This window comes from Salvelinus namaycush, chromosome 26, assembly GCF_016432855.1.
Source record: "Salvelinus namaycush isolate Seneca chromosome 26, SaNama_1.0, whole genome shotgun sequence".
NCBI lineage: Eukaryota > Metazoa > Chordata > Actinopteri > Salmoniformes > Salmonidae > Salvelinus > Salvelinus namaycush.
Window position 1 is genome coordinate 15,572,098 of NC_052332.1, and position 72,089 is coordinate 15,644,186.

General features: G+C 43.6%; 1 protein-coding gene across 3 annotated transcripts; it reads left to right on the forward strand.

The window, feature by feature from the left end:
* The first annotated feature begins 2,947 nt into the window (after positions 1–2,947).
* Positions 2,948–44,627, forward strand: LOC120021191 (patatin-like phospholipase domain-containing protein 7). 3 transcript variants are annotated; one of them, XM_038964835.1, is made up of 35 exons: positions 2,948–3,066; positions 13,315–13,406; positions 13,583–13,666; positions 14,389–14,476; positions 14,773–14,852; positions 17,794–17,882; positions 17,957–18,097; positions 18,209–18,368; positions 18,728–18,808; positions 19,854–19,982; positions 20,248–20,328; positions 20,731–20,947; positions 21,036–21,124; positions 21,275–21,430; positions 21,915–21,992; positions 25,437–25,642; positions 25,741–25,872; positions 26,351–26,474; positions 27,325–27,438; positions 29,534–29,600; positions 29,741–29,890; positions 30,406–30,469; positions 30,611–30,779; positions 31,637–31,819; positions 32,767–32,885; positions 35,174–35,330; positions 35,876–35,992; positions 36,293–36,362; positions 37,459–37,575; positions 37,840–37,988; positions 38,143–38,295; positions 38,668–38,787; positions 41,929–42,016; positions 42,641–42,759; positions 43,097–44,627. In XM_038964835.1, exons 2-35 carry the CDS (start codon positions 13,317–13,319, stop codon positions 43,214–43,216), a joined length of 4,101 nt encoding a protein of 1,366 aa, XP_038820763.1. In that variant the 5' UTR covers positions 2,948–3,066; positions 13,315–13,316; the 3' UTR covers positions 43,217–44,627. The 3 variants fall into 3 exon arrangements, with proteins under 3 accessions (XP_038820763.1, XP_038820764.1, XP_038820765.1); XM_038964836.1 differs by having other exon boundaries at positions 21,039–21,124; XM_038964837.1 differs by lacking the exon at positions 43,097–44,627 and having other exon boundaries at positions 42,308–42,753.
* Positions 44,628–72,089: the final 27,462 nt, after the last annotated feature.

Here is a 72,089-nt window from a genome sequence, read left to right on the forward strand (position 1 = left end):
GTTTACCAAATTCAACTATCTCTCATTATGGAGGACCAACCCTGCCATAATTGGAATTAAATTAATTAATAAATGCACACATAAATAGATAAATAAACAATTCCACACATAATTAAAGAAATGAGTAAGGAAATAAATGTTCTCTACATATCTCTATGTAATTAAATATTTATCTATGTATTATCAAATTATTCAAACTTTAATTTATTTTATTCATTTATTTATTTATGTATTTTTTCCTCCAATATGATAATGAGGGGGGTGTAAATACTTATGAACTGAACATTGTATGTGAATTTCCATATATCAATGACAGTAACAAAAGGGTTGAATTGTTCAGCAACGTGCAGTAAATGCTAACATGGTTTTGGTGATAAAAGATACTGTCACGCCCTGACCATAGAGAGCTGTTTATTCTCTGTTGGTTGCGGCGTGATAGTGACTAGGGTGGGTCATCTAGGGGATTAATGGTTTATGTTGGCCTGGTGTGGTTTCCAATCAGAGACAGCTGTTTATCGTTGTCTCTGATTGGGGATCATATTTAGGTAGCCATTTTCCCCATTGTGTTTGTGGGATCTTGTCTACAGATAGTTGCCTGTGTGCACACCAGTAGCGTCATGTTTCGTTTGTGGTTTTGTTTGGTGAGTTTCTGTTTATTAAAAGATGTGGAACTCTACGCACGCTGCGCCTTGGTCCATTCATTTTCGACGAGCGTGACAGGTACATAATGCATTTGTCATCTCCCTGTCAGGCCACTGGATGATGTGACATGGGCCTGGATGGGGACACATCTTCAAGCTGCCTGACTGAAGACTGTGGCCTTCAGTGGTACCGCAGCCATTCTGTCAACATGTATTGTATGTAACCACTCAAATTCATACAAACAGCAACAGACACAATCACTGACTTATATTCACTTTGTCTACTTGTCCCATTCTTCAATCTTGTCTGGGATATATTTTAGTTGGCACACCTGTGTGGTGTATCTGATATACAGTACCAGTCAAAAGTTTGGACACACCTACTCATTCAAGGGTTTTTCTTTATTTGTACTATTTTCTACATTGTAGAATAATAATGAAGACATCAAAACTATGAAATAACACATATGGAATTATGTAGTAACCAAAGAAGGGTTAAACAAATCAAAATATATTTTATATTTGAGATTCTTCAAAGTAGCCACTCTTTGCCTTGATGAGAGAGGAGAGAGAGAGAGAGAGAAATATCATGACTTACTGACACAGACAAATTCTACTATTGTGGCTAATCTGTATTGTGGCTAGCTTCACATAGATTACTTATTCCATCATAACAACATGCTTCTCCTTATTTGACTGTAGTAAAGCTAGCTGCTAACTTAGATACCTGTGATTTTTGAGACCTAATTTTGCAGCCAAACTGCTTCAAAGAAAGATTATGTCAATAATTAGCCAATGTAGCTAGCTAGCTAACTAAATGACAACCCTATTAGTTAAGTATCCACCATATTGCTTAATAAATGATCTAGTAAATGATCCTGCTGACAGATATTTAGCTACCATATCTAGCTAGATAATAATGGTTTATGATAATTGCAGTTTAGTTCCTTATCTAGCTAGCTAAGTGTAAAACTGAGAGTTTGTCTGTAAAACGCAGCTAGCTAACCACCTTGACTATATTAGTTGTAGCCAAGCTAGCTAGCTTGATACTCACTAACGTTATATTTTCTGGCCAACTAGACATTCCTCTCGCCCATCCCGGGTTGACTCCTTGGTTGTCTTCTAGGTTCAAAACTATATGGCTGTAGTCCGGTGCCTTATTGTCAAAAGCAACCCACTTGTAACACAGCCACCTGGTGCAGGCAGGCAGTCAATGGCTTACTGTCCTAAAACTGTTCACCTGTCTTTACATCAAGCAAGGACAATGTTGCATTTGTTATTTTTATGTTGCGCTTGCAACACAGCAGCATATAATAGATTGTATCTCCTATTTCCCCCCCAAAAAGTGCCATCATATTGATACATATCTATATGTGCTACACATTTATTTATTTTATGTGCATTTATTTATTTATCTATTTATGTGTGCATTTATTGATTTAAATCTAATTATGGCAGGTTTGGTCCTCCATATTCTCATTGACCTCCATACAAAAATTCCTCACTTGGTTGGCTTATTTTGGAAAGGAATGTGTAGCATTGGGAAAAGTAGTGGTATGTGTCTATTGTAGGGGTGCCCATGGTGCTGGGGATCAGAAATGTCCCATGCGAGAGAGGCACGTTGAGGTTTCCAGGGTTAGAGTAGTGCAGAAGCTGTCGTATGCTGAGGCAGTGAAGAAAGTAGAGGAAGATGGGTCAAGGCCAACAAGTGATATATGTTTCAGTAAGATTTGATTTTTAGCATTTATAGCAATGGTTATCAACTGACCTGCAGGGATGGAACGTACGTTGCAGAAAATTGGGGTTGTGGTGGCAGCTACAGAGAGGTATTTGGGTGTGCGAGACTTGACATCAGACGAGTTACAGGGTGTGTTAAGTGGTGGTGTCCCATCCTTTCAGGTTGTTGGCCTGAGGTAGGACAAAATACATTTAAATAGTGGAGTAGGGTGTTGTTATTTTTTATAAGATGTTATTTAAAAACAATTGTGAGTGTTGTGTTAGATGGTAGGGTATTTTCAAGCAAAGTATAAGGGAGTTGTACTCCAGTCTAGTAGGTGGCGGTAATGCAACATTTATTGGATGCCAACCGACGTTAAGCCTCATCGAAGAAGAATACGGCTTATTTTGGGTGGCGTAAAACCTCTCGCTTCCTCTCTGGCCGTGCTCGTGTAAACAGGAAGTACATAGCTAACTGAGAACATAAGCACGACTCTGATAGGATGAGTGCATATAACGATAGCCAATTGGAATGAATGACACTGTGTGTTGTTTTTACGGCAACAGCAGGGATTGACTAGTGATGTAAATGGGTGGGATTGGGCAGCCAGGAGGAATAGCAACATTTTTTATATATTTTTCAACTGTATCATATGGCTAGCTATGTTGGACGAGAAAGTGAGACATAGCGAGTCAAGAAAGTTATAAAGTAAGTTTCCAGCGCCAACATTTCATGGGCTTTATCTTAATGTGATTAGACTTTGTGTGGCTTCGATTGATTGTGACTGTTCCCTACGTTAACCAGCTTTTCTGCTTTACTAGTAACGTTAGCCAGGTAACGTAAACTAGTACATGAACAGTCTATGCATGTCTTATTGTACACACCAGCGTGCACGTAATAATCGTAATGTTTATTGTAGCTAACTAGCTAAGTCAAACGCAAGTCAGCTAACTAGCTAGCGTCTCGCTTGAAGTTGCATGGATAGTGACTGGGACGTCAAACGTTCAGCCTGCTGCCAGAAGTTTTAACTTACCTCGAACGTTACTAGAGGCTCTAGCCTCTACTGCCTCTGATCTGGCAGACTCACTAAACACAAATGCTTCGTTTTTAAATGTTTGAGTGGGACTGTGCCCCTGGTTATCCGTACATTTTAAAAACAAGAATGGTTGCGTCTGGTTTGCTTAATATCAGGATTTTTAAAAATACGTTTGATACTTAAGTATATTTAAAACAAAATACTTTTTTACTTTTACTGAAGTAATTTAGTATTTTACTGGATGACTTTTACTCGAGTCATTTTCTATTAAGGTATCTTTACTTTTACACAACAATTGGGTATTACTTTTTCCACCGGTCACGAACAATACCACCCTCAAGGGCTAGGAGATGACAGGGATGTTTTCTTTAAGTACGTGAACTGGACCATTTTCCTGGCCTGCTAAGCATTCAAAATGTAACGAGTACTTTTGGGTGTCAGGGAAAATGTATGGTGTCTAGAGTACATTATTTTCTTTAGGAATGTAGTAAAGTAAAAGTTGTCAAAGATAAAAAAGTAAAGTACAGATACCCCTCAAACACTTAAGGTATTTTTACTTAAGTACTTTACACCTCTGCTCATGCCAGTACCTCGTAAATCCTTTCCCCAAAAATCCTTTAGTCTCAGGAACTGCTCTGCCACATCCACAATAACATCCATCCTTCTGGACCTCTTCTCCACCTTAGCTGTGCCATTGACCAGCATTACCATAAAAAAAACACAAATTCCACCTTCACATGCAACATCTCTGGGTCCTGCTGGTGAGAGCCCGCCCGTAGAGAATGCCTACCGACCACCGTGGACTATTCAGGACCACTCAATCGCTAAACATTTCTCACTGCTGCTGCTGCTGCATATGAGATGCTCTGATTAATCCTGACTCTAGCTAGCCACCTCATCCTCCTTCACCCTCGTCAGGCACTCCAAAGATGTCGCTTCATGGTTCCCACCACAATTGCAACACTTCACTTTCTCACTTCTACAATACATTATAATTCACATATCCCAAATTCACCTGGGTAGGGAGGGGCTCCGCTTTAAAAAAACAAAAGAACAGACCCGACATTTCACTTTCGCTCCATTAACCACTCGATTCAACCGACGTGCATCAATCACTCTGAGAATATGTTTAATCTGTGCAACATCGATTTCCCACGAGATGCCAGATATTACCACATTGAAGTGCGCCCTGTTCCGAAGAGACACGGCAAACTTCTCGAATCAGGTGAGATGCAGCACACACTGATCCTCAGAAGTACATAAAACAAGCCTGCCTTGTGATTATCACAGCCTTTACTTTACCCAGCACTCTCTCCACCAGTTTGGATATCTCAAATTTATTCTTGAAGATTGGTAATCCAATCAACTGCTCATCATCAACAAACAAAAAGAATATCTCACGATCTACAGCAATCTTTTAAGTGGACCACAATAAATATTTAGTACTTAGGATGCTTAAGTGGCAACAAACAATAAATATATAAGGATATCTTTATTCCATTACTCAAAAATATGAAAGCGGATCTAATTAAATAGAATAATCTTCCCATAAACCTCGTTAGAATGGCATGGATCCCAAAGTTTTTGTATTTAATTTTGGTGATACAGAAATTTCCCCACAAGTCATTCTTTATAAAAAGTATACATGGTCATAAGACTTTATATGTGTAAATAAAATTAATACGATAAATAAGATGGCTCCCGAGTGGCGCAGTGGTCTAAGTCACTGCATTTCAGTGCGAGGCGTCACTACAGTCCCTGGTTCGATTCCAGGCTGTATCACATCCAACCATGATTGGGAGTCCCATAGTGCGGTGCACAATTGGCCCAGCGTCGCCCAGGTTTGGCCGGGGTAGTCCATCATTGTTAATAAGAATGTGTTCTTAACTGACTTGCCTTGTTAATTGAATACAAAAAAGTTTTGCATCTTCCTAAGTCTGAGGGTGGTTTTAACCTTCCAGACTTGGAATTGTATCAACTCGCTACCAAAGGCTTTTACTTGCGACGTGTAGTTAAATGTACTAAAAAGGAACAATTCGTACATATTGAAGATGCTCATTTGCAGAATCTTTTTACGTGTCTATTTTCAAAGGATAAAGCTAAGAACATTAACAACTTCATAGTTAAGGAACACTAAAACAACATGAAAGAAAATGAAACGTATTCTACAAGAACCAGTATCTCCCTAAAAACACAACCTTATGGAACAGTCATTGGATAGCTTGTCAGAATACACATATAAAGGGCCTCCCGGGTGGCGCATCTCATATGCAGCAGTGGCTAGCTGTGCCACCAGAGACTCTAGGTTCGAGCCCAGGCTCTGTTGCAGCCGGCCGCGACCGTCCGGGTTAGGGAGGGTTTGGCCGGTAGGGATATCCTTGTCTAATTGCGCACTAGCGACTCCTGTGGCGGGCCATGCGCGGTGCACGCTGACCAGGTCGCTAGGTGTACGGTGTTTCCTCCGACACATCGGTGCGGCTGGCTTCCGTTGGATGCGTGCTGTGTTAAGAAGCATTGCGGCTTGGTTGGGTTGTGTTTCGGAGGACGCATGGCTCTTGACCTTCGTCTCTCCCGAGCTCGTACGGGAGTTGTAGCGATGAGACAAGACAGTAACTACTAACAATTGGATACCACGAAATTGGGGTTATTTATTTATTTATTTATAATTTTAAAAAAGAATACACATATAAATTGGTCCACATGGAAAACTAAAGCAATAGAAATGTCTTGGTAACAGGAAATATGGCTATTTCCATGACACAATTAAAAAGTAATTTTTGACTGACCACATGCAAATACAGTCAACTTAAGTTACATATCACAATTTCCATTTGAAATACACTGCTCAAAAAATAAAGGGAACACTAAAATAACACATCCTAGATCTGAATGAATGAAACATTCTTATTAAATACTTTTTTCTTTACGTAGTTGAATGTGCTGACAACAAAATCACACAAAGATTATCAATGGAAATCAAATTTATCAACCCATGGAGGTCTGGATTTGGAGTCACACTCAAAATTAAAGTGGAAAACCACACTACAGGCTGATCCAACTTTGATGTAATGTCCTTAAAACAAGTCAAAATTAAGCTCAGTAGTGTGTGTGGCCTCCACGTGCCTGTATGACCTCCCTACAACGCCTGGGCATGCTCCTGATGAGGTGGCGGATGGTCTCCTGAGGGATCTCCTCCCAGACCTGGACTAAAGCATCCGCCAACTCCTGGACAGTCTGTGGTGCAATGTGGCGTTGGTGGATGGAGCGAGACATGTTGTCCCAGATGTGCCCAATTGGATTCAGGTCTGGGGAACGGGCGGGCCAGTCCATAGCATCAATGCCTTCCTCTTGCAGGAACTGCTGACACACTCCAGCCACATGAGGTCTAGCATTGTCTTGCATTAGAAGAACCCAGGGCCAACCGCACCAGCATATGGTCTCACAAGGTTTCTGAGGATCTCATCTCGGTACCTAGTGGCAGTCAGGCTACCTCTGGCGAGCACATGGAGGGCTGTGCGGCCCCCCAAAGAAATGCCACCCCACACCATGACTGACCCACCGCCAAACCGGTCATGCTGGAGGATGTTGCAGGCAGCAGAACGTTCTCCACGGCGTCTCCAGACTCTGTCACGTCTGTCACATGTGCGTGTGAACCTGCTTTCATCTGTGAAGAGCACAGGGCGCCAGTGGCGAATTTGCCAATCTTGGTGTTCTCTGGCAAATGCCAAACGTCCTGCACGGTGTTGGGCTGTAAGCACAACCCCCACCTGTGGATGTCGGGCCCTCATACCACCCTCATGGAGTCTGTTTCTGACCGTTTGAGCAGACACATGCACATTTGTGGCCTGCTGGAGGTCATTTTGCAGGGCTCTGGCAGTGCGCCTCCTGCTCCTCCTTGCACAAAGGCGGAGGTAGCGGTCCTGCTGCTGGGTTGTTGCCCTCCTACGGCCTCCTCCACGTCTCCTGATGTACTGGCCTGTCTCCTGGTAGCGCCTCCATGCTCTGGACACTACGCTGACAGACACAGCAAACCTTCTTGCCACAGCTCGCATTGATGTGCCATCCTGGATGAGCTGCACTACCTGAGCCACTTGTGTGGGTTGTAGACTCCGTCTCATGCTACCACTAGAGTGAAAGCATCGCCAGCATTCAAAAGTGACCAAAACATCAGCCAGGAAGCATAGGAACTGAGAAGTGGTCTGTGGTCACCACCTGCAGAACCACTCCTTTATTGGGGGTGTCTTGCTAATTGCCTATAATTTCCACCTTTTGTCTATTCCATTTGCACAACAGCATGTGAAATTTTTTGTCAATCAGTGTTGCTTCCTAAGTGGACAGTTTGATTTCACAGAAGTGTGATTGACTTGGAGTTACATTGTGTTGTTTAAGTGTTCCCTTTATTTTTTTGAGCAGTGTATTTTGGCATTCAGAGCAACGTTGAGGGAATCTTATTTGAGTCAGAAAAGTATGTTCGTATGACAAGGAAGATGTACAAAACCTTGCAGAGAGCGCTTCCAACTGAAATCACTTAGAAAAAAATAGAAACTATTGGAACCATGACTTAAAAATAACTGGTGTTGGCACACGATGGAGGGAAAGTTGGAGCTTAACTAACAAAATTACAGTTAACAAAAATGTACGCTTAATCCAGTATAAACTAATGTATAGAATTTATTATGAGACAAAGTTCACAGATTCTACAGCACAATGGCAGAGTCATGTCTTAAGTGTAAAACTAATAATGACTCAATAATCCATGCTTTCTTGGAATGTCAAAGTCCAAAAGTTATGGACGGGAGCTAGAAAGTTGACTGTCAGAGGTATTACAATGTAAAGCTACTTTGAATCTGTTTGTCTGTATATTTCAAAACATAGTATATGGGGGTTTAGTGAGATACCCAATGGGTTCGAAGATTCTCTTCTCATTATTAACACAATGGAAAAATCTAATTTATTATTGAAATAGCATGGGCGACCGAGGAAAAACTAATTGGAACAATTTAAGGCCAAGTGGCAAACAATAATGCAATCACAAAGGATGGAGGTGTGAGCATGCGGGTCTGGGCAAATGAGAAAGTATTCATACCCTTTAGCTTATTCCACATTTTGTTGTTACAGCCTGAATTCAAAATGGATTAAATATATATTTTGTTCTCAACCATCTATACACAATACCCCATAATGATAAGGTGAAAATATGTTTTTAGATTTTTGCTAATTTATTAAAAAGAAAACAATCGAATTTAAGTAAGTATTCACACCCCTGAGTCAGTACTTCGTAGAACACCTTTGGCAGTGATTTACAGAGTCTTTCTGGGTAAGTCTCTTAGAGATTTGCACACCTGGTTTGTGCAACATTTGTCCATTTGTTCTTTTCAACATTCTTAATTTGGTTGTTGATCATTGCAAGACAACCGTTGTCAGGTCATAGATTTTCAAGTAGATTTAAGTCAACTGTAGCTCGGCCACTCAGGAACATTCACTGTCTTGTTGATAAGCAACTCCAGTGATGATTTGGCCTTCCGTTTTAGGTTATTGTCCTGCTGAAAGGTGAATTTCATCTCCCAGTTTATCGTGGAAACAGACTGAACCAGGTTTTCCTCTAGGATTTTACCTGTGCTTAGCTACATTCCATTTATTTTTTATCCTAAAAAAAACTCTCCATTCCTTAACGATTACAAGCATACCCATAACATGATGCAGCCACCATCAAGCTTGAAAATATGGAGTTGTGGTACTCAGTAATGTGTTGTATTGGATTTGCCCCAAAATAACACTTTGTATTCAGGACAAAAAGTGAACTGCTTTGCCACATTTTTTGCAGTATTACTTTATTACTTTTGCAAGCAGGATGCAATGTTTTTGGAATATATTTATTATGTACAGGCTTTCTTCTTTTCACTCTGTCATTTTGGTTAGTATTGTGGAGTAACTACAATGTTGATCCATCCTCAGTTTTGTCCTTTCACAGCCACTAAACTTTGTAACTGTTTTAAAGTCATCGTTGACCTCGTTGAGATCCCTGAGCAAGTTCCCTTCCTCTCTGGCAACTAAGTTAGGAAGGACACCTGTATCTTTGTAGTGACTGGGTGTATTGATACACCATCCAAAGTGTAATGAATAACTTCACCATGCTCAAAGGGATATTCAGTGTCAATTTTATTTGTTTTTCTACCCATCTACAAATAGGTGCTCTTCTTTGCCATGCACTGTAAAACCTCCATGGTCTTTGTGGTTGAATCTGTGTTTGAAATTCAGTGCTCGACTGCCCGACCTTACAGATGTGTGTGGGGTACAGCGATGAGGTAGTCATATTGCACACAGAATGAGTCCATGCAACTTACTATGTGACTTGTTAAGCACATTTTTAATCCTCAACTTATTTAGGCTTGCCATAACAAAGAGGTTGAATCCTTATTGACTCGAGACATTTCAGCTTTGAATTTTTTATTAATTTGTACTAAGAAAAATATTCCACTTTGTCATTATGGGCTATTGTATGTAGCACAGTGACAAAAAAATCTGAATTGAATCAATTTTAATTGCTGTAACACAACAAAATGTGGAGAAAGTCAAGGTGTGTGTGAATACTTTCTGAAGGCACTGTAGTTGTTTGTGTGAGTCTGTAAGTTGTTTGGACACACCTACTCATTCCAGGGTTTTTCTTTATTTTTCCTATTATATATATTGTAATAACAGTGAAGACATCAAAGCGATGAAATAACACCATGTTGTAGCCAAAAAAGTGTTAAACAAATCAAAATATTTTATATTTGAGATTCTTCAAAGTAGCCACCCTTTGCCTTGATGACAGCTCTGCACACTCTTGGCATTGTCTCAACCATCTTACCTTAATGCATTTGAGCCCATCTGTTGTGTTGTGACGACAAGGTAGGGGTGGTATACAGAAGATATCCCTATTTGGTTAAATACCAAGTCCGTATTATGGCAAGAACAGCTCAAATAAGCAAAGAGAAACGATAGTCCGTCATTAATTTAAGACATGAAGGTCAGTCAATCCAAAACATTTCAAGAACTTTGAAAGTTTCTTCAGTTGCAAAAATCAAGAACTGTCTCTCATGAGGACTGCCACAGGGAAGGACGGCCCAGCGTTACCTTTGCTGCAGAGGATAAGTTCATTAGAGTTAACTGCACCTCAGATTGGAGCCCAAATAAATATTTCAGACTTGAAGTAACGGACACATCTCAACATCAACTGTTCAGAGGAGACTGTGTGAATCAGGCCTTCATGGTTGAATTTCTGCAAAGAACCATTACTAAAGGACACCAATAAGAAGAAAAGACTTGTTTGGGCCAAGAAACACGAGCAATGGACATTAGACAGGTGGAAATCTGTCATTTGGTCTGAGTCCAAATGTGAGATTTTTGGTTGCAACCGCCGTGTCTTTGTGACACAGGATAGGGGAACGGATGATCTCTGCATGTGTGGTTCCCACTGTGAAGCATGAAGGAGAAGATGTGATGGTGCTTTGCTGGTGACACTGTCTGTGATTTATTTAGAATTCAAGGCACACTTAACCAGCATGGCTACCACAGTATTCTGCAGCGACACACCATCTCATCTGGTTTGGGCTTAGTCCCACTATTTGTTTTTCAACAGGACAATGACCCAGCACACCTCCAGCCTGTGTAAGGGCTATTTGTTCAAGGAGAGTGATGGAGTGCTGCGTCAGATGACCTGGCCTCCATAATCACCCAACCTCAACTCAATTGAGATTGTTTGGAATGAGTTGGACCGCAGAGTGAAGGAAAAGCAGCCAACGAGGGCTCAGCATATGTGGGAACTACTTCCAGACTTTTGAAAAAAGCATTCCAGGTAACACTTCTTTTTATTTTTTTTGGTTACTACAGTCGTGGCTAAAAGTTTTGAGTGACACAAATATACATTTTCACAAAGTCTGCTGCTTCAGTGTCTTGAGATATTTTTGTCAGATGTTACTATGTACTACTGAAGTATAATTACAAGCATTTCATAAGTGTCAAAGGCTTTTATTGACAATTACATGAAGTTGATGCAAAGAGTCAATATTTGCAGTGTTGACCCTTTTTTCAAGACCTCTGCAATCTGCCCTGACATGCTGTAAATTAACTTCTGGGCCACATCCTGGCTGATGGCAGCCCATTCTTACATAATCAATGCTTGGAGTTTGTCAGAATTTGTGGGTTTTTGTTTGTCCACCCGCCTCTTGAGGATTGATCACAAGTTCTCAATGGGATTAAGGTCTGGGGAGTTTCCTGGCCATGGACCCAAAATATTGATGTATTGTTCCCCGAGCCACTTAGTTATCACTTTTGCCTTATGGCAAGGTGTTCCATCATGCTGGAAAAGGCATTGTTCGTCACCAAACTGTTCCTGGATGGTTGGGAGAGATTGCTCTCGGAGGATGTGTTGGTACCATTCTTTATTCATGGCTGTGTTCTTAGGCAAAATTGTGAGTGAGCCCACTCCCTTGGCTGGGCAACCCCACACTTGAATGGTCTCAGGATGCTTTACTGTTGGCATGACACAGGACTGATGGTAGCGCTCACCTTGTCTTCTCCGGACAATCGAAAAGGAGATTCATCCGAGAAAATGACTTTACCCCAGTCCTCAGCAGTCCAATCCCTGTACCTTTTGCAGAATATCAGTCTGTCCCTGATGTTTTTCCTGGAGAGAAGTGGCTTCTTTGCTGGCCTTCTTGACACCAGGCCATCCTCCAAAAGTCTTCGCCTCACTGTGCGTGCAGATGCACTCACAGCTGCCTGCTGCCATTCCTGAGCAAGCTCTGTACAGGTGGTGCCCCGATCCCGCAGCTGAATCAACTTTAGGAGACGGTCCTGGAGCTTGCTGGACTTTCTTGGGCGCCCTGAAGCCTTCACAACAATTGAACCGCTCTCCTTGAAGTTCTTGATGATCCGATAAATGGTTGATTTAGGTGCAATCTTACTGGCAGCAATATCCTTGCCTGTGAAGCCCTTTTTGTGCAAAGCAATGATGACGTTGCGTGTTTCCTTACAGGTAACCATGGATGACAGAGGAAGAACAATGATTCCAAGCACCACCCTCCTTTTGAAGCTTCCAGTCTGTAATTCGAACTAAATCAGCATGACAGAGTGATCTCCAGCCCTGTCCTCGTCAACACTCACACCTGTGTTAACGAGAGAATCACTGTCAGCTGTTCCTTTTGTGGCAGGGCTGAAATGCAGTGGAAATGTTTTTGGGGGATTTAGTTCATTTGCATGGCAAAGAGGGACTTTGCAATTAATTGCAATTCATCTGATCACTCTTCATAACATTCTGGAGTATATGCAAATTGCCATCATACAAACTGAGGCAGCAGACTTTGTGAAAATGTATATTTGTGTCATTCTCAGAACTTTTGGCCACGACTGTACATGTTGTCTTCAATATTATTCTACAATGTAGAAAATAGTAAAAATAAAGATAAACCCTGGAATGAGGATGTGGATTGAAATATTATTTAAAAAAATAAGAATTATCTGATACAAGGCAGAATTCATTGTTCCTTCAATGATGGCAAGTCGTCCAGGTCCTGAGGCAGCAAAGCATCTCCAAAGCATCACACTACCACTGTTGGTATAAAGTACTTTCTGTGGAATGCAGTGTTTGTTCCCTTTATCTAATATTAGGTTTTGGTTGAAGATCTGATAACATTCAGTGTCCAAAATATGTAAAAATATAGGCTCAGAAATGGGTAAATACTTGTTTGCGGCACTGTATCACATTGTACACCAGATAATCTATAGCTAGAATGTGCGAGCTACTTTAGCAACTTTCTCCATCCCTGCTTTTCTCACCCCATTTGTGTGTGTGTGTGTGTGTGTGTGTGTGTGTGTGTGTGTGTGTGTGTGTGTGTGTGTGTGTGTGTGTGTGTGTGTGTGTGTGTGTGTGTGTGTAGGAATGGGCGGCGAAGAGGATATTGATGACCAGTGCAGTTGGACCAGTGCATTGAGTCACAATCTCAACGATGACATGTCAGAACTGAAAACGGTATCTTAAGTCCAGCAAATGCCATGTTCTATTACACCATTTATTTTCAAACACTCCTATCACAATATTGATTCCTGTGTGTGTGTGGGGGGTTACTGGATCTATGAATCTTTGCATTTGTCTGCACTCTACATCAATTATTTCCTTTATGACTTTGTTTGCCTGTTTCTCCACAGTACTTAGCAGGAAAGGTGCCTAGCAGGGAGGATATCAGGGCACGTGTCCAGCAGTTTGTGGAGGAGAGGATGCAGACTACCATGGTACAGAGATCCACTAAGCCTTATGAACGTGAATGTGTACTTAGCTAGGGTGTATTTATTGTTGCACACCGTAGCAAAACGTTTTCACCGCAGCAAAACTTTTCGCAACAGCATACATTTTTTGTTAGACAAATTCAGTTTGGTCCCTCCCCGTTTCGCTCCGTTAGCTTCTGTTTACCTCCGTTCGGTTCTGATGCTTCCTAGTGAGTACACCCGGGTGTATTCACTAAGACGCTAACGGAACGAAATGGGGAGGGACATACCTGAACTTGTCCAATAGAAAGTTGTTTACATTGCAAAAACGTTTTTCGTTTGTGAAACGTTTTGGTACTGTTTGCTACGGTGTGCATGCACTAGTGAATACACCCCAGATAAACTTCTATTTCCATGCGTGCAAAACGTTTTAATAAAGCAAAAAACCTAGCATAATAACCATAGTAAAGTCTCTGGCCTTCTGAAAGTAAATCCTACATCAACAATGTCTAGTAAAGCCTCCTTAGACATCAAGAATAAACAAAAAGAGGATGGAGGTCTTTGATGTAGCCCCCCCCACATCCCCCTTTGTTCTCTCCATGACTTCTTGATCAGACTTCAGTGATCATGTTTGTTGTTGTTGGAATGTTCTGTGGTTCCCAGTGTCTGTGTCTGACACCAAACTAGCCATAGAATAGAACACTGTAATTGAATGGATCTTTATGGTATAACTTTGTTTTGTTGTCCAGTTGACTGGCGTGCTGATCGGGGCTGTGGTGGCAGTTTCTCTAATTGGCATCGTGGTGCTCTTCCTCTATAGGAGATACAAGCTGGCCAGTGAGTCATCCATCCTCTTCCTCCCCACTTCATGGGACAAACATGAGGGGCAAGGAAACAGTTGATATTAAACTTTGACATTAAAGTAACTGAACACATTTTGTGGCAAATGACAAAATGTAACCACATCGGCATAATAATAGGAATTAATAACGGGACTTATGAATTGGACTTGAACAGAGAGGTCCTATGTTTTACGGGACATCATTCATTGTTCATTCGTTGTATGCTCAGTAGCCACTGTTGCATAAGTGCTGTTATCTTTGTTGATAGCATTTTGTTGTGTCTATTCGAAGGTGGACAGCAGGCTGTTCCCCGCTATCGCTTCAGGAAGAGAGACAAGGTGCTCTTCTACGGCAGGAAGATTATGAGGAAGGTTAGTCATTATTGCACTGTGTTCCAAATGGCACCCTAATCCCTTTATAGTGCCACTACTTTTGACCAGGGACCATAGGGATCTCTGAGCGTAACGGCTAAGATGTTTGGTTTACAGTCTCTGGACCCGGGTTCGAATTCCAGCCAGGGCTATCACCCGAATTCGCGACAATACTACTTTTACCTGGGGAAATGGAATGATTCTTCACCAAGTCACTCAGCTCTATGCCATGCATTACGTATCAGGGCCCATATTCATAAAGCGCCTCAAGAGTAGGAGTGCTGATCTAGGGTCAGTTTTGCCTTTTAGATTATAATTAATACAATTGGACAGCTGGGACCTGATGCTAAATAAGCAATTACTACTTTTCTGAAACACTTTATGAATACAGGCCCAGGAGTTTCAACACTCATATAATGCTGGAGGGCCCTCAGCCAATCCTCATTGCTATCCAATTAAATTTCAGGATATTACATATCAATTTTAATGTACTCATTGCAATTATCAAGTTTCAAATCATTTAGCATACTCATTTAGCACTCGTATGGGGTTCTTTGAATTCGTACTGTGATACAGTTGCGGCAATATACAGTGCATTCGGAAAGTATTCAGACCCCTTGACTTTTTCCAAATGTTGATACTTACAGCCTTATTCTATAATTGATATAAAAATGTATCATCAAACAACACAATATCCCATAATGACTAAGCGAAAACAGGACATTTTGGTAAATTTATGAAAAATAACTAACAGAAGTACCTTATTTACAGTATTCAGACCCTTTGGTATGAGACTCTAAATTAAATTGAGCTTGGATGCATCGTGTTAACATTGATCATCCTTGATGTTTCTACAACTTGATTGGAGTCCACCTGTGGAAAATTTAAATTGATTGGACATGATTTGGAAAGGCACACACATCTCTATATAAGGTCCCACAGCTCATGTCAGAGCAAAAACCAAGTCATGAGGTTGAAGGAATTGTCCGTAGAGCTCCGAGACGACAGGATTGTGTCGAGGCACAGATCTGGGGAAGGGTACCAAAACATGTCTGCAGCATTGAAGATTGCCAAGAACACAGTGACCTCCATCATTCTTAAATGGAAGAAGTTTGGAACCACCAAGACCCTTCCTAGAGCTGGCCGCCCAGCCACACTGAGCAATCCAAACTGAACAATCAGGGGAGAACGGCCTTGGTCAGGGAGGTCACTCTGACAGAGCTTCAGAGTTCCTTTGTGGAGATGGGAGAACCTTCCAGAAGGCCAACCATCTCTGCAGCACTCCACCAATCAGGCCTTTATGGTAGAATGGCCAGACGGAAGCCATTCCTCAGTAAAAGGCACATGACAGCCTGCTTGGAGTTTGCCAAAAGGCACCTAAAGACTCTCAGACCACGAGAAACAAGATTCCCCGGTCTGATGAACCAAGATGTAACTCTTGGGCCTAAATGCCAAACATTGTCAAGCATGGTGGTGGCAGCATCATGCTGTGGGGATATTTTTTAGCGGCAGGGACTGGGAGACTAGTCAGTATTGAGGGGAAAATTAACAGCAAAGTACAGAGATTCTTGATGAAAACCTGCTCCAGAGCTCTCAGGACCTCAGACTGGGGGCGAAGGTTCACCTTCCAACAGGACAACGACCCTAAGCACACAGCCAAGACAATGCAGGAGTGGCTTCAAGAGAAGTCTCTGAATGTCTTTGTGGCCCAGCCAGAGCCCGGACTTGAACCTGATCGAACATCTCTGGAGAGACCTGAAAATAGCTGTGCAGCCATCCAACCTGACAGAGCTTGAGAGGATCTGCAGAGAAAAATGGGAGAAACTCTCCAAATACAGGTGTGCTAAGCTTGTAGCATCATACCCAAGAAGACTGGAGGCTGTAATTGCTGCCAAAGGTGCTTCCACAAAGTACTGAGTAAAGGGTCTGAATACTTACGTAAATGTGATAATTTACTAACATTTCTAAAAACCAGTTTTTTTTCTTTGTCATTATGGGGTATTTTGTGTATATTGAGGGTAAAAAAACATTTAATACATTTTTAAATAAGGCTGTAACGTAACAGAATGTGGAAAAAGTCAAGGGGTCTGAATACTTTCCGAATGCACTGTATATATATATACACAGTGGGGAGAACAATTATTTGATACACTGCCGATTTTGCAGGTTTTCCTACTTACAAAGCATGTAGAGGTCTGTAATTTCTATCATAGGTACACTTCAACTGTGAGAGACGGAATCTAAAACAAAAATCCAGAAAATCACATTGTATGATTTTTAAGTAATTAATTTGCATTTTATTGCATGACATAAGTATTTGATCACCTACCAACCAGTAAGAATTCCGGCTCTCACAGACCTGTTAGTTTTTCTTTAAGAAGCCCTCCTGTTCTCCACTCATTACCTGTATTAACTTCACCTGTTTGAACTCGTTACCTGTATAAAAGACACCTGTCCACACACTCACTGTAAATGTCCTGGGGACTTTAAGTAGCAACCACCTAGCAGACCAGGTATGTTAACTGCTGGTGGTGAAGGAGACCAGACTACAGAGGTAAAGAGGGTTTTTACCCAAAAGGGCTTTGTAGATGAACACATACAAATGTATCTTTCTGCGCATATAAAGTGAAGTTCAACCTACCATTTGGTGCAATGTGCAATGGTGGGTGAGTGACTTGGCATTTGTTTATCATGCATCCTTGCTCTTTATTACAGAGTCCAGTCTCTTAACCATAATTGCTCCAGGACAAATAAGCACCACAAAGTGCAAGGGGTGCCAATATATTTGGCTGCAACTGTGTCTTCTGATGATAAGAAATGTCAGTTACATGTTTCCCCACTAGAGGGCAGAGCGAAATAGCATTTTGTGCTTTTGGGAACTCATTCCTTCATCCCCTTCCTTCCTTCCTTCCTTCGTTGTCTCTCTCTCTGTCACTCACAGGTCCAGACCCTTTCCTCCCCTCCATCTTCTACCTCGGTGTCCAAGCTGCGCCCTCGGAAGAGACCCAAAGTCCTGAGTATAGCTCGCAGGTACCATCTCTACTCAAAACTACCGATAAGGAAGGGTGCACTAGTCTCTGCTATTTAATGTGTTTGTGTTCTAGGATCCTGCGTATCCGTAAGGAGCCCCCTACTCTGCAGCCCAAGGAACCCCCTCCCTCCCTGCTGGAGGCGGACCTGACTGAGTTTGATGTTCAGAACTCCAACCTGCCCTCAGAGGTCCTCTACATGCTCAAAAACGTCAGGTAATCACAACCTTGTTGCACACACACACACACACACACACACACGCGAACACCAGTAGCATTGTGTGTGTGTGTTCTGTGTCACTCTTTGCGGTCTCCCTCTGCTCTCAGGGTGCTGGGCCACTTTGAAAAGCCTCTGTTCCTGGAGCTGTGTCGTCACATGGTCTTTGTGGAGCTGCAGGAGGGGGAGGGGCTGTTCCGGCCGGGCGACGACGACGACAGCATCTACGTTGTCCAGGATGGACGTCTGGAACTCTGCATCCACGAGAACGTAAGACTGGGCTAGAATAGCTGCTGGGAATACCCAATGAAACCTACTGTAGATGATCTCAGAGCTAGCTAAGTCAATATCAGACTTATTTTTGTAAGTTATTCTGTGCACCATGGGGGAACTTATCTTTCTGGACAAAAATTTGACCAACTGGGGACATTTTATTAGTCCCCACAAGGTCAAATGCTATTTATAGCGGATTTAGGGTTAGGGTTATAATTGGGGTTAGGGTTAGGAGCTAGGGTTAAAGTTAAAGTTTTTGGGTTAGGTGCAGTGAAAATAGGATTTTTAATGAGACTGAATTGTGTGTCCCCACAAGGTTAGTTATCCGTGTGTGTGTGTGTGTGTGTGGTGTACAGGATGGCACAGAGCCGGTTGTGAAGGACGTGCTCCCGGGGGACAGTGTCCACAGCCTGCTCAGTATTCTAGACATCATCACCGTGAGTTTTCTGCGAGTCTTATAGGGCACCCTATTCCCTTTATAGTCCACTACTTTTGACCATAAGGCTGTGGTCAAAAGTGGTGCACCATACAAGGAATTAGCTGTCATTTGGGACGCATCTTATATCTTCCCTCCATCTGACGCGTGTCACACCCCGCCTCTGTCCTCCACCTCTGGCTTATCCTCGACCCACTTCTCCATCCATCCATCTCTCCCTCTTCCCCGTCCTGTCATCCATCCATCTCTCCCTCCTCCCCGTCCTGTCATCCATCCATCTCTCCCTCCTCCCCGTCCTGTCATCCATCCATCTCTCCCTCCTCCCCGTCCTGTCATCCATCCATCTCTCCCTCCTCCCCGTCCTGTCATCATCCATCTCTCCCTCCTCCCCGTCCTGTCATCCATCCATCTCTCCCTCCTCCCCGTCCTGTCATCCATCCATCTCTCCCTCCTCCCCGTCCTGTCATCCATCCATCTCTCCCTCCTCCCCGTCCTGTCATCCATCCATCTCTCCCTCCTCCCCGTCCTGTCATCATCACTTCTCTCCCTCCTCCCCGTCCTGTCATCATCACTTCTCTCCCTCCTCCCCGTCCTGTCATCCATCCATCTCTCCCTCCTCCCCGTCCTGTCATCCATCCATCTCTCCCTCCTCCCCGTCCTGTCATCCATCCATCTCTCCCTCCTCCCCGTCCTGTCATCCATCCATCTCTCCCTCCTCCCCGTCCTGTCATCCATCCATCTCTCCCTCCTCCCCGTCCTGTCATCCATCCATCTCTCCCTCCTCCCCGTCCTGTCATCCATCCATCTCTCCCTCCTCCCCGTCCTGTCATCCATCCATCTCTCCCTCCTCCCCGTCCTGTCATCCATCCATCTCTCCCTCCTCCCCGTCCTGTCATCCATCCATCTCTCCCTCCTCCCCGTCCTGTCATCCATCCATCTCTCCCTCCTCCCCGTCCTGTCATCCATCCATCTCTCCCTCCTCCTGTCTCTTTTGTCCTCTCTCTCTCCCCCTCCCTGTGTGATTGGTTGGTTCCTGTGTTCCTCAGGGTTACCCCGCCCCCTATAAGACTGTGTCAGCGCGGGCTGCGTCTCGCTCCACAATCCTGCGTCTGCCCGCCTCAGCCTTCCAGTCTGTGTTTGAGAAGTACCCCGAGACTCTGGTGCGCGTCATTCAGGTACGGCCCCAACCTCAGCCCACTCCCGAACACACTTCAAACAAACAACTCTTTGGATGAGACCCCCCTAATGGCAAGGGCCTGCATCCCAAACTCCACCTTATTCTTTATTGGCCCGTTTGGGACACACCCAAGGGTGAATACTCTGCATAACCTGAGTTGAAAGTACACCCTGATTGTTCCGGAGAGGTCTTTATTTTGGCTGTATCACAGGCATTGTTGTGTCGTGGTGTTTGATCCACCTTGGTGTTTGTTTGTGTTCCAGATAATCATGGTGCGACTCCAGAGAGTGACTTTCCTGGCGTTACATAACTACCTGGGCCTAACCACAGAGCTCTTCAACCCGGTAATACACGCACATTACGCCCAGCATCATAACGCTATCCTCTGTGCAGAATCATAAAGCTCAGTGAAAATGAATAACATGGATCCCAAGCCTCTATAAATAACATAAAGGGCAGTAACACTGATGGAAGAGAAACGGCAAGAGGGTTTAAAAGTTATGTCACTCAGACCCTCCCTGACCCAATCTTCTCCAACAGCCACATTATTCTACAGTGGAATTCTGTCATCCAGATTGGATTTTCTCTGGTATTCATTCTATTGTTCACCCACCACATATTGCATTCTCTTTATAGCCAATCAAACATGCATCCAAGGACACATTTGTTGTGTTATTAGTGAAATGTGGGATGAGGTTGATATGGTGTGAATAGTTCATGTAATATTTTGCCTCTTTGATTGATAGGAGCGTCAGGCGGTCCCCTTGGTGGCGGTTGCTGGGGTGATGGAAGGGAGTCCGGGCAGGATCCCACGCAGACCCCACTTTCAGGAGGACCCGGTCTTCGCCCCCGTCCCCACACCTGCACTCGCAGAAACCTCCTCGGACACAGACGCCGGGAAAGATAGCCCCTCCAACGCCTTTAGGAAGACTCGCTCTATCTCTATGCCCACTGACGGCACAGGTAGGCTTGTCCCCTGCCCAGTGCTGCAACTACATTCACTTGTGACTTCACACGTACACTATGCCCATCAATACCTCTCTCTGCTCAGCAGGGGTGACAGGGATCGACCTGAACATGGCGTACGAGCGAGCCAGAGTCACCATAGACGAGCGCCCCTCCAGCCCTGTCATTTACAAGGTGAGCCTCCTTTCTCCCTCTGCCTATGGGCCCTGGTCAAAAGTAGTGCACTAAATATGGAATAGGGTGCCATATGGGACTCAGTCATTGACAGACCTCTGCTTCACTCATGTCTGAACCCCCTCCCTCTCTCCCCTCACCTTCCTCCAGTCCATCCTGAAGAAGAGTGTGACCATGCAGCATACGCCCTCTGCCGTGTTCCACTACACGGACGGCGGGGGGCGCTCTGACACCGTCCACCCCAGCAAGGTCAGCTCCATCTTTCAGGCTGCCAAGAAAGACCTGCTGGGCATCATCCAGCTGCAGGTGAGACGTTTCGGACAGGGAGTACCATATAGATCTATAGTATATTGTTAAATACACGGAAATATAATTACTAGACTTTCCAATTTAAGTCATTCCAGTGTGACGGGTGGATCGGCGGCCACGTATTCTATTTCTCACTGTAATGCTCTCCATAGAGATAGAATAACTAGAACAGTCGTTACCTTTCAAGTCATTCTTCTGTCCATGTGTGGATCGGCGGCCATATGCGGTTCTACATCTATGGCGAGCACTACTGTGAGACTGTTCCGGGAACTTTGCTTCCTCTTGCGACATCACGTTCTCTCTGTCAATGTCTGAATCGCTAGCAGTCTCTCACACCTACCTTAATCCTGCTGTACCATAGTCTCTCCCTCTCTGTCAGGACCCTGGTCTGTTGGAGGGCAGGGTGACTCTGCACCAGGTCAAAGCAGGCTCTCACACCTACCTTAATCCTGCTGTACCATAATCTCTCCCTCTCTGTCAGGACCCTGGTCTGTTGGAGGGCAGGGTGACTCTGCACCAGGTCAAAGCAGGCTCTGTGGTGGCCAGACAGGGAGATCAGGTCAGAGCACCATACTGTCTGCTTTACTTCATCAACCATAAGCTCGTTCTCCTCTTTGGCCATACCTATCATCCATACCTGTTCAAATACTACTTGGAAGCATTCCTTTATCTGTGCTTGATTGAACTTCCATAGCTTAATGGACCAATGGAATCATCCGATCACTGGGGAAATTACAACATTTCCTCCCCAATGTCGCACTGATGCAATTCCACAAAATACGCAACGTGTGCAGCAGAAGATTGAAAAAAAATGAAATGGGACATTATACAAACAGGTTGTCACATGAAAAGCTTTAGGCTAATGTATTTACCACACAAATTCGCCATATATTCAAAGTACATGCATAATTGACACTGGATTGGACAATTGACTGCACACGAAAACCGAATGCCGTTTAGAGTTCTCGTCAGAACTGAAAATTCTATACCCTTCTATAGACCCCAAAATTAAAGCCTAAGTAGGCTAATGCAATTTTAGTCATTTATCAAATTCTGGCTAATACTGAAACTCCCAAAGTCATATCCAACCGTCATACTAATTTAAAGCAATAGTCGCGTGTGTGTGTGGTCACCTAGGTTATCATTTCAGCACTGTTTTAATTGGGATCGCGCTGCTTTGAGACAAGCGCAGGGGACTCGTCTAGATAAACAAAAGTTTGACATTGATTGATTTAACACTGAATCTCCATTTGGATATTTGGTAACAATTAGGCTGGGAAAATGTTAGCTAAGTTAATGTGAGTGCTAATGATCATCTTTACTCTTGTTTGCTCATATACAGTTGAAGTCGGAAGTTTACATACTCTTAGGTTGGAGTCATTAAAACTCGTTTTTCAACCACTCCACAAATTTTTTGTTAACAAACTATAGTTTTGGCAAGTCGGTTAGGACATCTACTTTGTGCATGACACAAGTCATTTTTCCAACAATTGTTTACAGTCAGATTATTTCACTTATAATTCACTGTATCACATTTCCAGTGGGTCAGAAGTTTACATACACTGAGTTGACTGTGCCTTGAAACAACAATTGGAGGTGTACCTGTGGATGTATTTCAAGGCCTAACTTCAAACTCAGTGCCTCTTTGCTTGACATCATGGGAAAATCAAAAGAAATAAGCCAAGACCTAATAAAAAAAATTGTAGACCTCCACAAGTCTGGTTCATGCTTGGGAGCAATTTCCAAGCGCCTGAAGGTACCACGTTCATCTGAACAAACAATAGTACGCAAGTATAAACACCATGGGACCACGCATCCGTCATACCGCTCAGGAAGGAGACGTGTTCTGTCTCCTAGAGATGAACGTACTTTGGTGCGAAAAGTGCAAATCAATCCCAGAACAACAGCAAAGGACCTTGTGAAGATGCTGGAGGTAACCAGTACAAAAGTATCTATATCCACAGTAAAACGAGTCCTATATCGACATGACCTGAAAGGCCGCTCAGCAAGGAAGAAGCCACTGCTCCAAAACCGCCATGCAAAAGCCAGACTACGGTTTGCAACTGCACATGGGGACAAAGATTGTACTTTTTAGAGAAATGCCCTCTGGTCTGATGAAACAAAAATATAACTGTTTGGCCATTATGACCATCGTTATGTTTGGAGGAAAAAGGGGGAGGCTTGCAAGCCAAAGAACACCATCCCAACCTTGAAGCACGGGGGTGGCAGCATCATGCTGTGGGGGTGCTTTGCTGCAGGAGGGACTTGTTCACTTCACAAAATAGATGGCGTTATGTGGATATATTGAAGCAACATCTCAAGACATCAGTCAGGAAGTTAAAGCTTGGTCGCAAATGGGTCTTCCAAATGGACAATGATCCCAAGCACACTTCCAAAGTTGTGGCAAAATGGCTTAAGGACAACCAAGTCAAGGTATTGGGAGTGGCCATCACGAAGCCCTGACCTCAATCCTATAGAAAATTTGTGGGCAGAACTGAAAAAGTGTGTGCGAGCAAGGAGGCCTACAAACCTGACTCAGTTACACCAGCTCTGTCAGGAGGAATGGGACAAAATGCACCCAACTTATTGTGGGAAGCTTGTGGAAGGCTACCCAAAACGTTTGACCCAAGTTAAACAATTTAAAGGCAATGCTGCCAAATACTAATTGAGTGTATGTAAACGTCTGACCCACTGCAAATGTGATGAAAGAAATAAAAGCTCAAATAAATCATTCTCTCTACTATTATTCTGACATTTTCATATTCTTAAAGTAAAGTGGTGATCCTAACTGACCTAAGACGGGGAATTTTTACTAGGATTAAATGTCAGGAATTGTGAAACTGAGTTTAAATATATTTGGCTAAGGTGTATGTAAACTTCCGACTTCAACTGTATTAGCTGATTTTGCTAGCATGTTATACAAGTAGATCTTTCTCTTCAGCCTTGTCCTATTCCTGACCAAAAGCCTTTGACTTGTCTGATAATCAATGTGATTTTGTTTCACTGAATCTGTCTGTATATTTGGTTAATTGATCTCTGGCTGGACAAGTGGAAGTGCTAGCTCATTTATTTGTTTTGTCATCTATCACTGATCAGAAACATTGAGCATGCAATAATGTAGCCTAAATCAACTGTATTATTGACGCAAGTAGTAGCCTTATATAGAGGCTATTTCCCTGTCGTCCCAATTCCACTGAAACCCCAAATCCTCACTCCTGTCTCGCATGAAAATTCCAAACTTTATTCTGTAATCCATAGGTTGCATGGTCAAAATAGCGCTATGACATTTCCCCTGCTTCTCTGCACTGTCTTGTATCGCTGCCCATATGAGAGCTTAGTTAGAGAATGTGTGATCAACAAACTGTATGAATGTCGATATGGATATATATTTTTTAAGAGTTGGTCCCCGTTAAGAGCTTGATATTTAAACAATTTCCTCTCTTCGTCTCCCTGTTATTCATGAGCTGATCTGCTATCTGCATAATCATCAACTCGATTTTGCCAAATCTGAGATATTCTGTCATTCGTTAGAGGTTATCTAGCAAGCTTAGCAACTTTGGTTATTTGTTTGTCTGCCGTTAATGAGTTTGTATGATTTGACAACGCATTAGCCTACTCGTGGTGCGTTCTGTGCGTCCTGAGCGCGCTCTGTGTCGAGGTAGCCTAGGCCTACTGCTGAAAATGCGCTGAATTAATTGAGGAACACCATCACGCTCCGAATTGATGAACATCCTGTTTCGTAATTCACAACAATGTCATTGGCGATCAAAGTTACACTCATGACCAAATATCAGTTTCACTTGCTGTGAAATGTTGATATAGAGGCGCAGCCAAGTCGGCAATGTGGCCCAGCGACAATCTTATTTTGGGAGAACCCTGGCATAGTGACCATTTCTTGGTTTTAAATTGGCACTTCCAATTTTTCTGGTATAAATATGAATTATTCCCAGGATAGGAACTTGGTTGATTTCCTGGAAAGTATTCATCCCAGTGTGTTTTGCAGGAGGTGAGTGTGCAGTTTGTGATCTTGGGTCTGCTGCATGTGTACCAGCGGATGATCGACCGCGAGGAGGACACATGTCTGTTTGTGACCCACCCCGGGGAGCTGGTGGGCCAGCTGGCTGTACTGACCGGCGAGCCCCTCATCTTCACTGTCCGAGCCCACCGAGACTGCAGCTTCCTCTCCATTTCCAAGACCCACTTCTACGAGTGAGGCACAGGGAATACACACTGTCGTGCACATGTATTTAATATGCATACATGCATGCACACTCCGACATTTACATGTGTGTGTGTGTGTCCCTCAGGATCATGCGTGCAGAACCCACAGTGGTGCTGAACGTAGCTCACACGGTCGTTCGGAGGATGTCTTCCTTCGTCAGGCAGATAGACTTTGCTCTGGACTGGATGGCTGTGGAGGCCGGCCGGGCAGTCTACAGGTAGGTAACCCCTCTGTCCACACCGATGTCTATCACGCTCAGTTCAGCTTTACTGCCTTCACTGATCTACAGTATTTCCATCTCATCTAGAGATGGTACATCTACAATGAAACCCCAAGCGTGATTAGTCTTAAACTGCGAGATTTCAAGATTTTAGGTCGTTTTTCTACTTACCCAGAGACAGACACACTCATTGATAGAGATTTATAGAGATAGCAGGGCATCTGTCCCATTATTGCGTCTGTTAGTGCACGGGCAGCGCCATTGAGCGCTAACTTCAATAATCTCCAAACGGCACCCGGAGACACAAAAATGGTTTCCATGAATTTGTCTGACTCTGGGTAAGTAGAAAAAAAGACTGAAATCACGCAATATCCCTTTTAACCTCAAACATGATAATGAAAGTCAAGACATTACTACAATCCAATTCGGAAGCTTGAATTTGTCTGGCTACAGTTGAAACAATTCTCTCTCTCAGACAAGGGGATAAGTCAGACAGCACCTTCATAGTTCTGAGTGGCCGTCTGCGCTCCGTCATCATGAAGGAGGACGGCAAGAAGGAGCTGACCGGAGAGTACGGCCGCGGTGACCTCATCGGCGTGGTAAGGGGTCAAATGTCAGGTGGCACAATGGGTAGAATAAACAATGCCAGGCTTTTAAAGAATTCATAGTTTTATTGATTGTAGATGTAAGCAAACCCATTTAGACACCGACACGGTTTTATGCAGGGTCATGAGTAAGCCCCACCATGACATGGCTATTCACAACATCTCAGAGCTGTGTGTGTGTGTGTTTTCTCTGCTGTCCAGAGAGGATTTAGCTCTGTTTGGTAACCCCTCTCCCTTTAATTCACTGCATCACGCTCCCATTGGCTGACGTGGATTTGCATTGCTGTGGCGATGCCTATGCTGCTAAGAATACCTGCCTGAGGCAAATGGTCCGATGCCATGGTTACCGGCTCCAGACGGTAGCCGTAGTTACGGTGTCCGTGAGGACAGAGTCAGGAGAGTGTGGAATGCGAGGATACAGAGTTAGACCATGTGTGTACCAGCAGCACAGTGTTATTACAGAGAGGGAGATCAATCGCTTTGATATGAAAGGTCACTGCCTGGCTGGCTTGTTGACGCTGATGAAAATGGACACGAGAATCACCGGGGCTTAAAAAGTCTGGCTCACCATGCTTTTCTTGATCCGTTCCTCTGATCACAAATTTTATCTTAAATAGTTATTTACGTTTTCTGCACCAGTGAGTGCTTTTTTTAAAACTAAATATGTTCCTATTTGTAGGGCTAAGATCACTTCAACTCCATATGAAAACAAGGAATGTGCAATGATTATTAAATCAATTGCATGAGTGTTACGGGGTAAGTTTGGTGCATAGTTCCTGTATAATGATTGAGGGATGATTCGCAGTGTTGACCAATGGGAGCCTGTGGTGGTTGTTGTGTCCAGGTGGAGGCCCTGACCCATCAGAACAGAGCGACCACGGTGCATGCAGTACGTGACTCAGAGCTGGCCAAACTACCAGAGGGAGCACTCAGCTACATTAAGAGGAAGTTCCCACAGGTATGTAGGTCAACTGGCTTCATAGACTTAGATAGACGACTCTAATACCCAAAAGCACGTTTTAACATTGGCAGCACCATTGAGAACTTTCACCATTTGTGTAGTTAACTGGGTGGGAAGGATCAGATCATTCCATCAAGGTCATCCGGAGGGATCAGCCAATGAATTGTGAGTAGGGCTGTTGCGGTGACCGTATTACCGCCACACCGGCGGTCACGAGTCATGAAGGCAGTCAAATTCCACGTGACCATTTAGTCACGGTAATTAGGCTTTTCCATGCTCTGATGCTGCTGATGGTCATTAGTAGCCTACAAAACTTGATAACTGCCTGGTACTCAGCACTCTATTGTCCCTCTAATCACTGACATCAATGCAAATAGTTCGAAAATCTAATCAAACACTTCATGAGCTCATGCTGCGCAACATTTCTATAGGCTATGCAGTTGGATGAGAAAACGGTCTGAGTGATGGCCTCTACTAAAAAGAGGAGGAGCCCATCAGCTTTCTATAGGCTAGGCCTACTATATTTATTTGTCAACTTTCCTAATATTAAGCATATTGTTTATCTTTACAACCGGAGTAGCCTTTTGTTAAGAAGCCTTTTTGACTTAGACTTGGCGCTCCAGTACCGCTTGACGTGCGATAACAGAGAGAACAGTCTATGACTAGGGTGGCTGGAGTCTTTGACAATTTTTAGGGCCTTTCTCTGACATCGCCTGGTATAGAAGTTCTGGATGGCAGGAAGCTTGGCCCCAGTGATGTACTGGGCCGTACTCACAACCCTCTGTTGTGCCTTGTGGTCTGAGACCGAGCAGTTGCCATACCAGACAGTGATGCAACCCGTCAGGATGCTCTCAATGGTGCAGCTGTGGAACCTTTTGAGGATCAGAGGACCCATGCCAAATCTTTTCAGTCTCCTGTGGGGGAATAAGCTTTGTCTTCACGACTGTCTTGGTGTGTTTGGACCATGACAGTTTGTTGGTGATGTGGACACCAAGGAACTTGAAGCTCTCAACCTACTCCACTACAGCCCCGTCGATGAGAATGGGAACGTGCTCGGGTCTCCTTTTCCTGTAGTCCACAATCATCTCCTTTGTCTTGATCACATTGAGGGAGCACCACACAGCCAGGTCTCTGACTATAGGCCGTCTTATCGTTCAGTGATCAGGCCTACCACTGTTGTGCAGACTTAAAATGTATTAAAAATCAAAACATATAGCCCATTTGTACAACAAGTTACATGAATAACTCTAAATGAAGAATATAGAGAATCTATTTCTTTAACCGCTCAACATAGAATAGCCGTATGTGCGCACTCCCTCATCGTTTGGAGAAAATATTGATATTTTATTCAGCTTTGTTCAATTGTATTCTTCATACTATAAAATAATGCCACGGAATTCTAAGCAAAACTTGTCTGCTTAATGAACTAGTGTAGCCCATAGCCATTTGGCATAGCCAGATCAGGACCAAACATAAGGACAACTTGGAGTATGCTATTCTGTTCTTCTGAAATGGAATACATTTTCTTCATATTATGCTTCTTTAGACCTGTCTAAAATAAATCATTGATTTATTGTGAAGGTTTAGGCTATATTACATGGATTTATTAGACTTGTTAAAATGTAGACGTTTCAAAGTTCTGCATCAGTGGCTCGTAAGCTATGTGTGGAAGCCAGGAGATGCTAAATGTGTTTGTTAATTAACGGTCAATTACCGTGAGGCCGACAGTTATTTGCTTGACAATCACCGGCTGACAAATCCGTGACCGCCACAGCCCTACATATGAGCAAACGTTCCATAACTGCAGGTGGCAGTAAATCGCCAACCTTGGGTTTTATACCTGTTCAAACAACCCACTCCAGGTGGCAGTATGCCCCCTTTCAGTTTGTTTACCAACTCATAGAAGTAGTGGAAGAAATGGACTACTTTAAAATAGAGATGGACTCTATGGTGCTGCCCGTGCTTTCACAGATGCCATGATGGGACAGATACAAAGATGAGAAGTCTAACTTGGTCTATGACTGGCTTTCAGTCACTCACTCACACACATGACAATCCTCCACACGCTGACGCTCTCTTTCTTGTGTTTTAGGTAGTCACGAGGTTGATCCACCTTCTTGGCCAGAAGATCCTTCAGCAGGTCAATGGCCCTCTGACCGGTGTGTAGGCGTGCGTGTGTGTTTACAGGCATCTTTTGTACACAGAAGGATCTAACGCCTCATTTACCTGCTATGTGTAATATGTCTTTATGATAATGTTGCTCTCTCCATCCATCGCTGTGTGTCTGTCCTCCTCCCAGCTCGGAGCCTGGCCCTGCACACCCCAGGCAGTAAGTGGGATGCAGGGAACCCGGCGTCCAACCTGTCCACTGTCACCGTGCTGCCTGTGTCTGAGGAGGTACCTCTCACAGCCTTCACACTGGAGCTGCAGCATGCACTCATCGCCATTGGTAACCACACACACATTCCACCTCTCTCTTCATCACGTCAGTTCAAGGCTGTCTAGACAGTGCAGTTCAGCAGTGCTGCCCTTCTATAGATTTCTCATCTATATAGATAGGGGGGGTTGACATTGTGTTTATGCCTGGGTGATCTTTCCTATGATTTAATATTCTGCCGAGGCTGAATAAATGATCTCCATTCATGGGGACCTTGAATTGGCCGTCCTCCCTCCTCAGTAGAATGAGCTGAATCTGTATCCCGGTGGCCAGGTCATCTCTTAGAACGCTTTAGGGACTGGGGAATGATATGAGTTAGTACAGTTGTACTATGACTGTCTTTATTCCTTGTGTCTTTTCATTTTGTATTATCTTTATCTTTAACTTCGTTGTTGGAAAAGGGCCCGTAAGTAAGCATTTCACTGTTAGTCGACACCTGTTGTCTACGAAGCACGTGACAAATACAATGTGATTTGATTTAGGTATGCCCTTTCCACAGACCTGACCTAAATTGTCGTTCTTCATAGGCCCCACACTTCTACTGACCAGCGACAGCATCAAGCAGCGCCTGGGAGCGGCCGCACTGGACAGGTGAGCTTGACTGAACGGGTTTGTGTGCATCTTGAACTACCCACATGCATTATAAAGGGTTCCTTTTATTTTTTAAAGAAGTAAATCATTGTCTCTCTCTCGCTTCACCCTCTTGTGTCTCGTCTGTCTCGTCTGTGTCAGTGTTCATGAGTATCGTCTGTCCAGTTGGCTGGGCCAGCAGGAGGACATCCACCGCATCGTGCTCTACCAGACAGACTACACCCTGACCCCCTGGACCCAGCGATGTATCCGCCAGGCTGACTGCATCATTATTGTGGGACTGGGGGAGCAAGACCCCGCTGTGGGGGAGGTACGGGGGGAACCAGGAGGGACTGGGGGCTCTGGGAGGGGAACTGATTTTAGGAAATTGAATTCTACTGAGCCATCCTATGAGTCTGTCACTTGTAACACATTTGGACTGTTACATTATTCTGTATGTGCTTCCACAGAGGGTGTAGACAGAGGGTGTAGACAGAAGGTGTAGCAATACGTTTGCGTGCAGCAATACGTTAGCGTGCATGACCACATCTACTAAATTTGCCTAGCCTGTGAATATCTTCAGGGGCAGCAAAAGCTTCAGAAGCAGAGGAAATAGTCCCCTCTCCTGCGGTGTGATCCTTAGTGCACACCGAGGCAAACAGTTGCAACCAAAACAAGAGTTTCTATTGGACAGATTCCGGTAGGTTGCTCACCGTTCTGTTTGACTGATGGACAAAACAGGGAGGGACCTCCCGTTTTTGTTGCAAAACTAGCATTAGGCTTTTGGAGAGGTTAGCTAGCTTAGCGTGTTAGCATGATGCTTAGAGGGAGGTTAGCTAGCTTAGCGTATTTCCATGGTGCTTGGGGAGAGGTTAGCTAGCTTAGCGTGTTAGCAGGCCACTGTGTTTGATGTGGGATTAGGGTCAGTGCAGATCCTTGGGTTCTTTAGTCATGTCTGGGGCTTGGTGGCAGGGTCGACCTCGCTGACCTCTTATCCCTGATATGATATCCATTTACTAAGATAAAGAGAGGAATACCAACCAGTCACAGACTCAAGTGGCTTGATACTATTGTGTAAGACACTCCTCTCCTCTCAGTATGCAGTACATGCCTGTTTAATTCTGGACAAACTATGTCCTACTTCTTCTTGGCCAACCTCTAGTTGACCCCTGGCCTTTGACCCTGTAGTTGGAGCGGATGCTGGAGGGCAGTGCGGTGAGGGCCCAGAAGCAGCTGGTGTTGTTACACAGGGAGGACGGCCCCCCGCCCCAGGGCACTGTGGAGTGGCTCAACATGAGGAGCTGGATCTCCAGACACCTGCACCTCTCCTGCCCACGCAGGGTCTTCTCCAAGAGAAGCCTGCCTAAACTGGTACACACACACACACCTGATCTGCCCAAACTGGTACACACACACACACACCTGATCTGCCCAAACTGGTACACACACACACACACCTGATCTTCCCAAACTGTTACACACACACACACCTGATCTGCCCAAACTGGTACACACACACACACACCTGATAAGGATGTGACAAATGGTACATTTTTTTCTTTAATGTTTAAACTGCCATTTTTAATCGGTTTTCCGTTAAAACAATAAGAAAATGTATAAAATTCCACGTGAATTCACAAGGCTGCTGCCAGCTACGGTTTGGGTCTCTTTCAGAAGGTTAAGCATTGCACCTGTACTATCATTACTGTACCTCAATTCCACCTTGCAAAGTTTCCATTTCCTTCTCATTTAACGTTCTCATTTCAATATTGCCATACAGGACTTCGCTGCCGTCGCTTGCCTTTCCTCTGCCATTTTTCCAACTGTTAACGATGATGTCATAGTGGTGAAGAGTCGACTCCAAAATAATTGATTTCCCGACTCCTTGCACGTCGACTCCCATTGAGTGTCAAGATTCGTTAACTCTAAGAATCGACTCCTAAGATTCTGAATTTTTGGAGACTGATTTGCTGCCGTATCTGCGCATGTGTATTGGCTCGCTTCGTGCTGTTCACGGAGTGGTAGCCAGGGCACCAAAACAGCGGAGAAGTTGAGCATCGCGCTTCTACGCTCTTAGTTGTTGCTGAGATGCTGTTTACTTTCTGCATCGACGTAGATTTTTTATTTTTTTTTACTACGTTTTTCGCTTAGGGATTCTTAACGTTAAGTATCCCAATTTTGTTTTAACATTTAAATGTTCACGCCCCTAACCCATAATTAAGGAAGGAGTTGCCTCACAACCCCACAGTTATTTCCAGTGTCCCACCATTTTAAGAAATAGTGTTTTAATATCTGCTGTGTATTGCTCTCCTCTCCAGATTGAGATGTATCAGCGTGTGTTCCAGAAGCCAGCTGACCGCCACTCAGACTTCTCCCGCCTGGCCAGGGTCCTGACCGGGAACGCCATCGCCCTCATACTGGGGGGAGGAGGGGCCAGGTACGCTCCAATGACCCCTGATCTCTGTCCTCTAGGTCACTGACATCACTCGGCCCCATGTATAGTCTTTTCTATGGAGCCGTCCTGTGTAGTGTAGGGGGGGGGGGTGTTGTCCTTCCTAATGCATGAAACACTCAAAGCAGACTTCCACTTTTCTGCCAAATGTAATATCTTGCTCATTTCATTTTCTCTTCTCCTGTCTTTCTCTCTCTTCTCCTTCCGTTTGTCCTGTGTTTGTGTTGTGTTCAGGAGATGTTTCAAGGTTGGTTCCTCTTGTCTCTCTCTCGCTCTTAACTCGTGCCTGTTAAATGCTTTGTACTAATAGTTGTCTTGTTTCCCCTTGGGGAATTCGGACTCACGTTAAGCACGCGTAAATGGAAGGTAATTTCCTTTTCATGCCCCTTTCTCTCTACGCTTATTCTGACCTTGAACTTCAGCATGAGAATAGCATGCTATTCACCCGCTATTCGTTTGGGGTGGAGGTCGTATAAATGAAGGTGTGTCTACAGATACGCCATATTCTGACCTTGACTTCATTCCCCTCCTAAAGGAGGAAACCATGAATAAGTTTCAGCGAACTTACCGGTTCCAAGTGGGAAAAGCATCTGCTTTATTTTTCCCGATTTTAGAATCTCAATGCACTGTAATTTAGACATTTATAAGAGCTGGGTAAATTAGTAATCTGTTTGGAGATTGTAAATACACGAAGCAATTGTTTTAGATAATTTTCCCTTATGATCCCTGAAGACGAAGGTGAAACCATACCAGCAAACTGACAAGCATATCAACGTGACATGTATTGCGGCCCCTTTTCCACAGTGAAATAGGCTATAAATAGCTGTGCCGTTATGCAGAATTTTTATTGTATGCCCTTATAATTTGCAGGGATAAAATCTGTTTTCTTTGACCATTTCTAGCAAGTTAAAGCCACTATCGGGAGCCACCGTCCGTAATTCCCACATACATTTATAACTGTCACTTTAGTGTTTCCTTCAATTTGTACCGTACATCTTGCATCATTCCATTCCAATGTACCTTTCTTTCCTCTGTCACGTCCGTGTAGTTGTTCCTGAGAGTCGCTAGCATTAGTGGATCATATTAGGCTAACGTTGTGAGATAATATGGGACATGTAGCCTGTTTGAATCGTTATGGAACTCAGACCCCACGTAGCAGGTTAAACCTGGAGCCTGGCGCATGGTTCATGATGACCGGACCATTGTCATACAGTTCCATGATTAGGGTAGATTTATAGAACTATTGTTCAACCCATATTGTACACTTTTTAAAGTTTTTTTTCTCCCTTCCAATATTTCATGCATTGATCTTGAATATGGCAACTTTCAGGTTGAAGCAAACCACTGTATTTTTGATTCCTCAATATATTTTGTGCGTAAAGGCTCTTAACTCAGTTTTTTTATGATTCATCAATACTTTCCTAACCCTAAAATGTGCCTAAGTAATCTCCCAGATCAGAGTATTTTTAAATCTACCAGTTGGTGCTGAAACGGAGACAAATATACATACATTTAGATGGCTTTCTTTTATTGATCCCTATATTCTGAACCCGTTCTCTCAATGTCTTCTAGTGAGTCTGTCAACAACACTTTATGAAAGGTACAGTACACCGTATTTAAAGGGATCGCTTAAGATAAATGCACTGAAAACCCTATTGAATGCAAACTCCACGAGCAAATGTGTTGTCCAGTAAGTGGGAGGATTTTCAGTGGTTGAATTAAATGTATTCAGTGGTTGAATTAAATGTATTCAGTGGTTGAATTAAATGTATTCAGTGGTTGAATTAAATGTATTCAGTGGTTGAATTAAATGTATTCAGCGTGCGCAAGGGAGCCACGCCTGCAAAGCCCGTTACATACCTGCATAAGGTAAGCCTGAATACCAACTACTGAGAAGTGCGTAGGATAAGGCGTACATTTTGGGTCCCTTGTGAATTGTTGTGGTACTGGTGTTGACATACTGTATGTGGTAGTGTTAAACAAGTTGGCTACTTGGCAGTTACAATCCCTAACAGTACATGGAGATGTATGTATGTTGTGTGAAACCATTTCCAAGAACCTGCAATGCAATCTGTTAGTACACCTGCCAAATACAGGGAACACTGCAGAGACTGGTTAGTCATCAGAACCACAAACATGACGATGAAAGCCAAGACATTACCTCAATCTACATTCCTATACGTTTTAATGAGGGAGCTTGTGTGTGTGGAGTCGTTAGCATATTTCAAATGTCTGAGTCTCTCGCTCCTCTTGTCTCCCTCGTCCTCTCTCAGGGGCTGTTCTCAGGTGGGTATCATGCATGCTCTGAGTGAGGCAGGGATCCCCGTGGACCTGGTGGGAGGTGTCTCCATCGGCTCCCTGATGGGGGCGCTGTACGCAGAGGACCGCAGTCACTGCCGCATGAGGATGAGGGCACGAGAGTGGGCTATGGTGAGAGGAATTCACCACGGCTAGTCTCTTTCGCAACGCATCTTTCCACGATTCCTCGCGTCCTCTGTCATTTTACGTTGACGTTTTAGTCATTTAGTAGACGCTCTGATCCAAAGGGCACGCTCTGATTGTTAAAGGGCACATCAACTGATTTTTTTTTTTTTTTTTTCGTCTCCGGGATTCGAACCAGAAACCTTTTGGTTACTGGCCAAACGCTCCTAACCGCTAGGCTACCTGCCGCCCCACCTGTCCTCACCGCTTTCTCAAAATGCATTAGGAGGAACAAGTCTAAGGGGAAGGACATTGTATCATTTTGTCCAAAATGCCTTGAGAAGGAGGCAAGGAGAGAGGATGCGAGGAATATTAACTTGATCTTCACTCAACCTTCAAGTGTCATATTGGCAAGTGTTTAAATGTTGTCCAGGCCGGTCAACCTTGAAGAAACAACATTATTTTGACCTCAATGGGACAACTTAGTCAAATAAAGGTGGAAATAAACATGTTCTCATGGATTTGTTGGGTGTCTTCTTGGTGGTGTATTGCAGGGAATGACGTTGGTGTTCAAGAAGGTGTTGGACCTGACCTACCCCATCACTTCTATGTTCTCTGGCGCTGCCTTCAACTCCAGCATTTACACGGTGTTCAAGGGCAAGCAGATAGAGGTGAGGAACACTCGCAGCGCAGTTGGAGTTAGACGGTCTTGCGACTCTCTTGTAAAAGGCATTTTTCATCATAATGTGATCACCTGTGTAAACAAAGAGTAGATTAAATACATAAAAAATTGCCTGTCGTACACGGCCTGAAAGATTTAACTTATTATACTAATTTGAAAAGGAGCCTGCTTTGAAACGCGTTAGCAATAAATATAATTGAAGGGAATTAAGCCTCCGCCCTGAACCTTCTTTCACAGTTGCAATATTAACATAACCATTTTATGACTAGTGGTGCTGTTGTTTGTTCAGGATCTGTGGATCCCCTATTTCAACATCACCACTGACATCACTGCCTCCACCATGAGAGTGCACACTGACGGTTAGGCCTCAAGTCTCTCTCTATACCTCTCTCTACCGCTCTCTACCCCTCTCTACCTCTCCCTCTCGCTCTCTACCTCTCCCTCTCGCTCTCTACCTCTCCCTCTCGCTCTCTACCTCTCTCACTCGCTCTCTACCGCTCTCACTCTCTACTGCTCTCACTCTCTACCTCTCGCTCCCTACCTCTCTCACTCGCTCTCTACCTCTCTCACTCGCTCTCTACCTCTCTCACTCGCTCTCTACCTCTCTCACTCGCTCTCTACCTCACTCACTCGCTCTCTACCTCTCGCTCTCTACCTCTCGCTCTCTACCTCTCTCACTCGCTCTCTACCTCTCTCGCTCTCTACCTCTCTCGCTCTCTACCTCTCTCGCTCTCTACCTCTCGCTCTCTACCTCTCTCACTCGCTCTCTACCGCTCTCACTCTCTACCTCTCGCTCTCTACCTCTCTCACTCGCTCTCTACCTCTCTCACTCTCTACCTCTCGCTCTCTACCGCTCTCACTCTCTACTGCTCTCACTCTCTACCTCTCGCTCCCTACCTCTCTCACTCGCTCTCTACCTCTCTCACTCGCTCTCTACCTCTCTCACTCGCTCTCTACCTCTCTCACTCGCTCTCTACCTCTCTCACTCGCTCTCTACCTCACTCACTCGCTCTCTACCTCTCGCTCTCTACCTCTCGCTCTCTACCTCTCTCACTCGCTCTCTACCGCTCTCACTCTCTACCTCTCGCTCTCTACCTCTCTCACTCGCTCTCTACCTCTCTCACTCTCTACCTCTCGCTCTCTACCTCTCTCACTCTCTATCTCTCTCGCTCTCTACCTCTCTCACTCTCTACCTCTCGCTCTCTACCTCTCTCACTCGCTCTCTACCTCTCTCACTCGCTCTCTACCTCTCTCACTCGCTCTCTACCTCTCTCACTCGCTCTCTACCGCTCTCACTCTCTACCGCTCTCACTCTCTACCTCTCACTCTACCTCTCTCTCGCTCTCTACCTCTCTCTCTCTAACCCTCTTTCCTTCTCTGTTTTAACTGATTGAATTGTGAAGAAGGCTGTTCCTCTTATATCTGCCTCCATGTGTTTAATTGTCCCTCTCTCAGGCTCTCTGTGGAGGTATGTGCGTGCCAGCATGTCTCTCTCTGGCTACCTGCCCCCTCTATGTGACCCTAAAGACGGACACCTACTGATGGACGGAGGCTATATCAACAACCTACCAGGTCAGCAACACACACACACACACACACACACACACACACACACACACACACACTGCAGTGGCAAGATAAGACAAGGTGGGGATAGGCATAGGTGTCACAGTACACAGAGTACTTCTCTCCTGCTCAGCGATGTACCACTAATAATTATTATTTGGTGGGTGCTTCTATTTGTCCGTTGTACATGTCCAAGTGTGTAAAAAGTGAAACTCCTCAATGTTCATTGTTACTCTAAGCCCTAAACCTGCTTCTCTGCCCCTCTCCCAGCGGACGTGGCTCGCTCCATGGGTGCCAAGGTGGTGATCGCCATAGACGTGGGCAGCCAGGACGAGACCAACCTCACCAACTACGGCGACTCGCTCTCCGGCTGGTGGCTGCTATGGAAACGCCTCAACCCACTGGCAGAGAAAGTCAAGGTGAGCCTCTCTCACAGCACTGTACAGGACTACAGCCACAGCTGCTGTGTAAGGATTAGGGTGCCATTTTGGTCACAATAGACACTGGAGGTATGTGCACAGTTGTCACCCTGCTGTGCTAAGTGTTGTGGCATTTGACCCTTGACCCCTGTAGGTGTTGAACATGGCAGAGATTCAGACGCGGCTGGCATACGTGTGCTGTGTGCGTCAGCTGGAGTCGGTGAAGAGCAGTGACTACTGCGAGTACATCAGGCCTCCCATAGACCGCTACCGCACACTGGAGTTTGGCAAGTTTGACGAGATCGCTGTGAGTCTCTCTCTGTCTTTGACCTGGGCAGTCAGTCTGTTATTCTCTCTGTCTTTGACCTGGGCAGTCAGTCTGTTATTCTCTCTGTCTTTGACCTGGGCAGTCAGTCTGTTATTCTCTCTGTCTTTGACCTGGGCAGTCAGTCTGTTATTCTCTCTGTCTTTGACCTGGGCAGTCAGTCTGTTATTCTCGCTCTCCAATGACCCCCTCTTACTCTAGACCTCACCTCTTCCCACATCACTATTTCTCTCATGCCTCCATCTTCAGTCAAAAGTGTGAGAAGGTTTTGAAGGATTGCATGAGATCCCCCCCCCCATTTAGCTCCATTACATTCAGCCTTGTGTGTGTGTATTGTGTTTGTGTGTGCTGCAGGAGGTGGGCTACCAGCACGGCAAGACGGTGTTTGACGTGTGGAGCCGCAGTGGAGTGGTGGAGAAGATGCTGAAGGACCGCCACCAGGAAGAGTTTCACAACACGCACAGCAACAACAACGTGAGGGTCAGGGAGTGACTAGATCATCAAATGTTTAAATGTTCAGGAGAGAATTCCAGGACCACGGAGCTGAGTAACTAAAACGATTTCTCCCATGACCTGTTCTAATTCTTGGTACTGTTAAAAGCAAATGAGAATGGGACCGTAATTGATATTTAGTTACTGACCTGATTTAAAAAAGAACAGAGATAGATAGTGGCATTTTACCCAATGTGGCCTTATAAATCAGTGTATACCAGTGTTTAAGCCTACTCGAGGTCAATGATGACCAGTCAACGGCGCTGTAGAGACCACAATGATGTGGTAGACGTTTTTGATTGGTAATGAACCTGAGGGCCGCATGATATGCTGAGTCAAGTGCTCTCAGGGTAGTGGTTGAGGCCTGCATATATACAGTGCATTCGGAAAGTTTTCAGACCCATTGGCTTTTTCCACATTTTGTTACATTACAGCCTTATTCTAAAATTGATGAAATAGTTTTGGTTCATCATCAATCTACGCACAATACCCCATAATGACAAAGCAAAAACAGTTTTTTAGATTTTTTTTTCAAATGTATAAAAAAAATATAATTACATCAAGTATTCAGACCTTTTTCTCAGTATTTTGTTGAAGCACCTTTGGCAGCGATTACAGCCTCAAGTCTTCTTGAGTATGACGCTACAAGCTTGGCACACCTGTATTTGGGCAGTTTCTCCCATTTTCTCTACAGATCTTCTCAAGCTCTGTCAGGTTGGATGGGGAGCATCGCTGCACAGCTATTTTCAGGTCTCTCCAGAGATGTTCGATCGGGTTCAAGTCCGGGCTCTGGCTGGGCCACTCAAGGACATTCAGAGACATTCAAAGGCCTGACTGGTGGAGTGCTGCAGAGATGGCTGTCCTTCTGGAAGGTTCTCCCATCTCCACAGAGGAACTCTGGAGCTCTGTCAGATTGACCATCAGGTTCTTGGTCACCTCTCTGACCAACTCCTTCTCCCCCAATTGCTCAGTGTGGCCAGGCGGCCAGCTCTAGGAAGAGTTTTGGTGGTTCCAAACTTCTTCCATTTAAGAATGATGGAGGCCACTGTGTTCTTGGGGACCTTCAATGCTGCAGAAATGTTTTGGCACTCTTCACCAGATCTGTGCCTTGACACAATCCTGTCTCGGAGCTCTACGGACATTTCCTTCAACCTCATGGCTTGGTTTTTGTTCTGGCATGCACTGTCAACCTTGGGACCTTATATAGACAGATGTGTGCCCTTCCAAATCATGTCCAACCAATTGAATTTACCACAAGTGGACTGCAATCAAGTTGTAAAAACATCTCAAGGATGATCTGCGGAAACAGGATGCTCCTGAGCTCAATTTTGAGTCTGATAGCAAAGGGTCTGAATACTTAAGTAAAGAAGGTATTTCTGATTTTTGCTTTGTCATTATGGGGTATTATGTGTAGATTGAGGATTTTTTTTATTTAATCCATTGTAGAATTAGGCTGTAACGTAACAAAATGTGGAAAAAGTCAAGGGGGCTGAATACTTTCCAAATGCACTCTGGAACTGGCGCAGCGGTCTAAGGCACTGCATCTCAGTGCTAGAGGCGTCACTACAGACCCTGGTTCGAGGGCGGCGCACAATTTTGCCAGCGTCGTCCGGGTTAGGATTTGGGCGGGGTAGGCCGCCATTGTAAATAAGAATTTGTTCTTAACTGAATTTCCTAGTTAAATAAAGGTTCAATTATATCTAAAGCCACCAGTAATGTACATCGTACCAGCTCCTTCCTGGCCTCCAGAGAAAAACAAGCCTTATGCCGGTAATAATAATACCATGCATTTTGTTTTACCCGAATTCAGAACCAGCTTCAAATCATACAGTTTCTGTTGTATGGTGTTAAGTGCTCTTTGGGCATTTTCAAAAGCTGAAGATAAACTACTACCACTTGAATAAAGAACATATTTATCTGCATAAAAATGTACATCCGCTATTTCAATATGATCCCCAATGTTGTTGATATACAAAATGAACAACAGTGGGCCCAAAATAGAACCTTGCGGAACACCTAAGTACAACTCTGTAGACTCAGATTTGAAACAACCCACCATTACACATTGTGTACGATTTGATAGGTAATTTATAAACCAATCTAGAGCATGACCAGTAATTAACAGGGGCTCATGTAGACCTTTAACCTTTTCAAATAAAGTTCTGATTTAAGGCTTTCAGAATAGAGGTTCTCTCAGTTACAATCTGTGTATCTTTTTTGCACTCCAAACCTTTCGCTACTTGCCAAAATGTGGCGGGATTATTAAAATTATCCGAAGTAGATTTAAGGTAGTGGTCTACTTTCAGTTTTCGGGTCATAGCCACACCCAGATTTCGAAGACGTTTAAAAGCTATCCAATCATCCGCCGAACCAGGCCCTCTTGCTTTAGCCCACATAGCATTTCGTTCCCTTATGATTTTAGTAAGTTCATCAGTAAACCAAGGGTTCTCTCTGCCCGTAATCCTGAATTTTTTTAAGGGGCCTATTGCATACATCCTGGAATACGTTGTGGAAGTAAGAAAAGGCTAATTCAACATTGGGGATTAATTCTATTCCATTCAATGCTAAATACAAATGTAAAAAACCTTGAATATCAAACCGCTTCCAGTTTCTTTTCGTAACGACACGTGGAGAACGCTTAGGAATTTTACCATCTCTCACACAGGCAATAGCACAGTGATCACTTATGTCATTTGCAAAATAAATCACAAATCAAATAGTCCAACAGCAGATCAGTAAACAGTTTGCGATGTAGGTGAGCAAAGCTCCGGGGAGAGAGAGAGAGAGTGGCAGGGGCAACTGTACCAGACTGAGAGAGACAGACCAGGGCAGGCGGGAAGCAGTGCAGCAGGTAACAGGAGGAGGTTGAAGAGGTCCTCAACTAGGCAGACATCCAGGGCAACAATAGATAATAAAATAACCGTTGGTCGAAAAAACAAAACCATGACGGTGATACAATCGCTAACCAGAACAGTAATAAAATTACTAAAATCCAGACCAGAATGGATGGTCATGACTAGATAATGTACAAATGTGTATTTTAATGCTATTATTCTGAATTATTTCTGTATGAGGCCTCTAGTGAATGATTCCTGTGTGCTGTCTGTCCTATGTGTTCTGCAGGGACCTGTGACCTGTCCCAATGCGTCCTTCACTGACCTGGCAGAGATCGTGTCCCGCATCGAGCTGGCCAAACCAGCTCTGGTCGACGGTGAGACTGGCAGATTATCTGATCTGCACATAGAGCAGCAGAGTGCTATGGAGGTCAAACAGGCATTATAAGTTGTAGGCCTATCACAACAAGACACATGACCTCTGGGACCCCAGATATTTGGCAACAAGAGAGGGGAAAAGCTGTAACTGTTATTTTAACTGTAAAATGTCTTTTTTTATTGTAAGCTGGGAAGAGCCTGCCAGCCAATAGCTAGCTAGCTGTTGACCTTCCTGTTACCATCACAGCTGGAGTAATTGAATATTTATGTTTTTAATACCGCTCTGCTAGCTTTTCACCCCCCTCCCCTCTCTTTCATGGGTTTGGCACTCTGCCTCCTGCTGTCCTGGAGAAGATAAGCTTATTTTCTATCTTGTCTTTCTCCTTGCTTGTTGTTGACTATTGTTTGGGCTCTGTGAATGCCGCCACACTCACTTAGCAGATACATTTGTTTCGGTTAAATGATGATTAATATGCAGCTATGACAGTTCCTGTACACACCCCTCCTTCCTCTCATCACCCCTGTCCACTCTCTTCTTCACTACCTTTCTCTTTATGCACCTTTCCATCTCTCTCTTTCCACCCCGCCACGCTTCTCTCTCCATTACCCTTTCCCTATCTCAGAGGAGTCCGACTACCCCACAGACTATGAGGAGGAGGCAGTAGAGAGTGCCTACTCAGACTTTGAGCTGTCCAATCACTACAGCGAACACACCACTGAGGGGGAGGAGACTGCGGACACGGTGGGGTGAAGCGTTTACATTTTGAGTCATTTAGCAGACGCTATTATCCAGAGTGACTTATAGTTTACAGTCATATGTTTTTGTCCTTTTTTGTACTAGTTCCCCGTGGGACTGGAACCCACAGCATGGAGTTGCAAGCACCATGCTCTACCAACTGAGACAGACATTGTTGAATGTTGATTATTTTTCTTAACTCGATATTGCATGACAGTGTAAAATAAGAGGACATTTTAGGACTTGGGGCGTCTTGTCATTTTCTCTCTCCTTTTTGAGACTTTTAAGCCTGAGATTAGCCTAATGACATATCAGCTAATCACTGTGTCCTCCTCATGCTCAGGATGAAGAGCTGCTGGACATGGGGAGAAGACGTCGCCCTCCTCCCCCGGGCTCTAGCGGCGTGAGCCCCCTCTCCTCCCCCCACCCCGCGCCTACAGCCCCACCCCTTGGACGAAACTGAGGAGAAGCCCACCGCTGAGCAAAGACCATGCCAAGAGTCACTGAACCCAAAGTCTGGAAGCTCAAGGAACTGACTTTGGCTGTCTGTTCCTCCAGCACTAGTGCTAACACAGTGCCTTACAGACCCACAACAAATACAGGACCAACTATTTTTAAGAGTCAATGCATAATCATATTCCTGTCTGAGTCTGTCTGACTAGCCACCTGGAGATGGTGGAGGTTGATTCACTATTTGTGTCCCGTGTTCTTCCCTCTTAATATAAATCATTCTAGTTTAATGGGACACAAGCTGGGCGGTGGTAAAGATGTGGCGATCTCTTCTGAAATGGCTGCCTACTGATGTTTGGAGCTCACAGCTTCTGTACGCCTCCCGTCAGCCTCAGTGTCTGAGGTCCTAGATTGCGATGAAACGAGAAAGGAGGAGACATCCTTTCCGGTCGCGGGTATGGGCGCAGTTCGGCGGCAATTGGACATGCACAGTGTGACGGGAATGGACACATAGAAGAAGCACCGGTAGCATCAGTTTATTCTTCTCCTCTGTTTTCTGGCTTCAATCAATTAGATGAAGGGGTGGTTAAATGCAAACTACACTGTTAATGCTATATAGCATTTATATATGTACAGGCACATTTAAGACAGCTGGACAATTCACCAGTGTAACACACAGTTGATTTGCCTAATGAATTATTAACCTTTACTTACTTCTACAGCTAACTTTATAGATGTACTGGCACAACATTAAGCAAATCAATGCAATGTATTATTTATTTTTTTACGTGTCTTTATCTGTGCAGTGCCTTTAACCCAGCTGATACTGACGCTAGAACCACCGGTAGCCTTTCATTGTGTTGTAGATCTTGAAAAGTCCCTTTTGGTACAGTCCCCTGAGGTAAGGCTGCGTCCTAAATGGCACCCTATTCCTTTTACAGTGTACTACTTTAGACCAGGGCCCGTAGGGCTCGGATCAGAGGTAATGCGTTATATAGGGGATAGGATGCCACTTGGGAGTCAACCAGTCTAAATGCAGAAGAGACACTGTGTGTCAGTGTATGTGTGTGTGTGTGAGCATGTCAGTAACAGGAGGCTGTTTATAAAATGCATGCATATGTTCAGTGAATGGAATGAAGCTTTTTGTGAACCCTTACGGAACTAAACTGGCCAACTTGACCTTTTAACACATTTCAAGCTATTTAATTGTGCCTTTGGTGACTGACAATCACATGCTGATTAGTTAAACTTGAATGTTGAGCACAGTTTGCCAATGACCCTGTAAAACAATGAAGGACTCGTGTACTATTTAGGCGTTGCTTGTGTGTGAATGTTATTTGTACCACATAATTGATGTTTTTGATAATCCATTGTATAACACTACTCACTAATAATAAACACTATTGGTTAGCTGAGTCTCTTTACATTGGTGTTTGTGTCTATTTCCCCAGCTTTGATTAAGGAGGAGGTTTGTTTAAAGGCTGAATGCAGCTGTTTTTTATCGCTATCAAATCATTTCTGGGTAACAATTAAGTGCCTTACTGCGGTTGTTTTCAATTCAAATGGTCAAAAAGAAACAAGAGCTTTTTAGCAAGATCAATTTTTCAATCATTTTTCTAGGACTCTGGGAGTGGGGAGGGGAAAACTATCTTTTAAAGCCGCAATATGTAACTTTTTTGGAAACCCAAACAAATTCACATATGTGTGTTAGACTTGCTTTAAATGAGTATAATATATCTAAGAAGCGGTAGATTTGTTCTATGTGAGCTATTTCTAGGCATCCTGTTCTTAAGTTTTGTTTTTGTGTCTTACTTTCGGTTTTGTACACCAGCATCAAACAGCTGAAAATACAATATTTTTGGTTATAGTAAAGATATTTCATAGTGGTTTAGATGGTACAATGATTCTCTACCTGCTTGTTTTGTCACGAACTACACTGAACAAAAATATAAACGCAACATGCAACAATTTCAAAGATTTTACCGAGTTACAATTCATAAGGAAATCGTTCATTGAAATGCATTCATTAGGCCCTAATCTATGGATTTCACATGACTGAGAATCTGTTGGTCACAGATACAGGACATGCTCATTGAACATCTCATTCCAAAATCATGGGTATTAATATGGAGTTGGTCCCCCCTTTAATGCTATAACTGTTATAGCAGCCTCCACTCTTCTGGGAAGGCTTTCCACCAGATGTTGAAACATTTCTGCAGGGACTTGCTTCCACTCAGCCATAAGAGCATTAGTGAGATTGTTCACTGATGTGGGGCGATTAGGCTTGGCACGTAGTTGGAGTTCCAATTCACCCAAAAGGTTTGATGGGGTTGAGGTCAGGGCTCTGTGAAGGCCAGTCAAGTTCTTCCACACTGATCTCGACAAACCATTTCTGTATGGTCCTCGACTTGTGCACGGGGGTATTGTCATGCTGAAACAGGAAAGGGCCTTCCCCAAACTGTTGCCAAGTTGGAAGCACAGAACTGCTAGAATGTCAATGTATGCTGTAGCGTTAATATTTCCCTTCACTGGAACTAGGGGGCCTAGCTCAAACCGCACCAGACCATTATTCCTCCTCCACCAAACTTTACAGTTGGCACTATGTATTCGTGCGGGTAGTGTTCTGGCATCCGCCAAATCCAGATTCGTCCATCGGACTGCCAGATGGTGAAGTGTGATTCATCACTCCAGAGAACGCGTTCATCACTCCAGAGAACGCTTGTGTGCGGCTGCTTGGCCATGGAAACCCATTTCATGAAGCTCCCGATGAACAGTTATTGTGCTGACTTTGCTTCCAGAGGCAGTTTGTAACTCGGTAGGGAGTGTTGCAGACGATTTGTACGCACTACACCCTTCAGCACTCGGTGGTCCCGTTATTGTGTGGCCTACCACTTCGCTGCTGAGCCATTGTTGCTCCTAAACTTCTTTACTTTACAATAATAGCACTTACAGTTGACCAGGGCAGCTCTAGCAGGGCAGAAATTTACAAACTGATTTGTTGGAAAGGTGGCATCCTATGACGGTGCCTCATTGAAAATCACTGAGCTCTTCAGTAAGGCCATTCTACTGTCAATGTTTGTCTATGGAGATTGCATGGCTGTGTGTCGGTTTTATACATCTGTCAGGAACAGGTGAGACTGAAATAGCCGAATCCACTAATTTGAAGGGGTGTCCACATACTTTTGTATATATAGTGTAAAAACAAAAAAACAAGGGGCGTGGATCAGAAAACCAGTCAGTATCTGGTGTGACCACCATTTGCCTCATGCAGCGCAACACATCTTCTTTACATAGATTTGATCAGGCTGATGATTGTGGCCTGTGGAATGTTGTCCCACTCCTCTTCAATGGCTGTGTGAAGTTGGTGGATATTGGCAGAACTGGAACACGCTGTCGTACACATCGATCCAGGGCATCTCAAACATGCTCAATGGGTGACATGTCTGGTGAGTATGCAGGCCATGGAAGAACTGGGACCTTTTCATCTTCCAGGAATTGTGTACAGATCCTTCCGACATGGGGCCGTGCATTATCATGCTGAAACATGAGGTGATGTTGGTGGATCAATAAAACGACAATGATCTCGTCACGGTATCTCTGTGCATTCAAATTGTCATCGATAAAATGCAGTTGTGTTCGATGTCTGTAGTTTATTGAGATTGGGCACTGATGAGATTGGGCACTGATGTGGGGCGATTAGGCTTGGCACGTAGTTGGAGTTCCAATTCACCCAAAAGGTTTGATGGGGTTGAGGTCAGGGCTCTGTGAAGGCCAGTCAAGTTCTGTGCATCTCTGTGCATTCAAATTGTCATCGATAAAATGCAGTTGTGTTCGATGTCTGTAGTTTATTGAGATTGGGCACTGATGAGATTGGGCAGGTTTATGCAGGTTGGGCAGGTTTATGGGCAGGTTTATGCCTGCCCATAACATAACCTCACCACCACCATGGGGCACTCTGTTCACAACGTTGACAAAAGCAAACCGCTCACCGACATGACGCCATACACGCTGCCATCAGCCCGGTACAGTTGAAACCGGGATTCATCCGTGAAGAGGTTACGACGCTGAACTGCAGTCAGGTCAAGATCCTGGTGAGGACCTCAAGCACACAGACAAGCTTCCCTGAGACAGTTTCTGACAGTTTGTGCAGAAATCCTTCGGTTGTGCAAACCCACAGTTTCATCAGCTGTCCGGGTGGCTGGTCTCAGACGATCCCGCAGGTAAAGAAGCCGGATGTGGAGGTCCTGGGCTGGCGTGGTTACACGTGGTCTGCGGTTGTGAGGCCGGTTGGACGTACTTCCACATTCTCTAAAACGACATTGGAGGCGAATTATGGTAGAAAAATTAACATTCAATTCTCTGGCAACAGCTCTGGTGGACATTCCTGCAGTCAGCATGCCAATTGCACTCTCCCTCAAAATTTGAGACATGCAGTGCATTCGTAAAGTATTCTGACCCCTTGACTTCTTCCACATTGACAGTGCATGTCAGAGCAAAACCAAGCCATGAGGTTGAAGGAATTGTCCGTAGAGCTCCGAGACAGGATTGTGTCGAGGCACAGATCTGGTGAAGGGTACTAAAACATTTCTGCAGCATTTAATGTCCCCAAAAACACAGTGGCTTCCATCATTCTTAAATTGAAGAAGTTTGGAACCACCAAGACTCTTCCTAGGCTGGCAGCCCGGCCAAACTGAGCAATCGACGGAGAAGGGCCTTGGTCAGGGAGGTGACCAAGAACCCGATGGTCACTCTGACAGAGCTCCAGAGTTCCTCTGTGGAGATGGGAGAACCTTCCAGAAGGACAACCATCTGTGCAGCATTCCACCAATCAGACCTTTATGGTAGAGTGGCCAGACGGAAGCCACTCCTCAGTAAAAGGTACATGACAGCCCGCTTAGAGTTTGCCAAAAGGCACCTAAAGGACTCTCAGACCACGAGAAACAAGATTCTCTGGTCTGATGATACCAAGATTGAATCTTTGGCCTGAATGCCAAGCATCACTTCTGGAGGAAACCTGGTTAAGCATGGTGGCAGCATGTTGGGGGGGCTGTTTTTCAGCGGCAGGGACTGGGAGACTACTCAGGATCAAGAGAAAGATTAACAGAATAAAGTCTAGAGAGATCCTTAATGAAAACCTGCTCCAGAGCGCTCAGGACATCAGACTGGGGTGAAGATTCACCTTCCAACAGGACAACAACCCACAATCAAGACAACGCAGGAGTGGCTTTGGGACAAGTCTCTGAATGTCCTTGAGTGGCCCAGCCAGAGCCCGGACTTGAGCCCGATCAAACATCTCTGGAGAGACCTGAAAATAGCTGTGCAGTGACGCTCCCCATCCAACCTGACAGAGCTTGAGAGTATGTGCAGAGAAGAGTGGGAGAAACTCCCCAAATACAGATGTGCCAAGCTTTTAGCGTCATATCCAAGAAGTCTCGAAATTGTAATCGCCTTCAAAGTTTCTTCAACAAAGTACTGAGTAAAGGTCTGAATACTTCTGTAAATGTGATATTTCAGTTTTTTATATTTTATAAATTACCCCCCCCCCCCCCCCCCCAAAAAAAAAACGGTGTTTTCTTTGTCATTATGGGGTATTGTGTGTAGATTGATAAGGGGGGGAAACGATTTAATCCATTTTAGAATAAGGCTGTAACAAAATGTGGGAAAAGTACCAGGGGTCTGAATCCTTTCACGAATGCACTGTATATGATATTGTGTTGTGTGACACAACTGCACATTTTAGAGTGGCATTTTATAGTCATGCTGTTTAATCAGCTTCTTGATGTGCCACACCTGTCAGGTGGATGGATTATCTTGGCCAAGGAGAAATACTCACTAACTGGAATGTAAACACATTTTTGCACAACATTCGAGAGAAATAAGCTTTTAGTGCGTATGTAAAATCTTTTATTTCAGCTCATGAAACATGGGACCAACATGTTGTGTTTACATTTTTGTTCAGTGTATTAGAATTTTAGTAACCAGGAAATGACAGAGCGATTTCTGCATAGTGCGTCTTTAATTTTAGCAACCAATCATACTGATGCGTGTAATGAGTTTTTTCTCACTCACCATCTCCCCAGGGACAGTGGACCTTGGTCAGCTAATGAGGATCTGCGGGGGAATTTGGGTCAGAGAGAGTGGGGGAGAGAGGAAGATAAAGGAAATGGAGAGAAAGCAGACTGTGTGCTCTTAACAGGATCTACTGTACATGACAGAGGAAAGAAATGAGAAGGTGAAACGTGAAAGTGACCTGAGAGAGAGTGATCACGATAGAGGAAGGTGACACTAGAGGAAGATGGGGGGGAAGGTGGGTGTGATCAGATGTGAGGAAGTCCAGTACTGAATGTCTTCGACAGGACTTTAAACACACAGACGGATGGGCTGTTATGGGAATATGTGGGCTGAGGGGTCATTTTTGAACTGAGGCTAAGTTGATTTATGGAAAGTCATTCTTCATGGTCATACACCTCTTTGTCTCTCTGTCTCTCTCTCTGACCAGTTCATCTGGGACATAGATTACTTAAACAGGTAAATGTGTCACTTTCAACGCTTCAGGTATTTGAATATCTAATTCTGACGCATGAATACAAATAGAAACACATGGAAACTTCCTCAATTACACAAACACTCACTTACAGTACATATAGTATGTCCTTATGTTGACTTGCAGGTAAACTCCCACACACTTCCTTTTACTCACATAGTCGCCTATGCACCACATTCTCTTCAGTTGAGACATCATTCTTTCCTCATTTAATCACTGCAATTGTCTGTGTAATTGTTTTTATCTGTTCTTTGCCCCACTAAATCTTCACAGGACTTTAAATGGAAGAAAATCAATTTCCTAACAAAATTAGTTTTGATTAAACTTTTCTGTATGCGTGAGCGCTTGCCCGTGTGTGTTTTTTTGCCACACTGGCTCAGTGGAGGATTAGATGTGTCATTTCCACAGTTGCAGACTGGCCTCGTCTCCTCAAGGAGCTGTGAGTGAAATTGAGCCAAGCCCCATAGTTAAGGTCGGCCTGGACGAGTCACTTCATCTCATCTGTATGAACTGAACATTGTCCTCTGACAGTTCATCTGCCAATCAGCCTGCAGTAAGACTCTCTCTCCCAGTATGTGCCTGCATCCCAAATAGCACCTTATTCCCTATATAGTTCACTACTTTTGACCAGGGCCCATACGTAAGGAATAGGGTGCTATTTGGGACATATCTAATAGTGTCTATGTCCGTCTGTGTTAGTGATAACATGACACCAATATCCCTTCACCTGAAAGGCACCAGGAGGAATCAGTGTTCTGAGAGAATGGGTGTATTGATGGGTAAGTTTGCCTTAAGACAGAATCCATTCATCCATAATAGTGCCTTGTTCTGTAGACGGGTGTAGCTTGTTCTGCCGTTGTTGAGGTTCCCATTTGTCTGCAGTGTTCAATACTTCTAGTAGATGAAAATGTGAATTATATTAGTGGCCAGTGGCCATGTCCTGTATATGACTTACCTCTTTCTGGCATTATGATCAGTGCCCACCGCTGCACAGGCCAAATCACTATAAGATTTGTTACCACCATTTTTTCCCTGTCGTCCATGATGAGGCCCAGCAGCCTGCTCTGTCTACTCCGTGGTTTACCGTGCTGCAGGTAATTCAGAATGACCTTAATCTTTGTGTTTGTGAATTAAGTTTTCCATCTGGGTCATGTCTGGGTGCGGATGTGTTAGTTTAAATATATATATATATATTTTACTATAGGCTTAAATAGGCAGGATACACAGTTCAAGAATGGGATGTTTTTCTGTATTTTTAAGATTAACTTTTAAGATCACTTTATTGGTCAATTGCATACAAGGTCCAACCAAAATTTGACTTCCGCTTTTAACCCAACCCCTCCGAAAGACACACATACACAGATTTTTTTTGGAGAGGTGCAGGGGCAGCCAAATTGCCCACTGGGCACATGCTGGTTGAATCAACGTTGTTTTCAAGTGGAATAAACGTTGAATTGACATCTGTGTCCTGTTGGTGGGTGCCCGGGGAGCTGTTGTTGTGGTGGCTTAAGTGCCTTGCTCAAGGGCACACCGGCAGGCAGTGGTATCTAGGATTTGATACCAGCAACCATCCGGCTGCCAACTCACTTCCCAACAGATTTTTCCCGCCGGACCCGTGATTTGAACTGGCAGCCCTCCAGTTGCTGGCGCACTGCTAGGCGATCGTTTCCTCTCTCAAATACATGCAGCCCATACCTTCCTAGTTTTGTTTTAACAACCTTCTTTACCTCTGTCTCTCTCACACACACACACACCTTATCCCCCCCTCTCCTTATCTCTCTGTGTTCCCTGGCGGCCTGCTCTGGTTTTTGGGGCGACCAGGAGGTGGTTCTTCTGTGGGTAATCACTCACTTCCATCTCCCCTGACAACAGCGGGGTGCTGTAATTACACTCTGGTTGCCGTGGTACACCTGCTGATATGGACGACGCCACACATCCTTCAGACAGCACAGTCATCAGGCGACAGAGTAGGCACCAGGACGAGACATGGGAGCAACACACTGTGATTGGCACTGCAGGTGGCCAATAGGCATCAGTGTAGGAGACAATGGGGAGGAGTCCCAGAGGGAGATGCACAGCAGTGGGTGGAGACACAGTGGGAGAGAACAGATGTGAATGTAGTACCTGGCTTGTGTTCTGGATTGCATACCACCTCGGCTTATTACACACCACGTAGTTTTTGACCTTAATAGTTTTACTTTTTGGAACGATAAGAAGAACACAGTGGTTGATGGCCTTTGTAGGTTACATTGTTATGAATGTGTTGTTGTTTTTTATGATTTAAAAAAATGAAGCATAGAAATAAATTATTGGATTGATACAATAGGCTTTACAGGAGGGGTGTCAATCAAATGTTGTACTGGGCGCTGCACTGGAAATGGTTTCTATTTCCTCGCCGTCAAAATGTGCAAAAAATAGTCCTGTATCAATAGTTTTGTGGATTTTCAGTGCTGATTACCTATACGGCAAACAGTATAGTTAGATAACTTCATATGGAATCGTTTAAGAGGTGTAGTGAAAAGCCCCTATGCATGCACTTGAAATGGATGAGCTGATGAGCTACGTTTCTGGAGGAGAAGAAAGTATTGTCCCATACTCCCAACCTTTTTTGGGTACTGTACCAGTAAAACACTTTGACCTGCCTGAAGTACCCCCTCATGCGCGTCCGACCGGCATGATTCCTAGGTTAGATTTTAATTGGACTAAATTAGGTTTAATATCAATATTATTTGTCTATGTCTGTCATAACTGCGAATAATGATAATACGTTACTATAATAATACTTGTGTACTCTTAACATCAGTTTAATAATAATACTTGCGTACTCATAACATCAGTTTAATATTTTTTATTGGATTGTTTCACATCTTCATGTGTCCAGACAAATTATACAAAAACAAAGATCACATTTTATACACATACTCCCAATACATGTAACCCATATTTACAGTGTAGACTTATGTATGAAACAAACAATGAGAAACTTGACCCTGTCCCTCACTCATAAGCTTTGTCAATCTTGGGGGCAGTGTGGCAACAACAGTGATCAGGCTTTTCTCCATGTCGAGTCTGTTCCTGTGCTTGATCTTGATTAGGGTCATAGATGAAAACGTCACTTTACATAAGTATGTAGTTCCAAAAGGCAGCAGTTCATTCTGTGCATGTTTCCACAAATCAGGATATTCCTTCTCCACATCACAGCAGAACTGTGACGGTCTTGTCTATGAGTACCTCATCTTCAGGCCACGGTTTGAGAACACATCCAGAAGATTTGTCTGCAGTCTGGTCGGAATGTTGTTGGTACTGTCAGTCATGAAATGATTACACACCCAGTCAAGTTTGGCAGACTGGTTTTCAATGTCAGTGAAGTAGGAGTTGAACTCACTGAGTTTGGATAAATGTGAGCTTACTATTTGCACCATAGGAGCTCTGTCAACATCACCTGTAGAAAGCTAGTTATATCCCCATGTTCACATTTCCTCTCCCAGAGTTTGATCTTCTTCATTTTTAATTTTTTTAATTTAACCTTTATTTAACCAGGTAGGCTAGTTGAGAACAAGTTCTCATTTACAACTGCGACCTGGCCAAGACAAAGCAAAGCAGTGCAACACAAACAACAACACAGAGTTACACATGGAATAAACAAACATACAGTCAACAATACAATAGAAAAGTCTATATACAGTGTGTGTAAATGAGGTAGGATAACGGAGGTAAGGCAATAAATAGGCCATAGTGGCGAAATAATTACAATATAGCAATTAAACACTGAAGTGATAGATGTGCAGAAGATGAGTGTACAAGTAGAGATACTGGGGTGCAAAGGAGCAAAATAAATTAAATAGATAACAGTATGGGGATGAGGTAGTTGGATGGGCTAATCACAGGTGGGCTATGTACAGGTGCAGTGATCTATGAGCTGCTCTGACAGCTGGTGCTTAAAGCTAGTATTCATGTATTCATGAATCCACACACTTTGTCTTTACCTTGCAGAGTTAGATTCAGATTGTTCAGTTTGCTGAATACAGCAAGATAGACGATTGAGGCCACCCAGTCTGTGTCCTCGAACACAGCCACAAGGGGGTGTGAGTACTCAGACAGAAAATCCCTTCAACGTGCAGCTCAAAAGGCCTCTGTAGTGTTTTCCCTCTGGATAGCCAACTGAGGTCGGTGTAAAGCAGTAGCTGCTGGTGCACAGTCCCATTGTCATCACAAAGCCTTTAAAACAGTTCAGAGCCACCTGGTCTCAGAGCATTTCGTATTATTCTGTACGTAAATCCGTGACACTCCATTTAGTGTGATATGTTACGTTTCGTATGGTATGTATTAATCTGTGGATGTCCATCACGCATTTCGTATGATATGTTACGAATTACAATTTATATTAAATGTTACGATTTGCAAAATGTACAATGATGTGATGAATTTGCTTAATATACAATATGTTACGGATTTCCTAAATGTTTTTGCACTAGCACTAAACACCTGATTTAAATGACCAACTCATCATCAATCTTCGATTATTTGAATCAGCTCTGTAGTGCTAGGGCAGAAACAAAAACGTGCACCCAGGAGGAAGGACCCTGATCTAGGTCATTACTGGCACTGTCACCTAATATATCCCTCCTCCTCTCTCCTCTTTAGATGAAGTGACAGGGCACTGAGTCATCATCATAGGGTAGACCCAAGGATTCTACAGTGATCCCCCTCAAAGTAGTATACAACTGTGATGATGGAAACATCTTACTTTTGCTTGAAAGGAATTCTCTTAAAAGGTGGTGTACGGCTTGATGTGAGGAAAAACTATTTACAACTCGCATTTCATTTCAATTTAATGATCCTCTTTTTTCAGTCATCTGATTTCACCCTAGGCAATGACCAACAGTATTCAGAGAGTTAATGATGCAATGTTCTCTCTTATGGTAGTAGATTAGAAATTAATTAGATTAGAAGTTCAGTACAGAGAGAGAGAGAGAGAGAGAGAGAGAGAGAGAGAGAGAGAGAGAGAGAGAGAGAGAGAGAGAGAGAGAGAGAGAGAGAGAGAGAGTAAGAGAGAGAGAGAGAAAATCAAATGGGGAAAAGGAAGGATAGACAGATTTAAAGCTCGGAAGAAATAAACGCAGGAGAGAATGGCAGAGTTGACCTCACATAAACAAAGTGACTCAGCACTATGCTCAAAATGGCTGCCTGATCAAGTGGAGTGTTTTTTTTTCATGTCCATGCAGACACAGTTTCTGAAGGGTTATGCTGTTGTTTTTGAAACAGTACTACTACTTTTTATTTATTCCTTCATGCAGTATCCCACGTTATCGGCTATTTAATGCCACTACGTCCCATCATGTTAGTGTTTAGAATTCTCTTTGCTGGATGGGGACGACAAATATTTCAACCGACCTACTGTATATCTTGAGCAACATACTTTTCAGATAAGAGTGTAAACTTGATGACACCTGGATTTATGTCATGTCCATTTGAAGGTTTCAGTACCATTGGTGACCCCATCTCTCTGTGCCTCTATTGACACATTGATTGGTTAAATAATATAATGTGATACGGTGGGTTCTGGATGGTTGTATACACATCATTACGTCTTATCAGTAGTGTATTTTCTAAGAGAGACATATTTTGAAGGCATCCTTGTCAAAGTGGTTTCATCAGATCAGTGTAGCGATGTAACGCCTGGGCCACTATGGAGGTGTGATGAAGACACGTTGTCTGATGTCTCTCCATGAAGATCAGTAGAACAGAGTTCTGCCCAGAGTTAGACCCATGGGCCAGCTATCACTCAGCGATCCCCTATGTGACGTAGGTTGGGTCTATACATTTCTGGTCTGGCTGAACAACTTTCATCGCCCATTTAATAGGGGATGACAGCGAAGGTGTCATCACCTATTAAAGGAGAGAAGAGAAAGAGAGGAAAAGGGAGAGAGAAAGGGAGTGCGAGGGAGTGAAAAACAAAACTTAATGAGATGAGAGTCAGAGTTGCTGATTGATCCAAAATTAGAGCGTGTGATGCTGGGAGGCTAAACGCAGTTCCTGGTTGGTTATTTATACCCACTGGTGTTGCTAAGTGGGAGCGTGGGGCGCTATGTGGAAGGTGAGTGGAAGCTCGGCCCTGTCGATGTGCGTCACTGGGGTTCGGGAGCTTCTAAATACAGAATCGATTTCTATCACACACTACCTGCGTCCCAAATGGCACCCTATTCCCTATATAGTGCACAGCTTTCGATCAGAGCCATATGGGGAATAGGGTGCCATGTAGGACGCAGAGACGGATACACACGTTGCATTGCACACTGTCAGGAACACAGCGTAGGCCCAGATCTACACACTTTAAGCCAAGTGAGCAAAGGCGCAAACTTAGCCAGAGTCATATTTACTTTCTCATTTGACTTTTGCTTACAAAGCTCATGGAGGTTATTGTAAATAGCTAAAGCAATTTTCCCAGCATAATATCAATAGTTTGAAATTATTAAAGAATGAGTTAATATGCATGTCAATGACATTTCATGGGTTGTTTAATGCAAATGAACGACAGTTAATGAATATGCCAATGAGTTAGACATGCCAGGTCAATATGATAACCTTTCGTACAGCAGACCTGCGTTCAAATACTTTTCAAAATAATTTCAAATACTTTTTCTGTGCTTGAGTGAGCTTGCCGCTATTAAGAAACATTGGAATGTGCTCATGGCTGATCCTTCTTGCCAAAAGATTTTCTCAGACTCTCCTCTTTTAATACTGCAGGGCCAGGAATGTCAGGGACTTGGTTGTTCGGGCTGACACTCATGTCCCCCCGAAAGGAACTGACTGAAGGCTGACTTGCTTCTACCCCTGCCGTAGTTGTGCAGCATGTAGGGATTCCTGTAAAAAAGGGGAGCGTGTTCAGCAGCTCTGCCACTGGCAAACAATACACTATCAAACAGTTCCTCACATGCAGCTCTCCTAACGTCATATATCTTATCTATTTTCCATGCAATAAGCAATATGTGGGCTATACAGCAGATAAAACGTTCACGTAGGGGTGGTCATCTTGAACTTAGTTTTCTCCAGACAGAATGCAGGTGGATGTTCTATTTAAAACCTCACCTTGTCCGAGAGAGATTTACACGGTTATCAAAACACCACGCCAGGGTAAGCCTACACAAAACACAGCCCTTATTTTAAGTGTATTTAAAATCCCCTATGGGAAAAATGAATGGTAGAAAAATAATTGGAACCATTTCCCTGTTTGACCGCTAGGTTTTATGGGTGTTGTGACACGTCCACTGTGGGGCTCTATTGCCTCTTATTGGTTTTCATACCGCCATTTAGTGGTCCACCTGCATTTTGAAAGTGTATCTCCAAGCTCCCTTCTCTTACAATCCTGTGTTATTTATTCTGAGGAAATGTTCACATGGTATATGTAAAAGCAATAATCAATGATATTTCTAGATCATGCATTCTACTGATTCATTCATTTTCTGATGTGTTTTCTTGCTTGATCATATGACATACAGTACCAGTCAAAAGTTTGTACACACCTACTCATTCAAGGGTTTTTCTTTATTTGTACTATTTTCTACATTATAGAATAACAGTGAGGACATCAAAACTATGAAATAACACATGGAATCATGTAGTAACCAAAAAAGTGTTAAACAAATCACAATGTATTTTATATTTCAGATTCTTCAAAGTAGCCACTCTTTGCCTTGATGACAGCTTTGCACACTCTTGGCATTCTCTCAACCAGCTTCACCTGGAATGCTTTTCCAACAGTCTTGAAGGAGTTCCCACATATGCTGAGCACTTGTTGGCTGCTTTTCCTTCACCCTGCGGCCCAGCTCATCCCATACCATCTCAATTGGGTTGAGGTCGGGTGATTGTGGCGGCCAGGTCATCTGATGCAGCACTCCATCACTCTCCTTCTTGGTCAAATAGCCCTTACACAGCTTGGAGGTGTGTTGGATGAATGTCCTGTTGAAAAACAAATGATAGTCCCACAAAGCGCAGACCAGATGGGATGGCGTATCGCTGCAGAATGCTGTGGTAGCCATGCTGGTTAAGTGTGCCTTGTTGGTCACCATGATGTTTTAATATCTTTATTTTGCATTCAAGCCTCAGAACATACAGAACATTAATAGACAAGAACAGCTCAAGGACATGATGGGTTCTGACTCTTAAACTTGAAATATTGTTAATTATCAGGTAACCTATGGAAATGATGAGTGCCTTAGTCTGGTTTCTACGCCAGAAGGTAATGGTTATCTGTCGGAGGAATGTAAATGGTGGAGGCAATTTAGCTTGGAATGTACTGAGTAAATGAAGGGCCATCACATGGTTGCAGTCACTGATAAGGGTGGGGAGACTTGGTTTAGTGAGGAATGGAGGTCAGGTCAGGTCACATTAAGGGAGAAGGAACCGTTTATTGCCTGCATCACTTAATTTCCTGCCTCGCATCAAATATGTGATGTTTAGAGAGAAGGAGGATACTCTACCAACATTGAGGTATATATACTACCACTGGTGAAAACATGTCTTTGTCTGTGAAGCTGTCCGACCCTTGAGTGAATAAACTTGGTTTGAGCTTTACTAAGCGTCCGTGAGTTTTTTACTCTGTTTATTTAGAACCTAACAGACAGAACTACATCAATTAAATTAGCTATTCAGTAGTAAGGACCTTAAGAGTGCAGACAGCCTCTTATCATTTAAGAATCCAGTATATAAATACAGGCGGTGTGTATCAACAGTGTAACTACAAAGAAATGTACAGTAGTAGAAATATTAGAGTGAGCTATGTCGAGAATACAGTATTTAAATACACAGTACAAAAAACATGACAAAATGGATAGAATTCCAGGAAATTAGCTTCCGGACCAGAATCCAGAATATAAATATACAGTATATGTATGTGAATGGTGTATGCCCCTGGCAGCCCAACAACTACTCATTAATCACTCTCTCCTCTCTCTCTCATTCCTCATTTGATACACTTCTCCATTCATCTCCACTCTGGATGGGCTGTCACCAGCCTTCCCATTCCCTCCATCATTCATCTCTCGATGCTGTATATCCCTCTCTTCAGCAGACTGGAAAATGTCCCTCTTTCTTTCTTACTCTCATTTCTCTCCTCCTCATTCTCTCCCATTCTACCTCTCTCTTTAGTGCCATTCTTTCTGTCTACTACTCTGCTTAGAACCCATTTGACTCTTAAAAAGAGAGAGGGGGGTAGAGAAAATTTGGCCTTTACCATTGAGCAGAGATGAGGCCAGGTTTAATCGGATCACTGTGCCCTTTGTCATTTCCCTGTCCTCCCTGTCTGTCCCTTTGCCTGGAGGACATATCTGGGTCAGCACAGACGTGACTTATTTTGTGCTCCTCTGGTTTGGGACCTGTCTCAGAGTAGGCCTGTTGCTCCTAACAACATTATACCCAAAGGAACATCCTGTTCTTAATGGACCATGTCATACAGGACCTGAGTCCCCAGTCTGACTTGCCCAGGGCAAGAGGGATGTGTGTGTGTGTGTGTGTGTGTGTGTGTGTGTGTGTGTGTGTGTGTGTGTGTGTGTGTGTGTGTGTGTGTGTGTGTGTGTGTGTGTGTGTGTGTGTGCGTGTGCACGTGCACGTGCACGTGTAAACACAGGGAAACGCAAACTTTCTCAGAGTCAATGGGCAGCCAATATCCAATGACATCATGGAGCTCCATTTCAGCCGTAGCTGCCAGCTACTCACACACAAACAGAAGGGGGTAGGAGGGGTGCTGCAGGGGCAAGGTGAGACAAGGTGGGGATAGGCATGGGCATCATGTACGTTGAAGGCCTCTCTCTCTCTCTCTCTCTCTCTCTCTCTCTCTCTCTCTCTCTCTCTCTCTCTCTCTCTCTCTCTCTCTCTCTCTCTCTCTCTCTCTCTCTCTCTCTCTCTCTCTCTCTCTCTCTCTCCCTCCCTCCCTCCCTCCCTCCCTCCCTCCCTCCCTCCCTCCCTCCCTCCCTCTCCCTCTCCCTCCCTCCCTCCCTCCCTCCCTCTCCTAAAGCCCCGACAGGAATGTCATTAATTCCATGTGACGGCTGTACTGAAGCAGTAATGAGATTGGTGAACTGGCATAGTGTTACGTCACTAACAAGACTGTAACTTTATCTCACTCAGATGAGGAGGTTTTGATCTACGTTCACATACCAAAACTATGAAATAACACATATGGAATCATGTAGTAACCAAGTGTTAAACAAATCAAAATATATTTTAGATTATTCAAAGTAGCCACTCTTTGCCTTGATGACAGCTTTGCACACTCTTGGTATTCTTTCAACCTACTTCACCTGGAATGCTTTTCCAACAGTCTTGAAGGAGTTCCCACATATGCTGAGCACTCGTTGGCTGCTTTTCCTTCACTCTGCGGTCCAACACATCCCAAACATCTCAATTGCGTTGAGGCCAGGTGATAGTGGAGACCAGGTCATCTGATGCAGCACTTCATTACTCTCCTTCTTGTTCCAATAGCTCTTACACAGCTTGGAGGTGTGTTGGGTTATTGTCCTGTTGAAAAACTAAGCCCAAACCAGATGGGATGGCGTATCGGTGCAGAATGCTGTGGTAGCCATGCTGGTTAAGTGTGCCTTGAATTCTAAATAAATCACAGACAGTGTCACCAGCAAAGCACCCCCACATCATCACAACCTCCTTCTCCATGCTTCACGGTGGGAACCACACATGCAGAGTTCATCCGTTCACCTACTCAACGTCTCACAAAGACACAGCGGTTGGAACTAAACATCTCAAATTTGGACTCATCAGACCAAAGAAAAGATTTCCACTGGTCTAATGTCCATTGCTCATGTTTCTTGGCCCAAGCAAGTCTCTTCTTCTTATTGGTGTCCTTTAGTAGTGGTTTCTTTGCAGCAATTCGACCATGAAGGCCTGATTCACGCAGTCTCTTCTGAACAGTTGATGTTGAGATGTGTCTGTTACTTGAACTCTGTGAAGCATTTATTTGGGCTGCAATTTCTGAGGCTGGTAACTTTAATGAACTTATCCTCTGCAGCAGAGGTAACTCTGGGTCTTCCTTTCCTGTGGCGGTCCTCATGTGAGCCAGTTTCATCATAGCACTTCATGGTTTTTGCGACTGCACTTGAAGAAACTTTCAAAGTTCTTGAAATTTTCCGGATTGACTGAACTTCATGTCTTAAAGTAATGATGGACTGTCATTTTTCTTTGCTTATTTGAGCTGTTCTTGCAATAATATGGACTTGGTATTTTACCAAATTGTCACACCCTTGTTTCTCTATGGTGTAGCAGGTCAGGGTGTGACTAGGGAGTATTCTAGTTTAATATTTCTATGTTGTGTTCTAGTTTATATTTTCTATGTTGGTGTTTTGTATGATTCCCAATTAGAGGCAGCTGGTAATCGTTGTCCCTAATTGGGGATCATATTTAAGTAGCTATTTTTCCCACCTGTGTTTGTGGGATATTGTTTTGTGTTTGTGCATGTGCACCACGTTTCGTTGTTCATTTATTGATTTATTGTTTTTTGCTTAAAGTTTCACTTAGAAATAAACATGTGGAACTCAACATCCGCTGCGCCTTGGTCGGTCTCTCCACACGAACGTGACACAAATAGGGATATCTCTGTATACCAACCCTTCCATGTCACAACACAACTGATTGGCCCAAACGCATAACGAAGGAAAGTAATTCCACAAATTAACTTTTAACAAGGCACACCTGTTAATTGAAATTGCATGCCAGGTGACTACCTAATGAAGCTGGTCGAGAGAATACCAAGAGTGTGCAAAGCTGTCATCAAGACAAAGGGTGGTTACTTTGAAGAATCTCAAATATAAAATATTTGTTTAACACTTTTTTGGTTACTACATGATTCCATATGTGTTATTTCATAGTTTTGATATCTTCACTGTTATTCTACAATGTAGAAAATAGCACAAATAAAGAAAAACCCTTGAATGAGTTTGTGTGTCCAAACTTTTGATTGGTACTGTAGTAGAAGGGCTTCTTTGGTACAAGTGCGTCAATGGAACATGAGTAACAATGGCAGGTAAAGACTTTCATCAGCCCCTCTGCCTTGCCCGGCTATATACTCAGGGTACATCCCAAATTGCACCCTATTCCCTAAATAGGGCACTACTTTTGGCTAGGGCCCTATAGTCGCCTTGCACGGCTATATACTCAGTGTACATCCCAAATTGCACCCTATTCCCTAAATAGGGCACTACTTTTGGCTAGGGCCCTATAGTCTCTGATATACCCTCGAAATATAGGGAATAGGATGCCATTTGGAACGTAACCCCAGTGAGTAACAGCTGCTATTGTCCTGCAGGGCCTCTCCATTTCTGGACCTGTCACATCAACTTAATTGAACCCCTCCAAGCCCAGCCACTAATCCACACACACACACACACACAGGTATTGATACATGTTGAGCTGTTAATAATCTCAGGGTGTCTGTGTGTATGTGTGTGTTTCCCTGTCTAGGTTTGTGTGCTGCACCAATGTGCTGTATGCATCACTGGATTCTGGGGTGCGGACACGACGGATTGGGGATATGAGTGTTTGACCTCACCTCAAGGTGTGCTGTGCTGCTGAGAGATAGTCCGTCTCCTTTGTTGAGCAGGCTCTAGACGCCAGAGTCAGCGTGCTGCCTCTGTAGAGTAAAGAGCCATCTCATCACTGTCAACATCCCACAGTGATGCACTATGGGCTTGTTGTGGCTCACATACATAAAACAATCTGCTTCAAGGTTTGGCCAGAAGTCTGTTTGTAGATAGCACTGATGTGACGTCATATTATGCAGAATGCCACTGAAACAGGGATTACTATCCTCCTAGTAGCCTGCAGGTGTATAATCTTAATTTGAACCAGTTTGCTACCGCATGAAAGTAATCCTGCAGCAACAGGAACTTTTACTTATTATGTATAATACATTGTAGGGGTTGATATATTTTTTGTAAGGGAAAATGAAGTCTGCGATTTCATATTGGAAAATATTGCTGCAAGCAGCAATGCTGCGGTTCAGCTGTGTGCCCACTGTGCCACCATCCGGACAAATTGGACACATCACCATAGGATGAACTACTTCTGAAATGTTTACCATACTTGCCAAATATCGGAACTCAGAATCAAACTGATCATACAATATACTTTTGATGTATTTTGGACTATTTTTAATGATGTTGACTACTTTTTTACTTCTTCTCCAGAACTGCTGGACTGATCGGCACCAAATATCGCATTGCGAGACCTTGTTCCATAGATGCTATATATACATTTTAGTGCAGAACAGTGATTTGGTGCAGAGGAGTAGCATTTGAAGTGTTTTTCACAAATATCAAAATGGAAGAAAACCCATTATGGGTCCTTGAGGCAAATTTTTTCCTTGTGAGGAGAGGGACCTATGTACGAAAATAAAATGAATCTAGGTCAAATTGGGTGAGGGGCGGGACCTTTCACAATTTGCATCTTCAACCAAGTTGAGCTATCCTAGGCCTACCAATTCACATGAATTTGCATGTTATTTTCCTTGGGGGAAGAACCTGGTATAATAATAATAATAATGAACGCAAAAAAATACAACAGGGTTTCAGCAGCTTTGCTTTTGAACCCCTAAGTACAAACATCAGAAGTATTTTTAAACCTCAAATACACAAGTTTAAGATTTCCTGGAAAATTCTCTTGCAACAGGGTGATCAAATTAAGATCCTACAGTGCCTTCAGAAAGTATTCACACCCCTTGACCTTTTCAACATTTTGTTGTGTTACATTCTGAATTTAAAATTGATTAAATTAGATTGTTTGTCACTGGCCTACACACAATACTGTATAATGTCAAAGTGGAATTATATTTTTTGAAGAATTTACAAATTAATAAAAAATTTAGAACTGAAATGTCTTGAGTCAATAAGTATTCAACCCCTTTATTATGACAAGCCTAAATAAGTTCAGGAGTAATTATTTCCTTAAAATAGGGGGCGCTGTTTTCACTTTGGGAAAAAATCGTGCCCAAATTAAATGGCCTCGTACTCTGTTCTAGATCATACAATATGCATATTATTATTACCATTGGATAGAAAACACTCTGAAGTTTCTAAAACTGTTTGAATTATATCTGTGAGTAAAACAGAACTCATTTGGCAGCAAACTTCCAAATAGGAAGTGAAAATTCTGAAAATGGGGCTCTGTGTCAGGGCTTGCCTATTCAATTGCCTTATATTTATGGATCTGTATGCACTTCATACGCCTTCCACTAGATGTCAACAGGCAGTAGAATGTTGAATGGGGTGTCTAGCTTGATGTGAGACCGAATGAGAGCTTTTGGAGTGACAGGTCCGCCCTATTGGCAGTATTCAACTGCGCACCAGGGAACACGACATTGTCTTCTGAAATGCGTTAGGTATACACGACGAAATGCTCCGTGTCGGACTTTATTGGATACATATGAGAAAAACATCATAAAGATGGATTTTCAACCGAGTTTGACCAGTTTATTCAACGTTTATTGTGACTTTTGGAATTTTTCGTTCCATGCGCCAAGAGATGATGGACACGTGTGCGCCACAATGCTAGCCAAAGTTGCTAATTCGACAGAAGAAATGGACATTCTAAAACAAAACAACGATTTATTGTGGAAATAGGACTCCTTGCACTACATTCTGATGGAAGATCATCAAAGGTAAGAGAATATTTATGATGTTATTTCGTATTTTTGTGGTATATGTTGGCTCCAACAAGGCGGAGAATTGCTGGGCGCTGTCTCACAATATTGCATGCTGTACTTTGTACTAAAGTTATTTTTTTAAATCTAACACAGCGGTTGCATTAAGAACCAGTGTATCTTTCATTTGCTGTACAACATGTATTTTTTTGTAAAGTTTATGATGAGTTTTTTGGTTAGATTACGTGACTGTCCAAAATTTCTCCGGACAATTTGGTGCATTATGGCGCCGTATTCACAATGTAAAACCAGGATTTGTAGCTATAAATATGCACATTTTTGAACAAAACATAAATGTATTGTATAACATGATGTTATAAGACTGTCATCTGATGAAGTTGTTCAAAGGTTAGTGATTAATTTTATCTCTATTTGTGGGTTTTGTGAAAGCTACCTTTGCGGTGGAAAAATGGCGTTGTGTTTTTGGATATTGTGGTGAGCTAACATAAATATATGTTGTGTTTTCGCTGTAAAACACTTAAAAAAATCGGAAATATTGGCTGGATTCACAAGATGTTTATCTTTCATTTGCTGTACAACATGTATTTTTCATAAATGTTTTATGATGAGTATTTATGTATTTCACGTTGCTCTCTGTAATTATTCTGGCTGTTTTGGTGCTATTTGTGACGGTGGCTGCAATGTAAAACTACGATTTATACCTATAAATATGCACATTTTCGAACAAAACATAAATGTATTGTATAACATGATGTTATAAGACTGTCATCTGATGAAGTTGTTCAAAGGTTAGTGATTAATTTTATCTCTATTTGTGGGTTTTGTGAAAGCTACCTTTGCGGTGGAAACATGGCGTTGTGTGTTTGGCTATTGTGGTGAGCTAACATAAATATATATTGTGTTTTCGCTGTAAAACATTTTAAAAATCGGAAATGTTGGCTGGATTCACAAGATGTTTATCTTTCATTTGCTGTATTGGACTTGTGATTTCATGAAATTATATTATATGATATCCCTGTGGCGCTAGGCTAGGCTATGCTAGTCAGCTTTTTTGATGAAGATGATCCCGGATCCGGGATGGGTGGTCCGTAGAGGTTTTAACAAGTCATTTAATAAGTTGCACCAATGGTGACTTTAAAACAGTCGCAGTGTTTAATGGACGTGATGGAGAAAACTGAGGATTGTAGTTACTCCACAATACTAACCTAAATGACAGATTGTAAAGACGAAGCCTATACGGAATAAAACTATTCCAAAACATGCATCATGTTTGCAATAAGGCACTAAGGTAAAACTGCAATAGATATGGCAAAGAAATTAACTTTATGTCCTGAATACAAAGTGTTATGTTTGGGGTAAATACAACACATCACTGAGTACCAACTCTTCATATTTTCAAGCATGGTGGTGGCTACATCATGTTATGGGTATGCTTGTCATTGGCAAGGACTAGGGAGTTTTTTAGGATAAAAAGAAACGGAATAGAGCTAAACATAGGCAAAATCCTGGTGCAGTCTACTTTCCAACAGACGCTGGGAGACAAATTCACCTTTCAGCAGGACAATAACCTAAAACAAAAGGCCAAATGTACACTGAAGTTGCTTACCAAGACAACATGGAATGTTCCTGAGTGGCCTAGTTACAGTTTTGACTTAAATCAGCTTAAAAATCTATGGCAAGAATTGAAAATGGCTGTTTAGCAATAATCAACTCCCAACTTCACAGAGCTTGAACATCTTTAATAATAATGTGCAAATATTGTACAATCCAGGTGTGCAACACTCTTAGAGACTTACCCAGAAAGACTCACAGCTGTAATCTCCGCCAAAGAGGATTCTAACATGTATTGGCAAAGTGGTGTGAATACTTATGTAAATTAGATATTTTTTCTGTATTTCATTTTCAATACATTTGCAAAAAATTCTACAAATATGTTTTACTATGTCATTATGGGGTATTGTGTGTAGATAGGTGAGAAAAAAATGTAATCCATTTTGAATTCAGACCGTAACACAACAAAATGTGTAATGAGTCAAGGGGTATGAACACTTTCTAAAGGCACTGTAGATCTGTAGATGATATGCCACTATGGTACGATGAATCATACTTAAATGCATGGAAGCCATAAGAATGCACATGATTGAAAGGGAATCATTGAGTTTCCTTCTTGCTAATGACAACTGGTGTGGTGTGGGGTGCTCGAGTTCCACCCTGCAAGCAAATCCCTGTTTAAAGGCTTCTTCATTCTATGTGATAAAAAGATAGGTCATATCCCAAATGGCACCCAATTCCCTCTATATTGCCCTTACTTTTGACCAGATCCCTATGAATGGGCCTTGGTTAAAAGTAGTCTACTATACAGGGGATAGGGTGCCATTTGGGACACAGACAAAGACAGAGTGTTCTCCACAACCCGCATCATCTCCAGGACCTCCAGCCCATCCATCCACCACTGTCACACCGTAGAATGTCACCGAGGGGGCGGTGGTGGGGAGATGGGGGGCGGGAGGGAGATTCCCGGTAACCCACCGGAATTACAATTATCTGCCCACCACCTTGGCATTCCGCGTAATAGCGTGTGTTTATGGAGAGGGGGAGTGGATGTCTGGGTGGAGGGGGCGTATGGGATGACTCACCCAGGAGAAGGGCATGGTGCTGAGGTAGGATTGGCCTGGTAGGTGGAGGTGCTTAGCCCGCTAATGAGGTGGCTGTCCAGGAGTCATAAATAAACCAACCTGTCTGTCCTGCTGTGGTGGCTGCATGCTGGCACCACATCACGATACGGCTGACTGGGACATGTTGGCATAGTGGGCACACACCACGCACTGCTTTATCTATAAAATACCTTTCACCCTTTTTTAATCATTTCTATATTCCTCTTTTCCAATGTTATTGTCTCCTCTCTTCCCACCTGTTCCCTCTTCCTCTATTTCAGTCGGTCCCTCTCTCCCTCTTCCTCTATTTCAGTCGGTCCCTCTGTCCCTCTTCCTCTATTTCAGTCGGTCCCTCTCTCCCTCTTCCTCTATTTCAGTCGGTCCCTCTATCCCCCTTCCTCTATTTCAGTCGGTCCCTCTCTCCCTCTTCCTCTATTTCAGTCGGTCCCTCTCTCCCTCTTCCTCTATTTCAGTCGGTCCCTCTCTCCCTCTTCCTCTATTTCAGTCGGTCCCTCTCTCCCTCTTCATCTATTTCAGTCGGTCCCTCTCTCCTTCTTCCTCTATTTCAGTCGGTCCCTCTCTCCCTCTTCCTCTATTTCAGTCGGTCCCTCTCTCCCTCTTCCTCTATTTCAGTCGGTCCCTCTCTCCCTCTTCCTCTATTTCAGTCGGTCCCTCTCTCCCTCTTCCTCTATTTCAGTCGGTTCCTCTCTCCCTCTTTAACTTCCACTTAACTTCCACTTTTCCTCTCTTTTGATCTATTTCTTTCATTATGTCCTTTTTTCCATCTCTTGGGTTCTACATTCTTGTACTATCTTGTACTATCTTGTACTAATTGTGGCTCAGTAGGTTTGTACTCTGCTATCCTCTCTAAGAGCCAGCCTGATCCACAACTCTTTATTTGAATTATGTTGATCATTTTAAACACAATACAATGACACATGTGGATACAGTACATTGACATTGTACTGATATTTGAGGATGACACAAAAAAGTAAAAAAACATATTTCCATTGTGGTCCTTGTGAAAACATACATATGAAATATACACATTTCATATAATATGAAAAGAAAATACTATACTTTACTACTCATCAATAGGGTGGAAACCGTAATAGAACAGCACACTCCGGTAAGATGAGGGGGGGCGGTCTGTGCATATTTGTAAACAACAGCTGGTGCACAAAATCTAAGGAAGTCTCTAGATTTTGCTCGCCTGAAGTAGAGTATATTGTGATAAATTGCAGGCCACACTACGTGCCTAGAGAGTTTTCAGCTATACTTTTCGTGGCTGTTTATTTACCACCACAGACAGATGCTGGCACTGAGACCGCACTGAGTCAGCTGTATAAGGAAATAAGCAAACAGGAAACCACTCACCCAGAGGCGGCGCTCCTAGTGGCCGGAGACTTTAATGCAGGGAAACTTAAATCAGTTCTAACAAATTTCCATCAACATGTTAAATGTGCAACCAGAAGGAAAAACATTCTAGATCACCTGTACTCCACACACAGAGACGCATACAAAGCTATCCCTCTCCCTCCATTTGGTAAATCAGACCACAACTCTATCCTCCTGATTCCTGCTTACAAGCTAAAATTAAAGCAGGAAGCACCAGTGACTCAGTCTATAAAAAAGTGGTCAGATGAAGGAGATGCTAAACTACAGGACTGTTTTGCTATCACAGACTGGAACATGTTCCGGGATTCTTCCGATGGCATTGAGGAGTACACCACATCAGTCACTGGCTTTATCAATAAGTGCATCGAGGACGTCGTCCCCACAGTGACTGTACGTACATACCCCAACCAGAAACCATGGACTACAGGCAACATTCGCACTGAGCTAAAGGATAGAGCTGCCGCTTCCAAGGTGCGAGACTCTAACCCGGAAGCTTACAAGAAATCCTGCTATGCCCTGTGACGAACCATCAAACAGGCAAAGCGTCAATACAGGGCTAAGATTGGATCACACTACACCGGCTCCGATGCTCGTCTTATGTGGCAGGGATTGCAAACTATTACAGACTACAAAGGAAAGCACAGCCTTGAGCTGCTCAGTGACACAAGCCTACCAGACGACCTAAATCACCTCTATGCTCGCTTCAAGGCAAGCAACACTGAGGCATGCATGAGAGCATCATGTGTTCTGGACGACAGGTCAACATACACAAGGCTGCGGGGCCAGATGGATTACCAGGACGTGTGCTCCGGGCATGTGCTGACCAACTGGCAGGTGTCTTCATTGACATTTTCAACATGTCCCTGATTGAGTCTGTAATACCAACATGTTTCAAGCAGACCACCATAGTCCCTGTGCCCAAGAACACAAAGGCAACCTGCCTAAATGACTACAGACCCGTAGCACTCACGTCCGTAGCCATGAAGTGCTTCGAAAGGTTGGTAATGGCTCACATCAATACCATTATCCCACAAACCCTAGACCCACTCCAATTTGCATACAGCCCAAACAGATCCACAGATGATGCAATCTCTATTGCACTCCACACTGCCCTTTCCCACCTGGACAAAAGGAACACTTATGTGAGAATGCTATTCATTGACTACAGCTCAGCGTTCAACACCATAGTACCCTCAAAGCTCATCACAAAGCTACGGATCCTGGGACTAAACACCTCCCTCTGCAACTGGATCCTGGACTTCCTGACAGGCCGCCCCCAGGTGGTGAGGGTAACACATCTGCCACGCTGATCCTCAACACTGTAGCTCTTCAGGGGTGCGTGCTCAGTCCCCTCCTGTACTCCCTGTTCACCCACGACTACATGGCCAGGTACGACTCCAACACCATCATTAAGTTTGCAGACGACAGAACAGTTGTAGGCCTGATCACCGACAACGACGAGACAGCCTATAGGGAGGAGGTCAGAGACCTGGCCGGGTGGTGCCAGAATAACAACCTCTCCCTCAACGTGAGCAAGACAAAGGAGATGATAATGAACTACAGGAAAAGGAGGGCCGAGCACGCCCCCATTCTCATCGACGGGCTGCAGTGGAGCAGGTTGAGAGCTTCAAGTTCCTCGGTGTCCACATCACCAACGAACTGTCATGGTCCAAACACACCAGGACAATTGTGAAGAGGGCACGACAACGCCTATTCCCCCTCAGGAGACTGAAAATATTTGGCATGGGTCCTCAGATCCTCAAAAAGTTCTACAGCTGCACCATCGAGAGCATCCTGACTGGTTGCATCACTGCCTGGTATGGCAACTGCTCGACCTCCGACCACAAGGCACTACAGAGGGTAGTGCATACAGCCCAGTACATCACTGGGGCCAAGCTTCCTGCCATCCAGGACCTCTATATCAGAGGGTGTCAGAGGAGGCCCTAAAAATTGCCAAAGACTCCAGCCACCCTAGTCATAGACTGTTCTCTCTGCTACCGCACGGCAAGCGGTACCAGAACGTCAAGTCTAGGTCCAAAAGGCTTCTTAACAGCTTCTACCCCCCCCCCCCCCCCCATTTTTACGCTGCTGCTACTCTCTGTTTATTATTTATGCATAGTCACTTTACTTCTACCTACATGTACATATTACATAAACTACCTCAACTAACCTGTGCCCCCACACATTGACTCTGTACCGGTACCCCCTAGCCTAATTACTGTTACTTTATTGTTGCTATTTAATTATTTGTAATTCTTCTTTTTTCTTATATATTTTTTTTTAAATTCATTTATTGTTTACTTCAGTTTATATAGTAAATACTTTCTTAACAATTACTTCTTAAAACTGCAATGTTGGTTTAGGGCTTGTAAGTAAGCAATTCACTATAAGGTCAACACCTGTTGAATTCGGCGCATGTGACAAATAACATTTGATTTGATTTGATTTTGATAATAAGGAGTTGGTGACAAAACCAATTGTTTTATGTTTGTACAACAAAATATTACGCTTCACCGAATCAAAGCTTTTTGTAGGTCAAGCATGACCGTACCGCAGAGGTTGCTCCCTGTCAATTTCCTTCTTGATAAAATCTGTCAAGTATAGTAAACAAGTGTTAGTAGAATATATAACCTTTATTTAACCTTTATTCTAAAAAGGAACAACTCTTGCATGTTTCAACTCTTGTGATACCTTTCCATGTTGAATGGAATGGTTGATGATGTGTGTTACACGAGGTCCGACAGCTGGTATGTTATGCGGTCCTGTGGTTTCTGGTTGTCGAGATTTTCAAGCATCTTTGTAACGTCTGAAGTTGAAACTTGGGAAAATGGAAACTGTCCTCCGGAGATGCCCCTGGCTTAATAATAGGTTTGAATATGATGGTTTCCAGAGGTGACAGTGCATTCTGGGAATTGGTCAACAAGGTTGCTGGCAATGGTGGTGAAAAACTCATTAAAATGATCAGCCACCTGTGCTCTGTCAAAGTTCCACATGGTCAGGTCATCTGAGGCTATGACTGTGTCCCAAAATGGCATTTGGGATGCAGCCTATGTCTATTGCTGTCCTATCTATATTTGATGAGTAGGTCATCCCAGCATTAGTATTCACCAGAAAGTACATCACAGTGAAATGTTTTCCACCTTTGAGAACACATCGCCATCCCATTCCAAACCCAGTGATGAAATTGAAATAGAAAACCACTGACTGACACGTTCAATTAAATCAAAAGCTTGTTTGGACAACATTGACATCATTCCTGATGATTTGCTTATGGAAATCAAACTGCTCGTTGGTGTTATTGGCAGCTGGTCTGCCTCAGTTGGTAGGGTAAATGTCACAAAGTTGACATCTGGTCCAGACAAGACAAGGACAAAACACTGAGGGACATGTCTTATGCTGCATACGGCCTCATCAGTGCTTCTGGATGTGCTCATAGCCGTTGATTATCTACATGCCTGGGCACTATAATTACATTCATAGCAGCCTTAATACAGTGAGATTGATGCTGTGGCTAGACCATGTGTTCAGGGGAAATGGATGAATAGTGGTTGGCTGAACTTGTTTAGCTGTTTGTTTTCTCTAGCAGCTTTGGCAAGATGGAGAGGAGAGCAGAGGCATAGCCAGG

Bases quoted from the DNA above. Each gene is read 5' to 3' on its own strand.
- LOC120021191 (XM_038964835.1), top strand. From the start codon at position 13,317: ATGGGCGGCGAAGAGGATATTGATGACCAGTGCAGTTGGACCAGTGCA. The intron at 18,809-19,853 runs GTGAGTTTTCTG...TGTGTTCCTCAG, and splicing joins GTATTCTAGACATCATCACC to GGTTACCCCGCCCCCTATAA. The intron at 21,125-21,274 runs GTGAGCCTCCTT...ACCTTCCTCCAG, and splicing joins CCAGCCCTGTCATTTACAAG to TCCATCCTGAAGAAGAGTGT.